This window comes from Bacillus rossius, chromosome 3, assembly GCF_032445375.1.
Source record: "Bacillus rossius redtenbacheri isolate Brsri chromosome 3, Brsri_v3, whole genome shotgun sequence".
Classification (NCBI taxonomy): Eukaryota; Metazoa; Arthropoda; class Insecta; order Phasmatodea; family Bacillidae; genus Bacillus; species Bacillus rossius.
In genome coordinates this window covers 36,906,571-36,978,659 of record NC_086332.1, presented here as the reverse complement: position 1 = coordinate 36,978,659, position 72,089 = coordinate 36,906,571, and the positions used below count along the sequence as shown (strand labels likewise).

Below are 72,089 nucleotides of genomic sequence, written 5' to 3'. Positions count from 1 at the left end.
ATACTTCACAAGGTTTTCCAAGAAAAATATAATTTTAGGCAGTGATGTATCTAAACAACAGTTTTTGCCAACCTCTGTCTCTGACCAAATAACATTTTCTAATGAGGAAATCAATTTCTCCATAGATTAAAAAAAAATATTAAATCAACCAACTCACAAATAATTATAAATATATTACAAGAGGCAAGTCCTGTACATCACCGATACAATTTTCAGGATATTTTCTTAAGTGAGATTTTCTTAAGCAGGATTTAGTGTACTTCAGGCAAATGCATTATTCATAATTTACCCAAAATGTTTTTCGATTTAGTCATAAAATAATTTCTGATTGATTTTATACACTACATAATCTGGAATGAAGTGAGAAATTTACATTCAAACATTGTACAAAACACTATGAAGTGAAGTAGATTTTTTATCCATGTTGGGTTGAAATGTTGAAACATTAGTGAACAGGGTTCATACGCCTCCTTAATATCCTCAAAAAGTCTTTAATTTGTCTTTAATTAAACAAAGACTCTTAACCCTTAGCCGGAGACGTGAAAATATTTGACATATCTGGTGACGTGGTGCCCCTCAGACCCCAAAATGTTTTGTAGAAGTTAACTGATTAGAAATTATTTTTGTTCCATGTAAAATTATTTAATGCATTTTTTATACTTATTAATTAAATTAAAAAATAAATTAGTAAATAATTATTTACCAATTATAAAATACAATTTTTTTCCATTGGTGCTTGCTCAAATAAATCTAAAAATGCCTATTTGTAATAATTGCTTTTTTAAAAAAAATAAGCAGATGGTAGCCTAAAAGTTTTATTTGCTATTCAATATAGATATAGTGACAAAACAAAATCTAGAAAACTTCTATGAATAATAAGACTTTTTCATAAAATCTACAACAGATAAATTTTCCCAAAAAAAGAAATTACTTTTTTCCCCTCCAAATATTTTCCTTGCATAACCAATGCTTAAACCACAACAATATATATAATCGAGCTAACTAGAAAGCACATGCATACTTATATATTTTGAAAATGCCATTTTTACATAAAATATATTAGCCGAACATTGTTTGAAAAAATTAAATTTGTACGAAAAGTCACATTTGTTTGCTCTGCAATCATCACACATTGCTTTTCCACACACACTTTGATAACATAAGTCACTAAAAATATCTTTCAACCACTTAGAAATAGTTTCGTCATAATCTGGATCGCCCACACGTACACATGTTCGTTTAGAAGCCTTTTTATCACTTCTGAGATAGAAACATAACTGGTGACGTGGTGCCACTACGACCCCAAGTTATCTTTTCGACCTGATATCTAGCTCCAGACAGCGTAAACAAATCTGACACTACAGGAGGAGACTATGTGATATCCAAGCGAAAGGTAGATGGTACCACAAGCAAGTGCCTTGAACTGCACATAGATGGCAGCAAGTTAAAGTTTTGCAGGGGTCACGGAGACCCCACGTCTCCGGATAAGGGTTAAAAAGCCTTAAGTTTCACTAATAATCCTTTAAAGTTCCTTGATAAAGTTTGTTAGTGTGTAAATAATGGCTAAACATAGGTATATTAATTTTTTTTTATTTCCTACTTAGCAGGACAATAAAATTGGTGAATTTCGGGTCACATGATGCGTAAAAATGTTTTGAATTTGTTTTTCATAATTAGCATCTCACATTTAAACTAAAAAGGTGTGTTTTACTGTCTTACCCTGAACTTACAAAGTAAATGTATTAAGTGATCCAATTAAATGTTAGGGCTATAAATTTCAGATACACTCTATGCTTGGGTTTCATAGGTGTTCCAGAGATAATTCTGGAATTCTGGACAGTATGGGCTTGTTTGTAACAATTGAACAAATCAACAAATTTTTTTTTTGCACATTATCTGTCTTATTAACATTATTTTCTTGAGGTATTTTGTGATATTACAAATACGTAGTTGTTTTCTTTTGATAGTGGTTAAGGGAGTCCTTAACAACTCCTTAATTTTTTATTTCACAAGATGGTACTAACCACAGTGAAGACTGGGACTGAAAATAAAGTGGTTAACATCAGTTTTCCTCCTAATACTGAAGCATTTGGTGGATTATATTTCAGAAACAAGGGCACAGGAATATTTGACAAAGGATTACGTAGAATTCTTGCTAGCCATTTCTTTGAAGCACGTTACAGTGATAGCCACTGGTATACTAGTTCAAACAAAGACATGCAAGGCGTGTGGGTTGGAAGCTGAGTCGTACAGGTGCCAGGGTACTGCGGAGATACGCCATCATCTCGAGCTTGGGGAAACTAGAATATCGGACGAGTCTTACGGGGCCCGCCTTGCGGTCGCTTTCCTCGCCACTCGAGCTCAAGCACCTCCAAGCACGATGGCGTGTTTGAGAAACACACTGCGTCTCTTTCCCATTTAGGGGAGGGGGGACAGTCTGGGTGATGGCATCTGTTTGAAGCACTTTTCTTCTAACTTCTGTAGCATATAAAATGGGGACCATAACCTAAAGTAAAGCATGATGTGGCTACAGTACAACAACATGAGATGATGATTTAAGCTTGGATACAAGAGTAAAAGAACAGGCTATAGCTAGTGATTTCATTATAATAATAGTGACAGCACCACTCCGCTACAACTCTCCAGATTTAAATTTTGGTCTAGTACAATTTCAGTACCTCATTATGTCGTTACTAGAAACCCTCCTAATACCTAATTAATACAAAGTGCTTTCCCCGTGCCTAAAAATACAAGTTGCAATGCTAAGGAGTTTGTTTGTCTAATACAAATTATGTAATAGAAACATCACACAGTTATAAAAAGAAACATTGTGTAGTTTTAACTAAAATAATACGGATTGATGGCATCTTCTTTGTTCAGTGTAGGAAAGGAAAAACAGCTTAATAACACATCACCGTAAAAGCATGTTAAGAGCAGAACTTTTTTTATTTAAACCACAGGTGTATTAAATCTGAAAACTGTATTTTAGCTTCAATAAAAAAAAAAAGTACATTCAAACTATAAAATTATTAAAAATTTGCATAGAGCACATCCTACCTTATTGAGTATGTTGTGCATATAAATGGCCTAACAGAGAACAACTTATAATAATTTTTATCTGAACTATCTTTAAAACAAAAATTAGTTTTGTTATTCAACTAAATTTACAATAGTTAAGTTAATATGTAGAAATACTGCTTTACCAAGAGATAAAATTATGGTCCCATTTAGATTTGTATTAATGCAAAATATATTAAACGTATTGTATTTATTCATACTAAGCTGAATTCCTGATTAAGTTCTACCTACTATATCTGATCTCCCCACTATACACTATTCTTCTGAGAAGAATACATGTAGTGAAGTGAGAGTACATTATCAGTGTCATTATTAGTAAAGACAAGGTTTTATGGTTTTATTTTTGAGCCAATTTCATTTTTAAAACAAAATTTCTGTGTTATTGTTATTATGGACCTTGTTTATTCATAAAGATAACACAATTTTAAACAAATATGACACTTTTGTACTTGATCAATAATTCTTCACCAAAATAGTGTCATTTTGACTGATACATGATGCACGTTTACAACATAATAATTTGTAATAAGCATGTCTAAGTACAGGGAACAATACAAATAATCAGTAAGTACATATATGTTGGTTTGTAAAATGTTCCACAGTCGTAATGTAAAGATTAGTTACTAATAGGGATGGGTCGGTTCTGTAATTTTTCGGTTCCGGTTCCATTTCGGTTCTTGGAATTCGGTTCGGTTCTTCTCCGGTTCCGGTTCCGGTTCCTGTCTTATTGGTTGTGAGGATAATCAATATTTAGGGGAGGGGGGGAAGAAGAAACAAGAAAATTTTAATTAGAGTTGTTCCGATACCGATACTAAGTATCTAAAAAATTTAAGTATCGGTATCGGCCGATACTTAACCTTTTTTCAATGTATCGGTATCGGGCATGGTATCGGGCCGATACATAAGTATCGGTTACAAAAAATAAAAACGGCCTTTTAAGCACTTTCAATGCACTGTCAAATACCTAAATACAATAGAACCTAATTTTTACGTACCCATAATTTACGAATTCCCGTGATTAACTTGTTTGTTTACTTGCACCATCATTTTCCACATTGTATTAATGCGTTACTTTCCCGCTTTATGAGAAAGCATTTCCCGCAGTTTACGTAGCAACAGCACTGCATTTAACACCAAACCATCAGCAAACGTGAAACTAAGCCATAATTTGAAAGTGAATAGTGTGAATGTCGTTTATTTAATGCAGGTAACTGCATATTTTTGACGCGGCAGCTTAGTTTGCTAATGTAAACAACCTACATTTTTTTTGTACCATGTGCCACGGTAAACCATACGGCCATGAACGAAACCTGTGGTGACATCGCAAAAATTACTTTTATTTTATCTCTCATCCCTTTAAATTTTAATTTTTTTGGCAGTAAATGAGTTGTAAATGCGGCCTTTACAAAAATAACGGTGGATTACGGGGCTCTTGTTAAAATAAGTTTTAAAGCAACATAACCATGTAAATATGGCGTACATTAGAAATATATTTTTAACGCAGTTGGCAGCAATGCATTTTAAACCATTGCAACAGAAACGTTGTTGCTTTTTTCTATTCTAACACGTAAACTAGTGATGGGCAGAACGATTCTTTTGACCGAATCAATTCATTTGAATCAGTTCAGTATAAAGATTAGTTCTAAAGATTCGTTCTTATGATTCTTTTCAATTATTACTGCGTGTCTTTTTTAATAGTGTAGTAATCATAAAAGGATTTTTTAAATTTGGATTCTTTTTTTTTATTTATTTACATTACTGCACAATAGTATTGGCATGTAAAAATACTAAAAATATAAAATGCTGGTATCAGGGTATCGTAACAACTCTGATTTTAATGTCTCATTAGTCATTGGGAGTATTTTATACAAAATGGTCTATTCCGATATCAATTACATAGGAAATTATCATGCTCAATTGAATGAAATGAATCACTTAAGATTTTTGTTTAAGAAAACAAGCATTTTGACCCTATCAGGATCCAAGCGATTGCGTTTTTTATCACAAATGTATGCTGCAGTGCTAAAAAGCCTTTCACTAAATACTGTGGAAGGTGGCACACACAGGTACTTTCTAGCAAGTATTCTCATAGTTGGAAATGTTTTGCAATTTTTCCAGTATTCGAATATGTTGGTGTTGGCTGGTGAAGTATTTTCAGAAAAAAATAGACTGAATTCATTTTCAATGGTGCCGTCAGTCCTTTTTTCCTCGGAGGATTTGCTAAACAGATCACTATATCGAGACCACATGTCCATGCTGCTTGTACTAGTAGTTGGCTGGAAGGCAGATTCATTTGTGGCTGTCTCACAACTGTCCTGAAAAAATATAGTAAAAAAAACAGAAGAAAATTAGGACAGTTGTGTATAATGTTCACTGCCCAACAAAAAAATTTAAATTTTAGCATTACTTACATCTGTTTTCAGAAGCTGCTTTGCTTCAAGCAGCAATAAAGTTTTTGCAATCTCCATTTTTTGTACATTTCGAAAAGGGTTGGTTTTAAATCTGGGATCTAGTAGAGTTGCAGATGCCAGTAGTTTATCGTCCTCCATTTCCATGTACCTTATTTTCAGTGAGGCCAACAGGTCATTTTTCACCCCTTGAAGACCCGATCCAACTGGTGCATCTTTCTGAAGCTCATTATCTAGGACATGAACTAATGGAATAACCTGCAAAAATATATTTGAAAAAAAAAAAATTAGGCCTACATCATCCTATGGCATTCAATTTTGTCTGACAAACCATTTTAATTTCAACATACCTCTGAAGCTGTTACACTTGGTGAGCTGACTTGGAGTGTCGCAGAATCAAAAACATCCAAGATAGGAATTAAGTTTTCAATCAGTGTCCACTGCTGGCCTGTCAGTTCTGGTAAATTCAGCTCTCCACTTGACAACAAAATAGCCCTTTTCTGCTCCTGTAGCCTTTTTAGCATGTGCAACGTGCTATTCCAGCGTGTAGGCTCATCCTGGATAAGCCTATGCTGAGGTACACTAGCTGTTGTTTGGCACTGTTTTAATATCTTCGTAGCACGTGCTGAGTGCTTGAAGTGACCTACAAGCCTCCTACATTGAGGCAACAAGTTGGTAACAATTTTATGGCTTAATAAGCCATCCTTCAACACTAACTGCAGTGTGTGTGCTATACATGCTACATGAACAAATGCAGACTGCTCCAGACCTGCTGTTATGTTACGGCCATTGTCTCTCAGAATTGCCACCACTTTTTCTGAAAGTTGCCAATCTGCCAACACCTCTGTTATGAATGAACAAATATTATCAGCAGTGTGGCTTACTTCTGGAAATGGCACAACTTCCACACACAGGTGATGCCAAATAAAATTTTGATCTAAATAATGAACTGTCAAGCTCAAATAATCATCATTGGATACCGATGTCCATAGATCTGTGGTTAAGGCAACATATTCCTCTATGCTCAATTTGTCCTTAACTTCATTCAGAACATCATTGTACATCTGAGGAATGACTTCATTTGCCAAACTTTTACGAGAAGGCATTGAAAAACGAGGTTCTAAATGGTTCACCAGTTCCTTGAAACCTCTGTTTTCTATGACAGAAATTGGCTGCCCATCTACACAAATCATTTTGGCAATCAACTTTACAATGTCTGTTTGCCGCTTGTCTCCACGAGGAAATTTGGTTTGCTTGTCAAAACTATCTGTTATTGTTTGTTGCCTAGAGCTCATATACACTTTAGGCCTACACTTGGTAGGTCCTCGTGATACAACACCTGAAGTTGATGCGGATGAAGGCAATGATGAATAAGTAGATGCAGAAAATTGTTCCTTTGCTGAATTTGAATTCTCACCTGCCTCAGAAGAGGTTATGTCGCCATGTGACTTAAACAATTTACTAAGACTCTGTTGTGAAGGTGGCGCATTTCTTTTATTTTTGTCTTGTTTTTCATTACTATATTTGTCACTGTGTTGACCGCGAAGATGTTTAATTAAATTTGACGTAGATTTCCATACACCTCTAGAAATTCTAGCTCCACAATGTTCGCATATAGCAAACTTCTCGTCTGGATCAAGAACAAAATGTTCCCACACAGACGACATTACCGCAACGAAATAAACTCCGCATGCACAAAGCTGAAAATATTCCTTTATTAATTCACGTGCCAATAACACAAAGTATTTATCCTCCAAACCACGACCGTAGCCAAAACAAAACATCTAAGTTCTGGCTGTGTACCAACCTCCCGGTATAATCGAATTACTGTAAAATAAAATTACTGTAAAATAAAAATTACTGTAAAATAAGTATCGTGTTAAAGTAACACCTAAAAGGGTGTTAATTGTTTACTTTAATTTTTAATTACATTTAAAACATTATGTTTTAATTCTGGAATGCTAAAATAACGTTTACCGTTAATTATTATTAAAACGTATAAGTTATGTAATCCATATGGCAAATTGGTCACAATGTTTACAAAAACATGGCAGCGTAGCCGTAGCCGCGCAATATTAACTAAACGTAAATAACAGTATGACCAAGACGGAAATTTTTTCAATTATCTGTATTGTCCTACATTTACATACAGAATAAAGTGATCCCGGCACTAAATATAATATAGAACATAGTTATGGATGTGAATGCATCCATTTTCTTAGGCGCATTGTCACGCCTGAGGTATGTACGTACGGTAACGTCTCCCTATTTTAGATATGCGGAATGTTTTATTTACCTATTTATTATAAATATTCATACAGTTTATAATAGAAAACATCATTAAATAAAACACTGTGAGCTAAAACACGCCTTAACAATTATGCCGAACGGTTGTGCTTTAAATTTGAAGTGTTGTGAAAATGAACCTTCACCCCTTATCTTTGAAGAACCGATCTTTTCAGTACCCGAAAACGGTTCCGGTTCGGGGGCGCAGAACCGGTGAACCGAGTACCCGAAGAACCGACCCGACCCATCCCTAGTTACTAATAAGTAATAACAGTTGTATTAATTTAAAAAAACAAAAAAAAAAACAATCTATTTATTACATACATTTTGATTATGCTTAATAATTTACATTCATTGGATTAGATATAGTAAAAGATTACATTTTTGTAATCTGAGTTGATAATCATTAGAGTCCCGGAAATTTCGCAGATTCCTCTGGCCTCAGGATAGAATTCAAAGTTATAGGTGTGCTCGACCCATGTTTACTTTCCCATTGGTTGATTTCTTAGCGAGAAAATTTTTATCCTTGTTATTTGGCACTACCTGATTCGCTTACTTCTCTCCTAGCTGGACATCGTTGGCTCACGGTCGTAGAGAGGCGTGTCCAGATAACTGCGGTCCAATCATGAACACAGTGCGACAGTGTGGAGGTTTGCATTCTAGCTTGCGACTAAATGAATCCGTGAAATTTCAGTGGCTCTAATAATCATCAATTCTTTTAGCATTTTGGTGCTTTATGGTGTATTAACTTGCATTTCGGTGTTATAGGGTGTATTATGATTTTCGGTGTTATTTTGGCTTATTTCCATTCACCATTTAATCTTGTCCCTAACCATTAGGGGTTGGGAATAAAAACCAGTTATATGTTACAGCCTCACACTTTCAAAGAATCTAGAGTCCCGCTGCCCAGGACTGGAACCCGGACCGGCCATGACGCATGACTAACCTTGAGGCTCTCCGCGAGTGTCTGCGGGTTGAAGCTGCCCACGCCGGTCTTGAACACGGAGGTGACTCTTGCCTGCGGGGTGACCGCCACCACGGCGCTCGCTGCACAGCACGTCTCCTCCTCGCCCGTTGGGTCCAGGATGCAGTGCTCGCCAACCTGGGACACGCACAACGCCTCTGTTTCCCTCTGCGCGAGCACACACTCCACAGGCCCCCAGTGTCAATGAAACAGTTCAGTAATGCTTTCAGTGATATTTGGTCCGCCAGTCAGCACTCGCACGCCACATGGGCAGCAGCTTGCATTCACCTTGCTGCATTGCACGTGATTGCAACTACTCAGACACGAATCAGTATAGTTTGGATTATTTCTTTTATGGAAGTTTTCTTTAACTTACCATATTTAATCGCATAATGTCCGCACATTTCTTTTTAAATACTTGAAATGGAATTTTTTAAAATCCGCATAAAGTCCGCACCAGACAAAGCAACCTTGGCCACCCCTGAAAGGCACAGTAACGGGATGGAAAATTACAGACGCTGTCAACAATGCTTTGACCTTGAGTTGTTCATTTCTCCGGAGCGGTCGCTGAGAAGGTTTCGTAGCGTGGTGAAACCGTCCGGACTCAGAAACTCGCATTACACTGCGCAGCTGCCTGCGCCGTCACGCAAGTTGCAAGGGGATGGGCTATATATAGCACAAGCCAGTAAACATCAACTCACACTACGTCACAAAGTAGGGGAGGTAGCGGAGAAGTGGTGGGGGTACATGCGCATGGTTTTTTTATACACACAATGGGCAAGGGACAGAGAGGGAGGCTCGCCGGCGCCGGCTAATGCAGACATTAGACATCTGCCCCGTGCCGTCAGTGGCCATCTCAATAAACGATTAAAAAAATATCTTTTCACGCAAAGCATTTATTTTGTGTAGGCTGGCTGCGGCTTCTGAACGTAGGAGCGCACACGCGAATGAGAGAAAAAAAAAATATGAGTGGCGTCTTCCACTAATCACCGCCACCCAATTATCTTGTCACCTGTCACATTTCTCACGTCCGCTGCGAAGGGTCGCCAGTCACCAGCGCTCTGCTAGTAAACTAATTATGAGAGAACAATTTTTTTTACTCTACACAAAACGTAAAATTTTGAGGGAAAAATTTTTTTTTCGAACTTCACCACATAATGTCCGCACCCCATTTTTTTGTTGTCAAAAATGTGGCCTAACTACTGCGGACATTATGCGAGTAAATACGGTATACTTTTTTTATTAACTGCCATTTAATCCTGATTTCTTATAACCACCCTACAACTCAAAAAGTCACATTCAAACCTGCGCTCTGGTTTTCATCCATCTCTATCACTACCTATGTCTAAGTGATCTAGATATTTTGGAAACTCCTCCTCCTAAAAAGAATAGATACTGACAAATAGCACGGGCCATGGAGGTTGCGCAGTGAGATCACTCATCTCCCACCAAGGTGATCCGGGTTTGATTCCCAGTGGGCGTCAACCTGATTTTACGCAAGTAGGAAATGAGATAGATCCCTTATTCTGGCAGGCCAGAAGAATCATGAGATGGGATGAGGTAAGAACAGAGCATCAACTAATTAGTGCAAAATATGCCTCTCTTTTTACTTCACTTATTTTTGCAGATAAAGAAGTGTATTTTTTTTGTACACTATGATCACACTGCAGCAATTCAAGCATTAACATCTGCGAGATTCGTCAGCTCCTAAAAGTACCATCCCCATTATATGTTTGTGGATACTGCCCCTGGCACAATAGCCATTTTTTAATAAAATTAGAAAAAGTTAAGCAAACAGCTAAAATCATGCACTCTTAAACTAACATACTTAACCATGCTAATAAACCAACCTTGCACAGTGTCATGAGGACAGGCGCTTGAGAGAGATCCAGTCTCCAACAGTCGAAGGGATCGTCCGACAGGTTTAGCTCTAACTGCCCCCCGTCCACGCTGACCGCCTTGACCTGCGGGATCTGCGTGTTGTGCAGCGCAGCCTTCACGGCAAGGGAGATGGCATCGAACAGGTTCCCCCCGCACTCCAGTATCTGGAACCACATGTCGCATCTGTCACCGAGCAACCGCACGCTGTTCCCCTGAAGCTGAAACTACATTATTAACGTGTAAACGTCTTAGCTCTCGGTATACGGCATTTCATAGGATTATTTTTTTGGAAATGGAACGGGAGTCGATGAACAGACATGTGACACAAAGATGACGGATCCATGTGTAGCAACATAAACACATAAATATTCAATTTCGTAAATATTATGGTACATACCAAATGTATTGGTGTTCCAAATGAGACTTTATGATAGTGAAACTACCCTGGAATATATTTGGTAAACTACAATAGTCATGGTAAAAAGTAATCTCAAGTTTTAAAATACCTAAGAAAACTGGCAATACATTGATTATAATACAAATTCTCAATAATACACATATGTCAATGGTCTCGGTGTCACAATGGTAGAAGGCACTCTAGTTAACCTCAAGGTACGTGGTTCAAATCCCATTACTGACAAAACTTATTTATAAGGGTTGTTGAAATTTCCATTTCCGGTTTTACAATACTCTGGCTCACCAGAATATCCACATAAAGCTTCCAACACTGCTGCCCAGGCATTATGTTCAAAGCCTTCAGGTTGAAGGACTGCGGTGACTGATAAGCCCGTGCCAAGCTGTTACTTATTTCGACAGCCAACTCTTCTCCGCCACGACCTTCAAATGCTGGTGTTGCATTCGCCGAACTGCAGGCACAACAATTTTTGTCTTGTCAAACATGAAAACTACACAATTACTACCCACTACTACTATAATTGTAAAACAACAATAATCATTAAAAGGTCTAAGTACCATGACTGTCAAATAAGAAGTGAAAATTTACACATACCTATAACAGTTACTAGAACATCTACTAAGAAACAACATATCAATGTCTGAAACTATAAAAGTATAGTAAGGAAGCTTCTCTGAAAATAATGCAGTTAAGTATTTGGTAATGGTTCCATATCACATATCCAAGTACATCCTTGATCCTGCTGGTACATGATACTTTCTGCTAAAATTTAGTACATCAAAAGATCCTGGCCAAACAAAAACTCAAATATAACAATACAAGCAAATTATATCATATCTTAAGGAAATTTTTTTTTGTATTAAACTTACTATTATAATTCAATGTTGTATCAAAAACTTTTGGGTAAATATGTAGTTTAGCGGTATTTGCGAAAAAAAATGTTAAAAATTCGAAAATACTTTTATTATATGCTTTTAACTTGCACTTTTCATTAAACCCGGCGGAGATAAGAAATTCAAAATACTTTAGGAGATATCAAATTTTTTAATTTTCATATTTGGGCAATATTTGTTAAAAAAAAAAATTTTCATTCCGAAAATACTTTTATTCTATGTTCTTTAACCTCCTCTTTTCATGAAACACGGCAAAGATAAGAAATTCCAAATACTTTAAGAGATATAGAATTTTTTAATTTACATCATAATACCTGTGCATTCATGCAGCATTTGCAATTGTTTCTTGTTTACGAGTATTTTTTTTTTTTCGTGACGTAGGTGAACAACTACATCATTTTCTACTAATGACAAAGGAATTGTTACTGAGCTGAACTTAGCTCTATCCTGCGGCTCTATCCGGCCGCCCGGGACTGAAAGCTTGGAACAACAACAGCCTAAGTCATTCCACGGAAATACGGCAATTACCATCCAAGTTTTAATTGTTTTCCAAGAGAATAAGCAGTCATAACGTTGAAGCAGTTACAAGATAACATAAATGCATCTGTTTACTATTAATAAAAATTAAATTTACTGTGTAAAACAACGTACAGGTTATCCAAAAGACTCTAAGCGCAACCAAAATGTTGTTTTATGTTGCGTATTTCAAAAATTAAGATGACCCCAAATCCTCCAAGAGATATACAGACCAAAATAATATATAGGGGTGTTCCTACAGGTGTCCTTAATAAATAAAAAATAACATTGGAAGGATTTACAACGTATCCGTTGCACAAGACCCTCTTAGGGTGTCCAAAGTGTTGTTTTTAAGGTGTTTAACAGAAAACTTTATTTTTTTTAGAAACTTTGGCCTACACGTAACGCCACGGCAGGTACATAGGACCTTTCCCTAATGATCCTTCTAACAAAAAAATATTAATTTCCAGAGGTAACCCCCGTACGAGATACTCCAGTTTTCTGTTAAACACCTTAAAAACAACACTTTGGACACCCTAAGAGGGTCTTGTGCAACGGATACGTTGTAAATCCTTCCAAATTTATTTTTTATTTATTAAGGACACCTGTAGGAACACCCCTATATACCATTTGTATCACTTCCAGCCGCAAAAGTTGATGTAAAAAAATAATGTTTGTGATAAGTTCGTAAAAAACCACACTTTGGAGGCCCTAGGAGGACCTGGAGAATCTCGTACGGGGCTTACCTCTGGAAATTAATATTTTTTTGTTAGAAGGATCATTAAGGAAAGGTCCTATGTACCTGCCGTGGCGTTACGTGTAGGCCAAAGTTTCTAAAAAAAATAAAGTTTTCTGTTAAACATCTTAAAAACAACACTTTGGACACCCTAAGAGGGTCTTGTGCAACGGATACGTTGTAAATCCTTCCAAATTTATTTTTTATTTATTAAGGACACCTGTAGGAACACCCCTATATACCATTTGTATCACTTCCAGCCGGAAAAGGTGATGTAAAAAAATAATGTTTGTGATAAGTTCGTAAAAAACCACACTTTGGAAGCCCTAGGAGGCCCTGGAGAATCTCGTACGGGGCTTACCTCTGGAAATTAATATTTTTTTGTTAGAAGGATCATTAAGGAAAGGTCCTATGTACCTGCCGTGGCGTTACGTGTAGGCCAAAGTTTCTAAAAAAAATAAAGTTTTCTGTTAAACACCTTAAAAACAACACTTTGGACACCCTAAGAGGGTCTTGTGCAACGGATACGTTGTAAATCCTTCCAAATTTATTTTTTATTTATTAAGGACACCTGTAGGAACACCCCTTAATACCATTTGTATCACTTCCAGCCGCAAAAGTTGATGTAAAAAAATAATGTTTGTGATAAGTTCGTAAAAAAGCACACTTTGGAAGCCCTAGGAGGCCCTGGAGAATCTCGTACGGGGCTTACCTCTGGAAATTAATATTTTTTTGTTAGAAGGATCATTAAGGAAAGGTCCTATGTACCTGCCGTGGCGTTACGTGTAGGCCAAAGTTTCTAAAAAAAATAAAGTTTTCTATTAAACACCTTAAAAACAACACTTTGGACACCCTAAGAGGGTCTTGTGCAACGGATACGTTGTAAATCCTTCCAAATTTATTTTTTATTTATTAAGGACACCTGTAGGAACACCCCTATATACCATTTGTATCACTTCCAGCCGCAAAAGTTGATGTAAAAAAATAATGTTTGTGATAAGTTCGTAAAAAACCACACTTTGGAGGCCCTAGGAGGACCTCTAGAAATTAATATATTTTTGTTAGAAGGATCATTAAGGAAAGGTCCTATGTACCTGCCGTGGCGTTACGTGTAGGCCAAAGTTTCTAAAAAAAAATAACGTTTTCTGTTAAATACCTTAAAAACAACACTTTGGACACCCTAAGAGGGTCTTGTGCAACGGATACGTTGTAAATCCTTCCAAATTTATTTTTTATTTATTAAGGACACCTGTAGGAACACCCCTATATATTATTTTGGTCTGTATATCTCTTGGAGGATTTTGGGTCATCTTCATTTTTGAAATACGCAACATAAAACAACAGTTTGGTCGCGCTTAGAGTCCTTGGGATAACCTGTACGTTGTTTTACACAGTAAATTTAATTTTTATTAATAGTAAACAGATGTATTTATGTTATCTTGTAACTGCTTCAACGTTATGACTGCTCATTCTCTTGGGAAACAATTAAAACTTGGATGGTAATTGCCGTATTTGCGTGGAATGACTTATGCTGTTGTTGTTCCAAGCTCTCAGTCCCGGGCGGCCGGATAGAGCCGCAGGATAGAGCTAAGTTCAGCTCAGTGAATTGTTCCCGCCTCTAACTTAGGTGAGTTTTTAACGTTTCAAATTTTAATGTTTTATTTGTTATTTGGATATTGTTGTGCAAGTAATAAGTAAAAAAAATATATATATTACGTGAGTTGTTACTGTTCATCCTTTGTCCCGGTTTGTTAGGTCAGGTCAGTTACATTATAAAAACTTTAAAACTAAAGGAACCATTAAAATTAATTCACATTATTTTTAATGTCAGCTTAGTTTGAAAGTATTTAAAATGTAACTGACCTGACCTAATTGACCATTTTAATTAATGAGACATTCACGAACACATGGCAATAAAAAAAATTGTGGCGGTCGAATGATTGCACAGGTCTTGTATAGCAAAATAAGAACGGCAATATCTCCTAAAGTATTTGGAATTTCTTATCTCCGCCGGGTTTAATGAAAAGAGGAAGTTAAAGAGCATAGAATAAAAGTATCTTCAGATTTTTAACATTTTTTTTCCGCAAATACAGTTAAACTACATATTTACAAACTTTTGTTGTCCCGCATCTTTCGACATACTAAATTAAAACAGCAAGCATTTTGTACCACAGAATCAATGAAAACATGATCATGCCTTCTATGGCATGTGATACAGGACTTTAACCAAGTATTTTAAATGTTGCTAATCTAACATAACTTAACCAACCATTCACACAATTTCACAGTATTTTTAATGTGGCTAACCTAACCTAGACAACCATTCAAAACAATATACTGAATTTCAAATGCAGCTAACATACCCTAACCTAACCAACTGGACAAACTACCAGTAAACTACTTGAAGCATCGTTATGCTGTTTTACATATCCATTAGATATGAGATGAACTCGAAAATAGCATTTTCAACGTTTTATTTTTATTTTTTCAGAAGAGCACCTACTCCATTCCTTATGAAAAAAACGCAGCAAAGAACCAGATACCATTACATCTCACCAGTCAATAAAGAACTCCAGTTTTCCTTCATCAGGCCGCTCTGGGAACGGCACGTCAATTTCCGTCTTCACCCCGACCAGCACGTGAGTGTTGGCCAAACGAAGGCACGCGGAACCACTGGCATGTGGAACCACATCCGTCTCCAGTTCAATAGGCCGGTACTGCATGCGGCTCCGACCATCACATCTTAAATCGTTCTGGAAAACAAAGAAGAATGTTCTGCGACAAGCATCATACAAGTTCATAATACAGTGCACGTTGTCCCTCACGTTAAAATTATTTAAGTCATATTTACACTTATTCCTTAACGAAATAAATCAAACATACTTCCACGCCGTGGAGGACGAACGTTTTTTCTGCTTCACTCAAATAAAGTTTGGCCATTATACAATATGCCTGTTATCAGCACATTTCATATCTTTTAATCTTTTTTGGCATCGAAATGAAAATTATAATCAGTCATTTATAGTATAATAAACTAGCTATCCTTGCCTAATATATTCTATGAACGACGACTATTTCTTGTTTACGAAAATTCAAATACTGTATACAGAAAACATAAACATAACACCCATGGAGTTAAGAATTATCAGGTAATAGCCATAGAGGTAATTGTCTATGAAATGGAAGTGTGGAAGCAAACATGAAGCACCAAGCAGACGATGTTGAAAGACAAATATAGAGTTAGTGGTGTTAAAAACGCGAAAGCTTATATTGTTTTGAATGGCACCGTTTCATTTTTCGCTGAATACACGTGATGGTGAAAGCTATTGCAGCTTTTGGTTCTAAGTTTTGGTTGCAGTAATAGATTCGGCAGTTGTGGTGGATTAACTTTCCATAGGTAAGAAACTGTTATTTTCTTTTTGTAAATGTATAATGTGCGTTCATACAGCGAGAGCTAATTTTGGCTTTTCATTTCCCTAACCTAATTTTAAGTGCTGGTGGACGATGTAAATAGTATTGTAAATAGTAAATGTATATGTAAGATATTATATTCATGAACATGTAAATTGAATGTGCTTTGAACGGCCATTACTTCAAATATGGCGAGTAAATGGAGCACACACGTACGATGCAAGGCAGATGCACCCAAATGTAATATTTTACATAAATTTTATTCTGTTGACTACAAGCTTGTCATTGTTTTGTCTACCAATTGATAATGTTGAAGGATACTTCAACCTGCTAATCAATATAGGATGGGGGGGTTCTTCTAGTAGAACCTGTTGCAGCTAGTTTATAGGTGTACACAAAAGATTATACAAATAGACGGGATTATAAGGAACATGAGACTAGTGTATTAAGTATCCTTATACACACAAATGTATATATTGACGCCGACCGCTAATTCTCCTCTGTCGCATAGACCGCTATGCCTCATCAACGTCTCGCAAAAGCGTGTGCACCGAACGCACCCGTGCGCGCAGCAAAGTGCAGTTCGTGCGACGAGGCGAACGCCATACAACGAGTGCTACACCGGCGCAAGGATCCGGCCGGGTGTGGCATATCCTTCCGCCGCACTACAACAAATTGTTATAATTATGTTTTTCCACAGGATTTTATTAAACATTATTTTTTATTAATTAATAATTAAGTCTTTGCAAAATCATGTTTCAATGTGCGATTTGTCCCGAACCTGGCCGGTTCAGTTTCCCGCGAAATTCACACGTTTCCGCGGGAGGGCTGGCGGGGGAGGGGGGTCGCGCGCGGCGACACCGCTAGTGTCCTTCGAGAGCCCAACCAGGCCGGCAGCCTGCGCGCAACGCGGAACCTTCAACCTTTGCATTCACCGACATGTAGTTTTCCATAGTGTAATTTCTTTTCAACCTTTTGTACAGTTCCGCGGTCGGCCTAAATTTACCATGAGGTACTTAACTTAATTCAATCAGTGCTCCGAGATGAGTGTTTACGTCATACGTAAGTACTGTGGGGAGAGTATGTGTTTTTACGTCGGCGCTTCACGCCCAACCTAGCCTACAGGCTACTTAGTTTTGGCCCGCACGGGGCAGCCAGCAGGCGACACGTGCCATCCAACTTAATAACGATTCAGTCCCTGGGACACACCTAGACACCACGTAGAGTCGCCGGAGACACGGGCCTACGTGTTGCTAGCCCAGTTTATCAAGTGTAATGTGTTAGCGGAATAGTTGTTCGCCTAAGTGTAATTCGTCATGTCAGGGCTTATGTATCACCGTCGTACTGCAGTGCGCCACCAAACTTAATAACGATTCAGTCCCTGGGACACACCTAGTCACCACGTAGAGTCGCCGGAGACACGGGCCTACGTGTTGCTAGCCCAGTTTATCCAGAGCTAGGTATTAGTGTAGTGTATTGTGCTTCAAAATATCGTGTGCCATGTCAGAGTGTCTTTTGTAACTTTCGCGTCACGTATACGAGTCTGCCCCTCACGCGCATAAGAATCGTGAGCCGCCACTGAGGAAGTGAGCTGCGCGTGTGACTAGTCGCGTCGGGCAAACCGTTACGGCCAGAACGGGCAGCACCATGTATTGGGCTGTGCTGTATTAAATTCACCAACTATCTGAAGAGGTTTTGTGTTATTATTCAGGCGTCCCGAGTGGCCTCAACAGCTCGGGGGGCCCTACTGCGTTGACCCCTACCTCTAGCCACAAGGCCGAACCTTCCCTGAGATCACGAACTGAACAAAATCACGTCTAAATACTCAGAGGTAGCGGGGACGGCGTCAAATTGGCGCCCGACTAGTGTGGCTTTAATTTTCTAAAAATTAATTTCCAAATTTTGTTTCAAATTTTTCAAATTTTTTCTCAAATTTTTCAAATTTTATACTTCAAATTAGTGTACCAGTAAGGGCTCGCGTAGGAAGTCGGGAATCGCGCGGAAACGGACGCGACGCGCAGACAGCCAAAGGAGCGGGCACCTGGCGATAGGCGCGCGTCAAGTTACACGCCAGACGCGCATCAAGTTACGCGTCAGGCGAGATAACGGCTGTGGGAGCGGAAGTCCGCGCGCCTCGCACACGGATCAGGTGGCGCAGCTGCGCAGCTGCTACGCGCCGAACAGGAGCACGAACATGAGCCGTGACGGAGCGGTAAAGATAGACATGGAAGGGGTATGCCACGCATGCCTTCTGCCAGGGTTGCCAATAAATCATGCCGCGGCAGGGGTTTTCGCCACCTGTACCTGCGACACAGATAGGAAGCACAAAACAGACTTTGACGACAGAAAATCAGGGCCGACGTCTACAATTCAGTGCGGCGCGAGGGGATGTCATCGGCGGCCCGATGAGATGGCGTTCTGCCACCAGTGCGGCACCGTGAGGCACCGCTCGTGCACCGAGGCCCGGGAGTTCCTTAACTTCCGGAATGGGCTATTCATGTGCCGCGCGTGCGAGCTCGCGCTGGACAGACCGTCAGCGACGCCGGCGGCCCCTGTCGCACCGCGCCCCGGCGGCACCCTCAAGCTGCCGGAGTTCGGAGGGCAGGAGCACGAGGACCCCGCAAAGTTCCTGCGGACATGCCGAGACAGGCTGGCACGATACGCGGTGCCTACAGATGAGTGGACGGAGAAGGCGTGCGATCAGCTGAGGGGGTGTGCCCTTGACTGGTGGACCACAGCCAGAGAATACGGCATGGAGTGGGGTGACTTCGCCAACGGACTGGAGGAGCGTTTCAACGACGCCCGTGCCCGGGCCCGGTGTGAACAGTCACTGTTCTGCCGGCCTCAGGAGGCGGGGGAGAGCGCGGAGGCCTTCATCAGGTCTAAGGCGCGGCTCCACCGACGGCTGGCGGAAGGGGAGGACGACAGCAGCATGCTAGGGGTAGTCGTCCAGCTGATGCTGCCCGAACTGCGGCCATTCCTTAGGGCCGCCACCGACAAGGGACTGGAGACGTTCGTGCGGTTGGCGAACGAGGTGGAGCGCGACGTGCAAGCTGTCCGTCGCAGCCGCGAGCCGCCCACCCGACGGCCAGGTGCGTCGCCACCGATTTGGCGGCCCCCGAGGTCTCCAGGGCTCTGGTACCGTACGTGGAGCCAGTGCCGAGGCAACAGGGGGAGCAGCCGTCCCGACGTACCGCACCCAGGGAGAACACCGGGGCACCAAACCAGGGGGCTCCGCGCTGCAAGTACTGCCGTGAGGAGCGGTACCACTGGCACGACGTCTGTCCCACGCGGGCAGCTGTCTGGCAAGCCCGTGGGGCGGGCGGCCTTACGTCGGGAAACGCCCGCTAGGGGGTAGTGCCATGGCTGGCCACTGTCCCTGGAACCCTAGCCCGGCCTCCACTGTCACCCCGGCGCGCCCCGTCAGGACGTACGGGCGCGGCGCACTCGACTCGTCAGCGGCCTGCACCGGGTCGTCGGCGAGCCGCACCGGACACCAGGTGGCCCCGGCGACACCAGCAGCACCTGCGGTGTCCGCGGACACACCGGCACGCCCCGTCAGGACGGACGGGCTCGGCGCACCCGACTCGTCAGCGGCCTGCACCGGGTCGTCGGCGAGCCGCACCGGACACCAGGTGGCCCCGGCGACACCGGCAGCACCTGCGGTGTCCGCTGACACACCGGCACGCCCCGTCAGGACGGACGGGCGCGGTGCACCCGACTCGTCAGCGGCCTGCACCGGGTCGTCGGCGAGCCGCACCGGACACCAGGTGGCCCCGGCGACACCGGCAGCACCTGCGGTGTCCGCTGACACACCGGCACGCCCCGTCAGGACGGACGGGCGCGGCGCACCCGACTCGTCAGCGGCCTGCACCGGGTCGTCGGCGAGCCGCACCGGACACCAGGTGGCCCCGGCGACACCGGCAGCACCTGCGGTGTCCGCTGACACACCGGCACGCCCCGTCAGGACGGACAGGCGCGGCGCACCCGACTCGTCAGCGGCCTGCACCGGGTCGTCGGCGAGCCGCACCGGACACCAGGTGGCCCCGGCGACACCGGCAGCACCTGCGGTGTCCGCTGACACACCGGCACGCCCCGTCAGGACGGACGGGCGCGGCGCACCCGACTCGTCAGCGGCCTGCACCGGGTCGTCGGCGATCCGCACCGGACACCAGGTGGCCCCGGCGACACCGGCAGCACCTGCGGTGTCCGCTGACACACCGGCACGCCCCGTCAGGACGGACGGGCGCGGCGCACCCGACTCGTCAGCGGCCTGCACCGGGTCGTCGGCGAGCAGTACCGGACACCAGGTGACCCCGGCGACACCGGCAGCACCTGCGGACCGCCTGACGGCAGCGGCAGCGCCCCGGGAGCAGTGTGGTGAGTCGTTCCAATTAGGGCAGTTGGGACCTGGGGCGGTGCATTTACTCCGGATTCCCGTCAGGATGGATGGACAGCCGGTGCATGCTCTTGTCGACACGGCCGCCAGCCACACGTATGTGTCGGCTCAATGCTCGAGCGTACGGGACATTGTCTCAGATGTGGAGGAGGTACAGTTAGCGACGCAGGGGGCGACAGCGCGTATTGTTGGCCGCTCGAACATCACCCTCTCCATCAGGGACCATGTTAGTCACACAACAGCACTAGTAGTAGAGGGACTACGGGAGACGCTGATCCTAGGTCTGCCTTGGCTGGCGCAGGAGGACGCCACTGTGGAAGTCAGGGAGGGGAGGTTGCACGTTGGCCACCACGAGCGGCGCACAGTTTACAGCCTGGGCTATCGGCCACCCGCCGAGCAGGGGACACCCATCACGCTCGCGGACTTGAGGAACGGTGTGCCCGCTGCCCATGTAGAGCTCATAAACAATGTCTTGTCTCAACAGCCACAGGTGTTTGCGGCCACAGATATGCTCCGCCGTACCACAACCACGGAACACACCATCCCCACCCGACCTCACCAACCCCAGTTCGTAAAACCATACGGGTTCGGACCCACTGAAAGGCACGTCATCCAGACCCAGATCACGGAAATGTTACGCGATGGAGTCATCGAACCCAGTGAGTCGCCATACAACTGCCAGATTGTCATGGCGATTAAGAAAGATGGCTCCATGCGTTTTTGTGTGAATTTCAAACCAGTCAATTCAGTAACCATACCCGCCCCACCACCGCTCATCAACATAACAGACACTTTGGCGGGGCTGGGCGACGCCCGCATCTTCACGTCCCTGGACCTCAAGTCCGGGTACTGGCAGGTGCCGGTACGTCCAGAGGACCGCCCGAAGACCGCATTCACTGCCCCTGACGGCCGGCGTTTCCAGTTCTGTGCCATGCCGTTCGGGCTGATGGATGCCCCCGCGACCTTCCAGGCCATGATGGTGCGTGTGTTAGACGGGTACGCGGGCGAGTTCGCCGCCGCGTACCTGGATGACGTCATCATCTGGTCACGGTCGTGGGAGGACCACGCCCGGCACCTCGGCCTGGTCCTTGAGCGGCTGGCCAGACACGGCCTCACGTGTGCCCCCCAGAAATGCCACGTGGGCGCGGCTGAACTGGAGTACCTAGGGCACATGGTGGACGCGGAGGGTTGCCGCCCTCTGCCAAAGCACCTGAACCTTATTGAGTCCAAACCCGCCCCTCGAACCCGCAAGCAGCTGCAGAAGTTGATGGGCCTTCTCAACTGGCTGCGCTCGTTCATTCCGCATTTTGCCAGCGTCACCGCCCCGATGACGGACTTGCTGTCACCCAAGCTCCGGTTTCAGTGGACCAGCGAAGCGGACGCCGCCCTGGATGCGGTGAAACGGCAGTTCCGCGAGTGCCACCAGCTCGCCCGTCTGCAGCCTGACCTTCCCCTGTTCCTTCAGACAGACGCCAGTCAGGAGGGGATGGGGGCCGTCCTATACCAGGTGGGGGACAAAGACGTGCGCCGGGTGGTGGAGTACGCCAGCGCCAAGTTCGGCCAGCCCGAACGGCGGTACCATGTGAACGAGCAGGAGTGCATGGCCGTCGTTTGGGCTATGCGCCGCTACCGCCACCACCTGGAGGGCCGCCGGTTCATGCTGCGGACGGACAGCCAGTGTCTCCGCTGGCTGGACTCCGCCCAGGGCCGCAAGTCGAAGTTCACGAGGTGGGCGTTGATGCTCCAGAACTTCGACTTCGCGGTCGAGCACGTCCCTGGACGTGACAACCAGTTCGCCGACGAGTTGTCGCGCCATCCCGACCCACACAACACGTTTCAGGATGACCAGGACTGGGAGGGGCTGTTGCCGCCAGGGGGAGTCGCGCCGCCGGTCACTCCAGGGGAGGCGCCCGCAACTTTATTCCACATCCCAAGGGCCCCCGATTATCCCGCCGTCTTGCCTGTGGAGACCCTGAGCGGATTAGTGGAATTCGTGAAACAGGCCCAGCGGACAGACGACCCTACACAGGCCGAGGTGCGGTCATGTGGGGAGCAGGTTCACCCCTACCACAGGTGCGTGGACGGGGTGTTGGAGACCCGGGTACCAGGGGACATGGACGCCTGGCGCCTTCATGTGCCGCTCGGTGCCCGCGAGCAGGTCATGGGCTTCCACCACACGCACGAGCTGGCGGGACACCCAGGTGCGCACCAAACCCAGTTAGACATCCGTAAGACCTTCCATTGGCCGGGGTTGACGCGGGACGTACGGGACCTGGTGCGGCGCTGCCAGCAGTGCCAGCAGAGGAAGACGAGGCGGTCTGACGGGGTGGAGCAGCAGCGCCCCCGACGGCCCCGCGACCCGTTTCACACCCTGGCCCTGGACATAATGGGGCCCTACCCGCGGACCACCCGGGGAAGGAGGTTCTTGGTCGTCATCACAGACATTTTCACCCGGTGGGTCGAGGCCTTCCCGGTGTCCAACGTGCGCGCCGGAACCATAGCCGCCCTGCTGGACCACGAGATATTCCCGCGGTATGGTTTCGCGCGCGTGCTGTTGACGGACAACGGCTGTCAGTTCAGCGGGAGGCGCTGGAGAGCTGACTGTCGCCGTTGGGGTCTCGACCACCACACCACCCCCATTTACCATCCCCAGGCCAACCCCACTGAGAGGCGGAACCAGGAGGTCAAGGCGCAGCTGCGGCTGAGGTTGGGGGACGACCACTCCAAATGGGACGTCCACCTGCCGAAGCTGTTGTATTGCCTCCGGCGCCGCACCAACGCTGTCACCGGTCATTCCCCTGCCGAGCTTCTGTACGGGAAGAACTTGGCTTTGCCCGGGGAAAGCAGGGTGGCCGATGTTGCCATGGGCACGGTGGCGCGCCCCAATCATGAGGAGGGGAGGGAGCACGCCAGACAACGGCAGGCCCAATTCCTGGCGGCCCACACGCCCATGACTAGTCACCCCCCACCCCCCATCCAGCCAGGTCAGCTGGTATATGTCAGGCAGCACCACTTGTCGTCCGGGGCGCGTAACTTTTGTGCGGGGTTGGCGCCTCGATGGTCGGAGCCGCGGGAGGTCCTGTGGAGGACGGGCCCCTCATCCTATGCGGTCCGGACGCCAAGGGGGCGGCCCGCTAAAGTGCACCGGGACGACCTGCGCGTAGTCGCGCACGGGGTCAGAGTTGGCCCAACGACCCCCTCTTCACCATCCCCCACACTCCAGGAAGCCACAGATACGCCGCGGGAAGGAGCAGCACCTGAACCCACCACCCGGGGGGACATGCACACGGGCGACACAGACGTGGGTAGCCCTGATCAGGCACATGAGTGCAACCAACCCGACCTCCGGGACACCCCGAGCAGGTCCCCGGTGCCGCTGGCCACAGTTCCGCACGTCCCCGAGGAGGTGGGGAATCCGTTGGTCTGGTTTCCTGACGAGGAGGGGGAGGAGGTCTGTGAGGAGGAGGACGTCGAGCCACTGTGGCCGCTGGACCTCAGCCTGGCGGACGCCACGTTCCGGGTATCCGTGGACGAGCCCGAGGAGGGGGAGGAGGAGCCGGACAGTAGGGATAGGCGCCCCACCCGCAGACGTCGGGCCCCGGTCAGGACGTACTGCGCGGACGACAGCGAGCCGGTAGAGTTCGCTCCTGTCCCCGCCGTGGAGGCGAGCTGCCCGACCACCCAACCGGACACGAGGGGACCTACCACACTCTGCACAGTGGAGACCCCTACCAGCACAGTCCCCACCACACGACCACAGAGGGCCCGCCGACCCCCGGCCTACCTGGCGGATTACGAGTGGTCCAGGTCCCCGTCGAGCTACTCCACCCGGGCGCGGCCCGTAAGGGGCGATCCAGGTGTGCCAACACTCGTGGCCGGACCCCTATCATTCCCCCCGCCCACGTCATCCATTCCACCACCCTGCCACACCCCGACCACACTAACCCCCCCACCCACTTGTCACCATATTGAGCTAGAAGAGGCGCACGTCGCTGCCCAGTCCCAGGGGGGGAAAGGACACGGGTCAGGGCGTAACCCCTTATCATTCATTGAGTGGGAGAGGTATTCAGGGCAGAATGTTTACATCACAACACACCACCACTCCGCCGCGTAGTGTAGGGCTCGCAGTGCGGCGAACGTCAGTGAAGTGCTCAGCGTGTGAAGCGAGGCGTTGATGCACATAGCGGTCTCAGAGAAGGGGGGGCATTTGACGCCGACCGCCAATGCTCCTCTGTCGCATAGACCGCTATGCCTCATCAACGTCTCGCAAAAGCGTGTGCACCGAACGCGCCCGTGCGCGCAGCAAAGTGCAGTTCGTGCGACGAGGCGAACGCCATACAACGAGTGCTACACCGGCGCAAGGATCCGGCCGGGTGTGGCATATCCTTCCGCCGCACTACAACAAATTGTTATAATTATGTTTTTCCACAGGATTTTATTAAACATTATTTTTTATTAATTAATAATTAAGTCTTTGCAAAATCATGTTTCAATGTGCGATTTGTCCCGAACCTGGCCGGTTCAGTTTCCCGCGAAATTCACACGTTTCCGCGGGAGGGCTGGCGGGGGAGGGGGGTCGCGCGCGGCGACACCGCTAGTGTCCTTCGAGAGCTCAACCAGGCCGGCAGCCTGCGCGCAACGCGGAACCTTCAACCTTTGCATTCACCGACATGTAGTTTTCCATAGTGTAATTTCTTTTCAACCTTTTGTACAGTTCCGCGGTCGGCCTAAATTTACCATGAGGTACTTAACTTAATTCAATCAGTGCTCCGAGATGAGTGTTTACGTCATACGTAAGTACTGTGGGGAGAGTATGTGTTTTTACGTCGGCGCTTCACGCCCAACCTAGCCTACAGGCTACTTAGTTTTGGCCCGCACGGGGCAGCCAGCAGGCGACACGTGCCATCCAACTTAATAACGATTCAGTCCCTGGGACACACCTAGACACCACGTAGAGTCGCCGGAGACACGGGCCTACGTGTTGCTAGCCCAGTTTATCAAGTGTAATGTGTTAGCGGAATAGTTGTTCGCCTAAGTGTAATTCGTCATGTCAGGGCTTATGTATCACCCTCGTACTGCAGTGCGCCACCAAACTTAATAACGATTCAGTCCCTGGGACACACCTAGTCACCACGTAGAGTCGCCGGAGACACGGGCCTACGTGTTGCTAGCCCAGTTTATCCAGAGCTAGGTATTAGTGTAGTGTATTGTGCTTCAAAATATCGTGTGCCATGTCAGAGTGTCTTTTGTAACTTTCGCGTCACGTATACGAGTCTGCCCCTCACGCGCATAAGAATCGTGAGCCGCCACTGAGGAAGTGAGCTGCGCGTGTGACTAGTCGCGTCGGGCAAACCGTTACGGCCAGAACGGGCAGCACCATGTATTGGGCTGTGCTGTATTAAATTCACCAACTATCTGAAGAGGTTTTGTGTTATTATTCAGGCGTCCCGAGTGGCCTCAACAGCTCGGGGGGCCCTACTGCGTTGACCCCTACCTCTAGCCACAAGGCCGAACCTTCCCTGAGATCACGAACTGAACAAAATCACGTCTAAATACTCAGAGGTAGCGGGGACGGCGTCAATATATTCTTTGGAATAATAAGTACAGGTTAAAATGCACAAGTACGAAAAAAAACAAGTTACTGATTATGAAGGTACATCGTGCACCACAAGTGGTAGCACTGAGCGAGTTAAACACGAGCATAAATGAACCAAGTTAAAGTGAGCACCTACGCTCGGACCCATTCCTCCTCTAGAAGGTTGGAATCGGCATGGCATGGCCCAACATAAATTGAGACCGTCGGGGAAGGAAACGAATCCAGAAATTAAGCACGCTGCACGAAAACAAGAAAACCCGGGCTTTAAGACGTGCACACAGACGTCTCGTACACGTGCGACAGAACCAGCAGAGCCTGCGATCGAAACCCCATACCGGGTATTCAAATAGGGGAAGAGGTGACCAGCCAGGAGGCTTATGAAAACCACACTTTACAAAGGGCACGGAAAAAAAGGGCAGAAAGAATGGCAATGCAAAACCATCTTGCAGCACCCAGGTCGGCAAGCGACGTGTGTTTCCATGAAAGGATCGAAAGACAATTTCAGAAGGTGACAGCCAAAAGAACATTACAGTTAGATTATGGCAACACACGATTTACTTTACGCTAGTTCCACGGTCACCTCGCGGACAATCAAAGCATCCAAATACATTACCGACCAGACGAGAGAGTGGACGACCACCATCGAACGCACAACCGACCCAAACGAAAGCTAGAGGTGAAAAAGGCCCAGAGGTGATGAGCCTCGGTCGCACATCGACTTGCCACTGGCGGCGCCACCATCGCAGCGCGGGGAGAAGGGGAAAAGAAACGCTGCGTCACAGACCCAGGAGTGGAAAGGAGGGGGGGAGGGGAGTGGTGCAGGGGGGGGGGGAGGTGCGAGGCGTGACGTTTAGGCCTAATAAACGAAGAGGTTCTCTGGGCCTCTTCAATGTATTAAAAGTTCCATAATAATGTATCCAAGTAAATATCTTAGACCTGATGGCATGATCCTGTAATATCTAACTGCAATATCTCAGAAACCAGTAGATAATTAGAAACGCAGTTTTCAGGGTAAGTAGAGGAACGTCATTAGTGTTTAAAAAATGTATTATCAGAATTTTATTATTTTATTTACGGAAAAAGTGTTACCCAAGAATTTTACCCTTTGTTTATTGTCACTTGTCAAGTGTTTATATATAATCAAATAGGTAACTTATATTGTAAAATATTACTTTGCTGACGAGTCCTATACTATGACGACAATCGCCGGTGCTCCCTCTGGTCCGCAAAGGTCGTTATGTCACAACACTTACTCTTAAGTGCCTCGAACACGCCACAGCATGATGTCCGTCGAGTGTGTAAAAGTGCGCCGCGACGAACACCAAAGCGACGACAGTGCCCGGCCGGGTGTGGCAATGCGCCAAATTAAATATGTAATTATTCTGTTAAAACTAAAACAATCAAATTAATAACAATTAAAAGAGAATTAATGCAAGGGAAATTATGTCCAATTGTTTTATAATCATATATTGTGAAATATGTCATTAAGTCCAAAACTGGTCGGAGCTGTTTTCCCGCGCTTCATGTGCCGTGGCGCGAGGCCGCAGGGCGGTCTCGCGCGCAGTTACCGTCGGGAGCTCGCAGGGGTCGGTCGCTCCGCGAACGCAGAGCCCTCAACTTTCGCGCTACATCCTAGTCTCAGCAATAGTGTAAGTTCTTCAAATCCTTTTACCAGCTCTGCGCCGACCCCGAACATATTACGTAATTTCATGTCCAGAGTTTAAGGACAGTGTAATTGAGTTACGCAGTTTTCGGCTCAAAGCCAAGTAATCGTTATCGTCGAAGACTCTTAACAATGGGTGTCGAGTTCTTACTCGTTAATTTACGTCTCTTAACTTTCATCGTATGTAAATGTGTAACTTGTAACGTGCAATCTAACCGAGTAATAACTGATTAATAAGTGACTGTAACGTGTATGTTTCCATCTTACCGGGTCTACGTACTTTTCGGGACTTTAATATTTTGCCACAGGTTATATTGCAAATAACTTTAGAACATTCGTTTGTATGTGCCGTTTTCCATGTTAACGTAATTGCCTTGCATAAGTTGTTGCAGCACAGTAGCTCCGCGACTATCCACCGCATCTTTCACGTTGATAATCGGCCACTGTATAAGTCCGTACATACCACTTTGCAACCTATCCTGGTCGCGCGCACCGTTTACGCATAGAGACTCGCGTGCCGCAGCGGTCAGACAACAGACGCAGCCAGTACTAGGACCAGTGAGTGCAACGGTTCTGAATAAAGTGCAGTGTTGTGTCAATCAGTTTACCATTTATTTATAAGGCGTCCTGGGTGGCCTGAACAGCCTGGGTAGGTTTCGAACCACGACGCGCTCCTGCCTGCAGCCACGAGGCCGAACCCCCGTTAAAATCCCTGAGATCACTTTCCAAATTAATAATTACTTAAAAAACTTAGACAGGCAGCGGGAGTGGCGTCAACTACTTGTACCATATTTGTGTAAAAGTGTAGTCTCCTGGAAAACAAAGAATTGAATTAAATTCAGTGGCTTCATAAATTAAACATTTGGACTAAGTAAGTTGATTAGCGAAAAAAAATGTGTGCATGAACAATGTTAATTATGCATAAAACAGGGGTGCCCACTAGGGGTGGTAACGACGCAGACTGCGTCATTAAAATTTCAGGGGGAGGGGGGTGGTTAAAAGATGAGAACAATATATATATTATTTACATACTTATAGCTTCTAATGTGAAAATACATTTCTGGTGCTTTGATAATTGAAAGGGATCATGTAAATCAAATTGGCAACCCCGCACTTTCCTCAACAAAAGCAGTTTGGCATCTGTCGGTTCAGGATGGTCCCTATCCCCGCTTCGACAATAAGCGCACACACTCAAAAGTAAAAAAATAAAAACCTTCGCACCTGCGCAGACCATGCAACTGAAAGGAGAATCTGATGCATTCTATCAGGCTTGGAAATTCTATATCTCTGTTCAGCTCATGCCCGCCTGATAGTTGAGACCATATTTCCGATTATTCCCCACACTTTATTTACAAGTCAAAAGATATAGACAGAAAAAGGAAAAGTGTTATCACTTTACATACATTTCTTCTCATTTCATTGTTTTGCTTGTTATAGCTGGCAGCGACGCCCAGAATTGGCTGGACCACACTGAAGCTATTGTCTGCTATTAATGAATGTATCAGTGCGAAGTCGAGTTGTGCTTGTGCGTTATTCTTATTGTTATCATCTTCGAATTAATTAGTTTTTGAAGTTTAATCGTGATATAATGCTGATATTTTAGCCATGCCTAAAAAGCAAAACAAACCTACATGCCAGAAAATCGCGCTGCAGCATGTTAGAACACGTTTTTATACCGAAACTATGTAAATGTGTGTTCACGTCATTTATCTACGAAAAGAACACACATTTAAAACGACTGCCCTTGCTTCAGGCGCTCGCCTACCTACAAAGTGAACAGTGTTGACGCCGTCCCCGCTGCCTGTTTTAAAATTAACGAATTTAAGTTAAGAAAACTAGGATTTTGACTCGAGGGTGGTGTTCTTTGCCTCGTGGCTGCAGGCAGGGACACATCGACAAGGACTCCCCGGGCTGTTTTGGCCACCCAGGACACCATATGATTAAAATAACACGTAAATATAACTTGATTTATTAACACGTCACATGGTACATTACATCACTTGATACATCACGCCGTCATGTAACTGGCCGTATCATCGTCTACCTTCTCATCTCCGCACACACAGCCCTCGAATGGCGGTACTGATTCACGGTTTGCGGAATTCCCTAGAAATACCCCACCGAGGGTTGCAGGCTACCCTGAGAGTAGTAGAGGCGATAAAGGCGCGTGACGCGTCTGGAGTTTGCGGCTAAATGATACTCAGGAAGGTGAAACAAAGGAACACTCCAATTGATTAATTAATGACTTAGTTGAACCACTGGAGTTATCCGCACGTGATTGGCTGCGGGCTAAACACTAATACTAATATCGATACCTGTGAAAAGAGTCTGACCTGGAATTGTCCCGTTGGGCGGAAGAATCAAACGGGAACACTACTCAGACTAAATTAATATAATTACCGAGAGTCCATCCTCGTGGTAGCGTGAGGCCACGTAATGCTGGGCGCGGGCGCGGCAGTACGGGGGCACAGAAACTCACTCGCGACCACGGCAAGTCCCAGTAACTGATTCGTTAGTAAGTCACTGTTCGTGTTTGGCGCAGTGCCGCCCTGAGTGGGCAAAGTTCAAATCTCCTGACGGAGGAATTATGGCGTGAAGCGCGGGCACATCGGCATGCTGCCCAAAACGATAAGATTTACATATTATGCGAAACGACTCATGACTGAGTCACACATTATTAATAAAAAACCGCATGACACGTCGTACGGTCAATTTAGGGCCGGCCGTGGAGCGGATGAAAACGGATTGCAAGATTTACCTATGGAAGCTACATGTTGGTTTTGGCGCGAAAGTTTAAGGCTCCACGTGCGCGGAGCTGCCGGCCCTGGTGAATTTTGGAAGGCTACTGACTAATCTCCCTGGCAACCCGGCCAGGGAGGGCTCGATTTCCCGCGGAAATATACGGAGCGCGGGAAGATGTTGACGGCCAGTTTTATGACACAAAACATATCAATCAACATGTAATAATTGTTCATGAATATTAAATACATAGAAAGTTTTAGTTATTCCTCTTAATGATGATTGCATGTGTACTGTGTTGTGATTGCGCATTGCCACACCCGGCCGGGCACTCGCGCAACACAGCCGGCCGTGACTATAGCGTCACGTCGTTCGGTGCACTGCCCTACCCTACTTTACTTGGCACGCATAGGCGTGTTCATTACACTTGAGCTAATTTGGGTGTTGAGGACACATAACGGCCTGTGCTCTCAGAGGCGGCGTCAGTGTTACATAGTGTTTAAAATACATGTTTACACAGAATACTACAGAAAATTTTAAAAATCGGATTCGGTATGAAAATAACTCAAACTTTAGGCAAGAACTAAAATATATTTTCAAAATGAACTGTACATAAAAAACAATATTTTATTACCCCTGAACATGGCCAAAAATGGGTTTTTCAGGCTTCTGTATCTTACTAACTATTCACGGGATGTATGTGGCACTAATATAAGGGCATGCGCTGGACCTTTCTACAAACTATGAAGAAATAAAATTATTAGGTCACCGCATTGTATGCGATGGACGTAGTGTCAGAACAAGAAAGGGGGTGGGGGTGGGATGGAGAGAGAGAGAGAGAGAGAGAGAGAGAGAGAGAGAGAGAGAGAGAGAGAGAGAATTGCACGCTGTATCAATTATCTTTCTTTCCACCATAAGAGCAGAAGTATTGGAGGTTTGGAAACACCCTATTACGGTTGTGACAATTAGAAGGGGGAAAATGAATGACACTCCCGCCGAGGGAACGCGGCTGCTGCCTAGTTCCAGCATCGACCGCTGTCGCCCGCGAAGGCTGCTTAGATAGCGAGTAAAAGTTCGGGATGCGCTCCCAGGTAGGCAGGTGCCTTAAGCACTTTCAAGACAACACCCATATTAAAAACACCTTTATTGGGCCACGAGGTGGGCCCCTTCAGGGCATTTTCTAGTGTGTGTGTGTAAATTCATTATGCAATTATTATATTTATTTAGGCCATTAAAATAGGCATTTCAAAATATTCCCAATTTTGCAAATTATATATATATATTTATTTATTTATTTATTTATTTATTTATTTAGGAATTATGTCGCACAAAATGGAGAGGAATATTCAAATATTCTGCAGGGCCAGTCAACAACTTATCCTGATACTTCTGGTTCACCCTCCATCGTTTTTGGTAACACCTACTCTGCTGAGAATCCTCCTGCGACTGATGGTATTCTGTCGATGTCATCCACCACTGACATGTCAAGTGTTCCTGGGCCTTCGCATGGATTTAATGCAGGTGAGAAATTTCAAATCAAATACCTTTCAGCTAGCCCTCTAGTATTCAGCCTGAGTTAACCACAGAAATAATAATGCTGGACACTGAAGTGGCATCTGCTGAATTGATTTCCGACGAGAATAACAGTGATCCTTGTAGACTAAGTGAAATCAAACTGACAGCCAGAGACATAGAGTTCGGCTTGAAATTGGAAAATAATGAGTTTGATCCTGAATACGATTTTCCATCTGTCAACAACAAAAAATTCTCAATAAAGTGGTGGAAGTACAAACTTCCTGATGGCACGGTAAAAGATATAAATTGGTTGGTTGACAGTAAACGGAATGATTCTGCATATTGTTTGCATTGCCTTCTGTTTGCACTACTCAACCATCATTCTACTTGGTCATCTGGTAATGGCTATCAAGGATGGCGCACAGGTAATGCACAAAGAGATATTGAGGTTCACGAAACTTCTAAAAACCACTTAGGTTGCCAAATTGCGAGTGTCCAATGAATTGCAGGAAAACATGTTACCAGTACATTTTGAGAAAAAGAAAATGAGATCATTCGGCACCAAAGAGAAGTTCTCTCCATCGTCATTGATTGTTGCAGGTACTTGGTTGAGGAAATGCTAGCATTCAGAAAAAACACTGTAGTTGAAGGAAAGCTGCCGAAGTTGTTTAAACTTCTAGCTAAACACAACCCTGATGCCAGAATGTATCTCGAAAAAAGTTAAAGTGCAAGGATGAACAAACAAAAACTGGGATCAAATTTTCTAAGCTACAGAAATATATCAGACTTGATTTCCATTATTACAGGCATGGTAACCCAAAGGATAGTTGACAGTATAAAGTAAAGTAACAAGTTTTCTGTCATTTTGGATTCAACACAAGATGTCGCTACAAAAGAAGCAACTACAGTTCTTCTGAGATATGTAGAAAATTCAGGAGTATCTGCAAAACCTTGCGAGCGACTAATAAAGGTATTCACATCTGCTGATGACACTGGAGCATATCTGAAGTCAAAGTTGGTAGACACTTTGAAGGAAGTAGGACTCAACCCCTTAAATATGATTGGTCAAAGTATGGATGGTGCTGGCAATATGAGGGGCAATTTCTCAGGACTTAAAAATTTAATTCAAAATGAGTATGACACTGCCTTCTATGTTTGGTGTACTTCGCACAGATTCTCCCTCTTCTCGGTAAATAAATTGATTTTTGCCCCCAGATTCGAGAATTGTTTTCAGTGCTGGAAGAATTATATCGCTTGTTTAACTCTGGGCATAAAAGGCATGATGTTTTTGTTGAGAAAATGTATTTGAGAACAAAATTGAGCGACAAGAGGAAGCGACTGAAGAGGGTGCAAACAACAAGATGGTCAAACAAAGCCAAAGCAATAAAAGTTATAATATTGTGCTTTGAGGAGATTACGTCAGCTTTAGAGGATTTGCAGGACAGCAAAAAAATTTGACAGAGAAACCGTGACTCTTGCAAAAGGGCTATTGAGCAAGTTAAACTCTTTTAATGTAATTAATCACTGCTCTTCATGAATCCTGTGACAGTTAGACAAGAAAATGCTTTTAATTTCCTGAAACAGGCGATTTCTTCCCTGTCTGTACTCCGCATGGCAGACTTTACCAAACCTTTCATTTTACAGACTGATGCGTCCAGTGTGGCTATTGGCGCAGTACTGTCACAGGAAGTCGAAGGCTGCAGACAGCCCATTGCGTTTGCGTCGCGGACACTTACCCACGCCGAGAGGAAAGCCTCCTCGATCTACGAATTAGAATGCCTCGCGGTGGTATTTGGCATTGACAAATTCCGGCAATTTATAGAACACAGGGAATTGCTGTTAGAGACAGATAATTAGGCATTAGCCTGGCTTTTAGCACACCCGAAGCAATTAGGGAAACTCGGGCGGTGGATTGCAAAAATTTCCTCTTTGGAGTTCAAAATCCAACACATTCGTGGTACACAGAACATAGTAGCATACGCACTGTCCCGCATGTTCTAAAACCCAACTCAGACTCCGCCCGAAGGAACACCACTCTCATGTCAAGCCCGATTGACAGATTTTCCGTTTGGCATTTCAGGATTTACAGAGCCAGCAGGAAGCTGATCCCCACATTTCCAGCATTATTAACCTTTTTAGTTCAGGAATGGCACCAAAATACTTTAGGATATCTAAGGGGGTGTTGCAAAAACGCACCCCCCAATCAAAAACATACAAAATTGTGCTCCCACAAAATCTGCGTAATATGTTATTCCACTATTATCACACCTCGCCGGTGGGCGCACACCTTGGCATATATAAGACCATTCAGGCTATCCGACGTCACTTCGTGTGGGACGGCATGCACAAGGACATCACCGAGCAGGTAAAACTATGCAAAATCTGTGCGCTGAGTAGGCCAGCTAGAACACTCGTTTCGGTTATTTAACTTCAGATGTGGCCGAGCGCCCCATGCAAAAAATGTTTATAGACTTTGTCGGGCCTTTCCCGCGCTCAAGGACAGGAAACACTATGTTGCTGGTGTGTATCGACGCTTTCACAAAATTTGTCTGGCTCATCCCGATGCGAAAAACCACCGCAGAAAACACTGTATCCGCCCTACGTAATCAGGTCTTCAAGACGTCTGGAGTCCCGTCTATAGTAGTTTCAGACAATGCAACCCAGTTCACGGCTAGGATTTTCAAGAACATATGCTTCTCACATGGCATCCTGCACGTCACAACCTCGCTTTATTATCCACAGCCCTCGCATGCTGAGAGATTCAACCGCAATCTCCGGTCGGCTCTAATAGCTTACCGTGTGCAGGAGCAGGATAAATGGGATTCTAATTTGGTGTGGCTGCAAATGGCCTTTAATTATGCACATCATGAAGGACACAAAAGTACTCCTTTCGAACTCATGTTGACTTACCGACCTAATACCCCTCTTTCAAATCTTTGGTCTTTGAATGACCTATTGCCCGATGATCCGAAAGACATCAGGGAGATTTGGAGAAGAGCTCGTAAAAATCTTAATCTGGCTCATGAGAGCAGAAAAAGGAAATACAACGAAAACCGATCTCCTAACCCTTACAGGGTAGGCAATTTTGTGCTTTGTAAGGCACACCCACTCAGCAAGGCAGTGGATAAGTATTCCGCCAAGCTGGCGTATCGCTGGAGAGGTCCCTTTCAAATACACCGATTTTTAACGCCTGTTATGGTTAGCTTAGCTGACCCAAGTTCGGGAGAATTCGTGACAAGAGCGCACATCTCCCATCTAAAGATAACACAGGCTGACTTAAAGTAGATGTGTTTACTTTCTTTCCCCTAACATAGGGGACTCTCTAATATTAGGCATGTCAAAAACCGCAAGGTATTACAAATCCATGGTACTAGAAATAAGAATTCTAGCATTAAATTGTATTAGTTTTAAGTGGCCACTTAGTTAATAAGCACTTATTTAATAAGTTTGTTTAAGGTTTATCTATATGTTTGTGCCTGAGAGGCGCACGCATCTCAAAGGTGTTAGAATATAAGTTGTAGGATACAGGCGAACCTAGTACTAGTTTTACTAGTAGCATAGCCAGATTTTGTGTATGGGGGGGGGGGGGGGGGTTAAGAAGCATGGTCCCCTCCCTATTAAAGTGGAGATGAGGGGGTCCTCCCCCGAAAATTTTTTGATTTTAAGGTGTAAAATAGTGTTATTTGAGTAGTTTTCGGTACTTAACTTTAAATATTGTAATGGTAAAAATATAATTAATTTTTTAATAAAAAAATTGTTTGAGTGATGAAGTAAGAAATTAATTTAAGATATTTTAATCAATCCAAGAGCCTTATCCAAGTCCACTCAAAATCATAAATCATGCTCGAAGCTCGATAGTACAAAAAAAAAGGAATAAAAATGGTTGGGTTTCAGCAGAACTGGCCTATTCCTGGAAACAATAAGCTTTAGCTTGAAGAGTTACCCAGTCACCACCTGCTTATAATTACCGTGCTGGTTAAATACAATAGGTGTATGATATTTGAAAACTTGGGACCCGCCACGGCATCACAACCTTATAGCTTCTGCTCGCGAAATGGGTAGGGGAAGGGAAGGAGAATCGGTATGGCTCGCTTACCCTTCCCCTCCAGTTCAGTGGCCGGTGATAGCAGTAAGACACCCAGGCTTTTAGCTAACCTGCTTTCAGATAAGAAAAAAATGGTGGATAAGGGGGGTTAGAACCCCTACCCCCCTTCCCCGGCTAAGCCCCTGAGTTTTACTAAGGAGTGTAAGTGATGTTTTTATTTTCCTTCTATGCTCCGCATTCAAGCGGGGGAGTATGTGCCGGAAATTAGGTATTTCGGCACGGTTTTTTGTTATCTTTTATTAAAGTTTTTAAAATATTTTTGGAAATTTTATTATTCAAATTGATTGGTTACAAAAGGGTTAGTTACACTTTGTTAGGCTGGTGAACTCTACTGAGTTAAACTTTGCGGCGGTGGTTCGAAGCACCTTTTGTCTCAGGGGCCAATCTTATCTTTTGCAAGACGTTAGCAGCCTGGATGATATTTCTCCTGCTTACAGTCACACCTGGAGTCCGTTATTTTATTTCGCTACATGACTAAATCTGCAGAGAGCAGCTTCTGGCCAGCAAGCCGTAGTTCGTAGAGGGCCGCTTAGATCGGCGGGTCTCAGGCACAACTGAGTATCCAGTGAACGCTCGTTCCCAGTCATCTCTGCACTTTTATGTCCACCCTACCCTCTCTATCCACCCCCCCCCCCCCCCTGGTTCGCAGAATTTACCCAGGATCATTGCCCTGACATGAACTTGCCAAGGCAGTGGCCTACTCCAAGGACATTCGCCCTTGCCCTACAGAGACCTCCACGACACCTAGTGACAGAAAAAGTAACTTCAGCCCGGGTCGCCAGCGAGCAGAGCCCACGCCCGTGACACCTGGTGGCGATTCAGCTCACCTCCCCCGTTAGTTCCCCTATACGCCGCTAGAGAGCAGCTCCACGGCGCCATAAGCCCCCATGTTTTCAAGTCGCGTCCTATTAAAGTCGATTCTTTGTAGCTTCCTGTTACGGCCGGTAGAGAGTGCGCATGTTGTGTTGTTGTCATGCCCGCCTCGGACTCCTTCGGATATTTTCGGCCTAGAACCGAGCATTCCACCTCCTTTTCCCTAGGGCCTTAGCACCCGTTTTAATTAGGAGCGTGTTCCGCCGTCAAGGGACATTGGCTACTAACCGTGCTGCAGGTCGGGCAGACCTTCTCTCCGTCTCGGTTACGACGGAATCGTAGTCAATTAATGATGTAGTCAGCTCTTTTAGGGTATGTGATCCCATTTGAACTATAGCCAGTCCGTCTTAGTCATTAGGCAGCAAGTTAGATATTAGTTAAACTATAACTTCTTCGAATTTTCCTAATTTTTGTTTTCTTCCGCGGCCTCCACATGGTTTTCGGTCCGCGTCTCCTGGTCTTCTGCGCGAGGATCTCGTGAGTCCTGGAGCCACACCCTGTTTGGTGAGTACTCCAGTCCCCTTCACCTCCCCAAATTCCCGTTGGTTGGTCTCTTGCGCCAGCTATGTTTGACTGTCTGGAAGCAGGTCTAATTCGTCTGAATTGACTTGTGTTTCAGACAGGGTCCAAGTGTTAGGGGACGAATTAGCTCCCAGCATGTTATTCGGGACCTCGAGCTCCGAGTCCACTTAAGAAGAGAATTTTTCTCGGCCCAACGTCATACTTTGAAGACCCGGGTGATATTAGATATATATCTCTCCCTTACAATGAACTAAATTTATTAAATGCAAACCAGCGAACAGTGACTTAATAACGAGAATCCACGAGAATATGTAAAATAATTAGAAACGATAATCAATGTAATCAGTGAAAGAATCTAATATGCTGGAATATTTCCATTTTTTGTTCTGTGATGATGTGTATTTAATTTGATATAAATTGTTTTAATAATATCGGGCCGGCCCACCGTTAAGCAAGCTTCAAATCTTGCCTATATCTTTCTTTGTGAAACTTAATCTAAAACTATTGACCAACACGTTGAACTTAATTAGGCTGAATAAACCGGGAAACCTATAGACCAACCTACCTATGTGGTGATTTATTTGTTTCATATTCACCTATTTCCTTTTAAAAGATCCACTAGCTCCCAAGTTGCCTGTGTACAGGAAGTTACAAATTGTCTTGTTCACCACCTCGTGCCACCTCTGGTAAATAACTTTATTTTTCTTATTATTTTTCCCCAGCAGTTTCCAGTTTTTTTTAAATTAATTTAAAATAATTTAATGTTGAGGCACGAGGGGCGTATCAACATGACATTCATCCACTGGTACCAGTATCTGGAAGAATAAGGTTTAGGAAGAGGGCAATGGACGAGATTGGAGTTGACGAGCCCATAATAGACTTAAATCGTAGACTTAAAATTGAAATGTATTTTAAACTTATAGATTCTCTGCATCGTCAGCTCGAGGATAGATTTTCCGATCATTCCTTAAAATTGGTTATGCAAATGAGCCACTTTTCTCACACAGGAGTTCTTAATGCAGAGAAAGATAATGTTAAATCTGAAGACATCAAAGAGTTGTGTGATTTCTACAAGTGGGATTGTGACTCGATGGCTGAAGAACTGAACAGCTTTAGTGATCTATACCTTCCCACTATCCGATGTGGTAAAAGAAAGACCAAGAATATCAAGAAAGGAAGATGAAGAGACTGAAGTGGCTAATTAAAACCTGGTAGATACAGAAGAAATCGATGGTGATGAAGAGGAAAAGGGAGATGAGGGAGATGAAAAGAAAAATGTTTTGTGGGTAACCTAAGGGTTTCAGAAACCTTATCGATGCCTCAATAACTTTTCAGGGTTTAAAGCTATTAACATTGTTTATGCAACTTTACTCTCATTGGCAGTAACAAGTTTTTCCACAGAAAGAGCAATGAGTAAGTTACATATAGTGAAAAACAGGCTGAGATCGTGCATGGGTGACAGATGGCTGTCAAATCTAATGGTTCTGTGTTCGGAAAAAGATGTGCTTGCATCCATTTCAAATGATGAAATCGTGGAGAACTTCTCTCGATCTACATTTTCAAGGAAGAAGCTTTTGTCAAGGATATAGATCAGTGTTCATTTTTAATCATGCAATTTGTTTTGCTAGTGAAAGTTATTGCAAGGAGACACAAATTCAATTTGAGCAAGATTTTCAAACAGGCAGTTATCTGTATTACTTTTGTTTGTTATGCTAATATGTATATATTATATATAAATCAATGTTAACTGTTTTTAATATATGTCTAATTCTGAATTTTTAAAATTTTTCATTGTACTACTGAATTATTGTCAGTGATGCTGCGATACTATTTCATCTCATTTTTAAGCTATTAAGGTAACAAGCAAGGAATGAAAAGAACATTGTCATGTGTCATAGTATGCTTAGATTATAATATTAAATATTACCTGATATGACCTTAGAAAATCAGTTTTAATTAATGCAAAATTTGACAAAATATAATACTAAAAAAAGTATAATATTATAAAATCATTGTGTAAATTATTGAGAAAATGGCACAACAAAATTCGCAAATGGGGGGGGGGGGGGGGGGGCGCATCATTAGGTTAGGGGTGTGACGTGTGAGTCATAGTGTTTGGGGGGGGGGGGGGGGGTTCCTCTGCATAAAATCATGTTGGCCTACCCTATGCACTTTCAACTGTTGAATTAAATTAAATTTTAAGAATATTAAAACAGCATGTTTTTTATTCAAAATGCACGAATCTTGAGAAGTATCTACATGTAAACAGCAACACACACTGTAACTTAATCTACACTTTCGCAACCGTTGTACAATTTTCTGATTAACTGTTTTAAAAAAGTGTTTTATTCGACTACAGTTTGTAGCCTAGCATTTCGTGGAATCCAAAAACTCGTTTATTATTAGTGAAGAAAATAATTGACATGTTGGAGTTTCTAAATAAGTTATTTCAAAGTCGGCAGCAAACTGTATCAGGATTGATCATGGCTGTTGAAATTGTTTCAGAAAGTATTCAAAACCTTCGCAACGAAGCAAGTTTTCAGGAAATAATGCAAGGAACGAATGAAAAAATAGAACAATGTAATTTGAATCCCATTTCATTGCCAAGAATGAAGAGAATACCAAGAAAGTACATAGGTTCGGGAGAAGATTGGGTTCCTGAAGATATCAATGTTTATTACAGGAAAGAATATTTTGCCATAGTTGATGCAGCTCTGAAAGGTCTAGAATCGAAATTTGCTCAGGTCGATCTCTTGCGCCTTCGGAAATTAGAAGATACATTTTATCAAGTATGGACGAACAAAACCTTACCAGTCTACTTCGAAATTATTCAGAAATAGATGTCGCGTCGTTTTCAGTTGAGGTGAAAATGTTTCTACATAAGTATGGTGTTTCGTGTGTCAGTGATGTTCGTAATATATTACGAAAAATGTCGCCAGAAGTTAGGGCTATGTTTAAGAATGTTGAAAACTTAGTGCGCCTCTTGATTGTGGTACCTACTTCTTCATGCTAAGCTGAACGGAGTTTTAGCTCCCTACGATCACTAAAAACATATTTAAGAAACAGCATGACTCAAAAATGTTTAAATAATGTTATCATCTGCCACACACACCAAGATTTGCTAGACCTTCTCAACCTGGAAGAGTTAGCAGCAAGATTTATTGCAGCCAGTGACTGTCGCAGGACAATTTTTGGTCCAATCAGCATTTCAAAATAGGTAAGTGAAGTGATATAGGTATATGAACACAATTCAGTAGTGCCTGTCAGTACATGTGATACGTTTTTGAGTTGATTATTCCTTTAAGTTTGTTATGTAAGTACAGAATTCAATTTATAAACAGCTACGACATGACTTTACCACAGATTGTCGCATGAACAAAAAAATATGGTTCAAATTGAAACTTGACAGAGGTAGCATTAAAAATTTTTTTTGATGTCCACACCAAAATTTATTTGCCAGAGACGCCCATGGGCTTGCATACGAATCTCCTGTTGCCAGGAAGCGCAGGGTTATAGCTAACCTACTGACACCGGTCCGGCTGCCCCCCCCCCTCCACCCCCCCGTTAAAACTATCAAGTTTTTGCGGAATGGGTCTCCGGGTTTGGGTTCGGCCAAGTGGCGGGAGGCAGGGACGTGTCCATAGAGGTGATCCTTGGGCTGTTTAGGCCACCCAAGATGCCTTACACTACAAATGATACACTCTGCTACGTGAAGTGTGGTTTTTATTACACATCAACTTTTACACGGTGCTATCCATCCCCTGGCCGCGACTGTTCGGGGTTAGAGAGCTTTGCGCGTGTACAGCTGTTCGGTGATGACCCCGCTTATAATGGAGAGAGGGGGAGTTTGATAACAGTACATGGCGGACGTTGCTGCTGTGATGGCGCTAGGCTCGCGACGGCTGCTAAGACCTGCGCGGGGATGCACAGCCAGTGGTGTTGTAACTCACGCCCTAGATGAGGCTGAGGAATTGGCGCGAAGGTGGCCTCTCAACGTTGCGCGAAGGCGACGAGCCTCTCCTAGCTCCCGGTGGATACTGCCTCGCTCGTGTAGCACGGCGCTACGGCAGGCCTGCCAATTGCGCGCCAGAAGCGCAGCGTGCGGGAAAGAGATGCGGCCAAGCTTAGGACATATTCGCAAGTTGAACAATTCTATTAATAAATAAAAACATTTGATGAAATATACATTACATAGTTTATGTTTGTGAGGGAAAACATGTGCTCTTGAATGCTATAGTCCGGCGGAAGCACATTGCCACACCCGGCGGAGTGCTTCCGCTGAGGTGGCCGGTAGTGGTGCTAGCTGCGGGTCGTTCAGTGCACTCACACTCGTTGCACCATGTTGCCCGCGTGGGCGTGTTCGTGGCACACGGCTTTGAGAGGCATCGTAGAGGCATCGCGGCCTGTGCGACTAAGAGGCGCACTATCGGCTGTCGTCAAATGCCCCCCTCTATCTGAGGCCACTATGTGCACCGACGCCTCACAATGATCGCACGGGAGTGATGCACTCGAAGCACTGCACTGGGGTGGTGTACGATGCCTGGGGTGAGATTCTAGGCCCTGACTGCCGCGAGCATCCCTCTTCAAACAAGAAAATGTATGTGTGCCTCCCTCACTATGCTCGTTCCGCCTCAGTAGGGGCAGTGATGTTTTGATGTGGATTAGCTCCATTGAGTTGCACTGTGGTGGCACTGTAGGGTCCATGGCTTGGCCCTGATGATTGGTCCAATCGTACTCAGCCAGGTGAACCGGAGCCCTGCGGGTCCTCTGTGGCTGCAGTGGAGGGGAGGGGGCTGCCGCTTCCTTGGGTGTGATGTCCGGCGGGAGGCACCCCTCCAGGGGCAAGAAGTCCGAAGTATTGTCCTCAGTCTCGTCCAGGGGAGTGATATCCTCAATAATGTATCTCCCGGGCTCGGCCAGGGTGTAGGCCTGGCTAACCTGGTCTCTCTCAGGCTCGTCCGGGGGGGGGGGGGGTTGATATCCTCAATTATGTATTTCCCAGGTTCGGCCAGGGTGTAGGCATGGCTAACTTGGTCTCTCTCAGGCTCGTCCAGGGGGGTGACATCCTCAATTATGTATTTCCCAGGTTCGGCCAGGGTGTAGGCATGGCTAACTTGGTCTCTCTCAGGCTCGTCCAGGGACGGGGGGGGGGGGGTGACATTCTCAATTATGTATTTCCCGGGCTCGTCCAGGGGCGTGATATCCATGGACTCATGTTCGTCTAGACAGCAAGTCTGGACCGGAGCCCGCCACGTGCATGATGGGTACCTTCCCCCAATGTCAGTTTCTTCCTCCCCCCTTCTGACTCATCACCTGACTCGTCTCCAGACATCTGGGGGTTGGCATCTGCCAAGCTCATGTTCAGCATCCATGATAGCTCATCCCATTCCTCTATTTCCTCCTCGTCGTTCTGTTGCCATATCGGGGAGTCCTGATCGGCGCCGCTTACGGTGTCGATCGGAGGGCTCAGTGTACCGGCAGTTGGGATTTCCAGTTCGGGTGGGGCAATATGTATGGGCTCAAGTCCCGTGTTAACATCAGATGGTGGGGCGTTGCCTTTGGGCAGAACCTGCTGGTTCGTTACCTGCTGGCCCTCTGATTGAGGCACCCTCGAGTTGGGCCCTGGTGACACGCCTTCCATTACCCCGGGTGCTACCAACTACAGGTCATCCCTATGGAACTTGGCAGGCCGTCCCCGGGGGGTACGGACCGCGTATGACGTGGGTCCGGATTTACAGAGCACTTCCCTTGGCTCCGACCACTTGGGGGCCAGCCCCGCACAGAAATTGCGAGCTACCGATGACAGATGGTGCTGCCTCACTTACACCCACTGTCCAGGTTGTAGGGGCGTTAGGGGGTGACTGGTCTGTGGTGTGTTCTCCGATAGGAATTGGTTTTGCTGTTGCCTGGCTTGTTCCCTCCCTTCCTCGATCTCCGGATGGATTAGAGTGTCCGTGATGGCCGCTGCCACCCGACACTCCCCTGGTAGGGCGAGATTCTGTCCATACAGCAGCTTGGCCGGGCTGTGGCCTGTGACGGCATTCGTACAGCGCCTAAGACAATACAGTAACTTGGGTATATGTACATCCCACTTAGAATGGTCGTCCCCCAGGCGCAATCTTAACTGTGCTTTTACTTCTTGGTTCCAACGCTCGGTCGGATTGGCCTGGGGGTGATAGACGGGAGTGGTGTGGTGGTCTAGGCCCCACCGATGACAGTCAGCTCGCCAGCGCTACCCACTGAATTGGCACCCATTGTCTGTCAGTAGTACCCTCGCGAAGCCATAGCATGGGAAAATTACCTGGTCCAGTAGAGCTGCTATGGTCCCAGCTCGCACATTGGACACTGGGAAGGCCTCAACCCACCTTGTGAAGATGTCCGTAATGAACACTAAAAATATTTTGCCCCGAGTGGTCCGGGGATATGGCCTCATGATGTCAAGTGCCAGCGTGTGGAACGGGTCACACGGTCGACGGAGGCGCTGTTGCTCCACTCCGTCCATCCGCCGTGCCTTCCGCTGTTGGCAGCGCTGACACTGTCGCACATAACCCCTAACGTTGCGGGTGATGCCTGGCCAATGAAATGTTTTGCGGATGTCCGTCTGCGTCTGGTCTGCCCCCGGGTGGCCAGCCAAGTCATGGTCATGGTGAAAATGTAGCACGCCAGCTCGTGCACCCCCGGGTACATAGATACGCCATGCGATGCCTCCATGTCGCCCGGCACCCGTGTCTGTAGCACTCCATTTACTACCCGGTGGTAGGGGTGGACTGTTCCCTCACCCGCCTGCACTTCGGTCTGAGTGGCCTCGTCCGCCTGCTGGGCGTGCTGCACGGCCGCCATTAGGGCAGTGAGGGTCTCGAACACCTGGATTGGGGCAATGTCCTGGGGCGTGGTCACGGCGCACAACACTGCTGGTGCCTCCTCCCTGGCGGCGACAGGTAGGGTACCTGGTGGGGGTAGCAGCCCCTCCCAGCTGTGGTCGTCCTGGAAAGTGGACCTAGGGTCGGGGTGACATGACAGCTCGTCAGCGAGCTGGTTGTCCTGCCCCTTCACATGCTCGACCGCGAAGTCGAAGCTCTGGAGCATGAGTGCTCACCGCGTGAACTTTGACTTGCGGCCTTGGGCGGAATCCAGCCAGCTTAGACACTGACTGTCTGTCCTCAACGTGAAACGCCGACCCTTCAGGTGATGTCGGTACTGCCGCATCGCCCAAACGACAGCCATGCACTCCTGTTCGTTTACATGGTACCCCCGCTCGGGCTGGCCGAACTTGGCGCTCGCGTACTCCACTACCCGGCGTTCCTCGTTTTCCCCTACCTGGTATAGGATGGCCCCCATCCCCTCTTGGCTTGCATCTGTCTGCAAGTATAGCGGGAAGTCGGGCCGCAAGCGGGCGAGTCGGTGGCACTCCCGGAACTCGTGCTTGACGGTGGCCAGTGCATGATCTGCCTCCTCTGTCCACCGAAACCGGGTCTTCGGTGACAAAAGGTCGGTCATAGGGGCTACTATGCTGGCAAAGTGGGGTACAAAGGATCTTAGCCAGTTCAAGAGACCTAGGAGTTTTTGTAGCTGCTTACGGGTGCTGGGTGCAGGTTTGGATTCAATGAGGTTCAGGTGTTTGGGCAGCGGTCGACAGCCTTCGGCATCCACGAGGTGCCCCAGGTACTCAATCTCTCGCGCACCCACGTGGCATTTGTGGGGGGCGCACGTGAGTCCATGTCTGGCCAGCCGCTCAAGGACCAGACCTAGGTGGTGTGCATGGTCCTCCCACGACAAAGACCAGATGATCACCTCATCTAGGTACGCTGCAGCAAACTCGCCGGCGTAGCCATCCAAGACGCGGACCATCATGGCCTGGAAGTTCGCAGGGGCGTCCATCAGCCCAAACGGCATGGCGCAGAACTGGAAACGCCTCCCATCAGGCGTGGTGAAAGCTGTTTTGTGCCGGTCCTTCGGGCGTACCGGCACCTGCCAATATCCTGACTTTAGGTCGAGCGAGGTAAAGATGCATGCATCGCCCAGCCCCGCCAAGGCGTCCGTGATGTTGATGAGGGGAGGGGGGCAGGTATGGTGACTGCGTTAATTGGCTTGAAGTTAACGCAAAAGCGCATTGAGCCGTCCTTCTTACTGGCCATCACAATCAAACAATTGTAACGGGACTCACTTGGTTCAATGACGCCATCGCGTAACATCTCAGTGATCTGCGTCTGGATGACCTCGTTCTCCTTGGGCCCGAACCCGAACAGTTTGACGAACCGGGTTTCATGGGGCCTGGTCGGAATGGCATGCTCAGCGACCGTGGTGCGTCGTAACCTATCAGTAGCGGCAAACACTTGTGGTTGTTGGGCCAATACCTGTTTAATTAGGGCTAACTGCTCGGGTGGGATGCCATTTTGCAATTCATCTAGGGTGATGGGGTTCTCTCGCCGAGGTGGTAGCCGCCGACCCAGGCCATACATGGTACGCCTCTCCTGCTTGCCGACGTGCACCCTCCCCGCCCGCACTTCTACTGTAGCATCCTCCTGGACTAACCATGGCAAACCTAAAACCAACTGGTCCCTGAGCCCATCCATCACGAGGGCGGTTGTTTGACTGGTGCGGCCGACTGTAAGCGCCTTCGCCCCCTCGGTGGCTAGTTGTACGTTCGCACGCTCTGGGATCAGGTCCCCCTCGGGTATGAGTTGAGCTGACACGTAGGAATGACTGGCAGCCGTTTCCACTAATGCATACACAGGTTGCCCATTCATGGGTACCGGTGTCCTTAGTAGGTACCCAGCCTTAGGTCCCAACTTTCCCAGGTGTGACGACTCACCCAACTGCTCCAGGGGTGCTTCCGACATCGTCAGGGGCACCCGGTGGCTGCTGTAGCTCGCCGGCGACCTGGTGCGGGCCGCTGACGGGTGGCACTGGTCATCCCTGTCCGTCCTGACGGGGTACGCCGGTGCATCAGGAGGCACCGCCGGTGTTGTTGGGCTCGCCAGGGGCACTTGGTGGCTGGTGTAGCTCGCTGGCGACCTGGTGCGGGCCGCTGATGGGTGGCTATGGTCACCCCCCTCTGTCCTGATGGCGTACGCAGGTGCATAAGGAGGCACCGCAGGTGCTGCCGTGGTCGCTGGTGGCACCTGGTGGCTGGTGTATCTCGCCGGCGACCTGGTGCGGGCCGCTGATGGGTGGTGCTGGTCATCCCCGTCCATCCTGATGGGTTACGCAGGTTCATCCCGAGGCAACGCAGGTGTTGTCGGGGGCGCCGGGGACACCCGGTGTCTGGTGTAGCTCGCAGGCGACCAGGTGCGGGCCGCTGACAGGTGGCACTGGTCACCGTCCTCTGTCCTGACGGCGTACGCAGGTGCATCAGGAGGCACTGCAGGTGCTGCCGTGGTAGCCGGTGGCACCCGGTGGCAGGTGTAGCTCGCCGGCGACCTGGTGCGGGCCGCTGACGGGTGGCGCTGGTCACCCCCGTCTGTCCTGATGGGGTACGCAGGTCCATCAGGAGGCACCACAGGTGCTGTCGGGGTCGCTGGGTACACCCGGTGGCTGGTGTAGCTCGCCGACGACCTGGTGCGGGCCGCTGACTGGTGGCGCTGGTCCCCCCGTCCGTTCTGACGGGGTACGCCGGTGCATCAGGAGGCACCGCAGGTGCTGTCGGGGTCGCTGGGGGCACGCGGTGGTTGGTGTAGCTCGCCGGCGACCTGGTGCGGGCCGCTGACGGGTGGCGCTGGTCACCCCTGTCCGTCCTGATGGGGGAACGCCGGTGCATCAGGAGGCACCGCATGTGCTGTCGGGGTCGCCAGGGGCAACCCGGTGACTGGTTTAGCTCGTCGGTGACCTGGTGCAGGCCGCTGACGGGTGGCGCTGGTCGCCCCCATCCGTCCTGACGGGGTACGCCGGTGTATCAGGAGGCACCGCAGGTGCTGCCGTGGTCGCCGGGGGTATCCGGTGGCTGATGTAGCTCGCCGGTGACCTGGTGCAGGCCGCTGACGGGTGGCACGGGTCACCCTTGTCCGTCCTGATGGGGTATGCCGGTGCATCAGGAGGCACCGCAGGTGCTGCTGTGGTCGGCGGGGGCATCCGGTGGCTGATGTAGCTCGCCGGCGACCTGGAACGGGCAGGGCCAAAACTAGAGTCTCTGGCACCCAGGGCATGAATGGATAAATGTGCCCCCCCCCTCTTTTTTCGCACATACCACACCAATAAAGCGGGGGGTCTGTGGGTCCTCCCACGGAAAAATGGTGCTATTTAAGCATTTTCCATACCTACATGTAACAGTTTCTGTGCTACTGTAACTTCCATGCATGAACCCACTATGTCCATAAAGTAGTCCGTATAATAACTAGACTTGTTCATTAAATATGTTGAGGCGTTATATTGTAAATCAGATTAGACATTCCCACCGCCGTTAAACCTATCAAGTTTTTTCGGAATGGGTCTCGGGGTTTGGGTTCGGCCAAGTGGCGGGAGGCAGGGATGTGTCCGTAGAGGTGATCCTTGGGCTGTTTAGGCCACCCAAGATGCCTTACACTACAAATGATACACTCTGCTACGTGAAGTGTGGTTTTTATTACACATCAACTTTTACACGGTGCTATCCATCCCCTGGCCGCGACTGTTCGGGGTTAGAGAGCTTTGCGCGTGTACGGCTGTTCGGTGATGACCACGCTTATAATGGAGAGAGGGGGAGTTTGATAACAGTACGTGTCGGACGTTGCTGCTGTGATGGTGCTAGGCTCGCGACGGCTGCTAAGACCTGCGCGAGGATGCACAGTCAGTGGTGTTGAACTCACGCCCTAGATGAGGCTGAGGAATTGGCGCGAAGGTGGCCTCTCAACGTTGCGCGAAGACGACGAGCCTCTCCTAGCTCCCGGTGGATACTGCCTCGCTCGTGTAGCACGGCGCTACGGCAGGCCTGCCAATTGCGCGCCAGAAGCGCTGCGCATGGGAAAGAGATGCGGCCAAGCTTAGGACATATTCGCAAGTTGAACAATTCTATTAATAAATAAAAACATTTGATGAAATATACATTACATAGTTTATGTTTGTGAGGGAAAACATGTGCCCTTGAATGCTTTAGTCCGGCGGAAGCACATTGCCACACCCGGCGGAGTGCTTCCGCTGAGGTGGCCGGTTTTGGTGCTAGCTGCGGGTCGTTCGGTGCACTCACACTCGTTGCACCATGTTGCACGTGCGGGCGTGTTCGTGGCACACGGCTTTGAGAGGCATCGTAGAGGCATCGTGGCCTGTGCGACTAAGAGGCGCACTATCGGCTGGCGTCACTACCTTGCGCTGGGATCGCTTTTCGGAATGCTGTGTTTCGTAATCCGCTCTCCAATTTTGGTTAACAGGTATTCAAACTCTGTAGGCGACATGCGGGTGAAGTTTTTATACTGCCCACTTACCGACTAAAAATTCAAGTCGCGTAATCAACTTGAACCACCATGATTTTCTCTGTTGACAAACACATGTTTCATCCACCACCTTCGTGAACATTTCGACTTATTTTTTAATAAGTAATGTATTAAAATATAGCTGGCAGCAGCCAACTGCAGCTGGTGCGGCATTGTCACTACACTGGCTTACAGATGATACAAGGTTAATAGGTTGAAAACTGAATAGATACGCGTCCAAGATACAGATACGTGATACAGAGTGGACTGACTTGTCTTCAGACGGCCGTATCATGATGGCGTATCATTTCGTGATACAGATACGGTGATCTGATACAAGTGTGGACGCGACTTAATATGTACGTTTTGTTTGTTTCTAAATGGTGGAATAAATCAACAAAACTTTATATTTAAATTATTTTTATTTATTTTCACAATAAACTCTTCAAAATTCTCTAGCAGATTATCGAACACAATAATTTAGAAATAGAAAAAAATTGTCTGTGCTGAAAAATTGCTTCTTCAGTGTTTACTGGTTGTTTGAACATAACAAAAACAAATTGCTGTCTTAGCAAAACACTGTCTGGACTGTTACAGTGCCAAGTTGGAGACCTCTTAAAATAAAAATAGGTATAGTTTGACATGACACTGATGTGCGGTGTACTATACAATGATGTTTAGTTCAAACTGAACTATGCTTGTGTTGGATATTACTAGAATGGCTGCCTTTATTAGCATTCAGAGCTGGCACTCTCAGTGTTTTATTGTATTTCGCACTAAGCATAGGCATATTCTTTGTGCTGTTGTATGGTGCGATACTATAATTAACATTAGATTTATTTGCTAAAAAAACATTTCATTTAAAAGCTTGTTTGGCAACATTAGATGAAAATGTTGATGAAAGTGTAGAGTAAAGCACACACTGAATAGGTACTAGTATAAATGTAAAGGTTTAAGTGATTCTACAATTCTTAATTATTTCATTGCTTTCCAACACAGTCTCCCTTTAAATCATCTAGTCTCTCAACTAAGCAATTAGGGAACTTACTGGCAATATTTTAACTGTGGAATGTAAATTTTTTAACAGCTGGGTTTATCATTGTTGCAATGTATTTTTAATGAAAACTCAGATAAAATGTTTTGTTCTAGTGGTTTTTATATTATGTCAAATAGAATGTCCCGAAGGCTGTCAATCAAGTAAAACCATTCAGTAACTTATCAGATTCAATTTTATAAACAGGCCTCATATTTTTTTAAGTTAGTATTGTTTCTGGTTTGTTTGAATAGCGTTTGTGTTACGTCAAACAGAAGATATCAGAAGTCTGTAGGTCAAGTGAAACCACTCAGCAACACATCTGTGTTATCTATATAAACAGGTCTCTTATCCTCTGACATTACTATTATATTTGTCTTATTCGAGTCCTGCTAGCAGAGTAAGTATTTAGTTCAAACTGACAAGTTATAGTGTTTTACATGTAGTATTAACAGATTATTGAAAATCTTAAGTATTTCATTTTTATTTGACATTTTTTATATTAAGATAAATAAGAATTGCTTACTTTTTTGTACCGATATCCTTTACAAGGATTGTTACAAAACATTTAACATACTGACATTTGGTTCAGCTTTATAAAAAACACATATTTTAATAACACAAAAGAATAACTTGTAGCTACGCGTGGACTCCATGTGTTAAATTTACAACCATTTGTAAGTTGAGCGATAGTGTGGGCGGAATGGAGAATCGAAGAGTTGCGAGACGTTAAAATAAAAGACGAACGAATTGATGAGAAGATTTTAAAACATTGTGACTCTCGATTCGCTTAAGGCGCGGTAGCATTAAGTCGAGGTATTACTGTATTGATCTTTTTAATGAAAATTGGTCTAATTCATTTTCGACTTTTCAAAACAATAATTATATATAATATTTTATATATGATTGTACACCTTTGTATTTAACCAACAATGGCATGTGTGAAATATTTTTTAACATTTTAAAGATGTCTCAAGTGCTGATACACATTTAAGAAGTGCTATGCAATCTAGAAAACCAACTATAATTGTACTGTTTACTTTTAAAGCTAAGATAGAATTCGGAAGCAACACAGAGTGCGGGTTTTTATCGATAGTTGGTTATCACCTTGCAGTGAATTTCCAAAAATTAGAGTAAAACATAAACCGCAAAGAAAACCCAGTGAAGTGTGGATAAAAAATCAACCTATTTGGGAAGGTTTTGTTTTCAATGTCCAGGACATCAGACCTATATAAGAGAGATGACAGCACATAATTTTCCAAGAACTGTAGCAAAACAGTATGAATTATGGTGAGTTAACATGCATGTCGCTTGACTATGGAAACTTCATTGTTTTCTGCAGTATCCATAAAATTGCATGCATACATACATAGTTACAGTACTTACATGACAATTTTGACAAGATGAAGTAACGATATTGAGTCTTACTTGAATTGCGATGCTACCACATGATTTGTGATGTTACAAGTGGCATTGTAGTGGTCGATTAGAGAAGACATTGTTGCAGTTTAATAACAAAACTGGTATCTCCAGAGCATTGTGGGTGGCAGCTGCATCAAGACATGACGAGTCTCAGTCCTCGTAAATTTGAGCAAGTTCTGAAGGTGTTGACAGACTTTTGAAATGTTGACGAGACAATAAAATGAGCAATTGTAGAAAATCAGACTGCAATGGTAACTAAATATTGTTTGTCAATGTAGATAACAATTTAAACGGTTGCTCCAACTGAACTGTGTATGCTCATAATTTCAACTCATGTAACATACTGTGTACAGCAACACTTAAACCTGCCAGTTCTCACGGAGTTCTACACGTGGATTAAATATCTTATATTTTTTTCGATACATTCTGTTCTTACACAAGGTTAGCCACTTATTTTACCAAGCAATCATGAACACTACAATTTTCAGGAGAAACCGCCAGGGCCGCCAAGAGGGGGGGGGGGGGGCAAAAGGGGCAAATGCCCAGGGGCCCGGTAGCCTTAGGGGCCCGGGCGCCAGCTGGAAAGTGGAAAATAAATGGCTGGAAAAACAGTTTTCCCGGCTATTAAAACATATTGTACTATATATATATATATATATATATATATATATATATATATATATATATGTGTGTGTGTGTGTGTGTGTGTTTTTTGTGTGTTCCTAAAACTACAGTCGATAACCAATAACCTAACCGAGCAGTACTTGTAACATTCTGTTCACAACAAAATACTTGCGTAGTAGCAGAAATGGGAACTCCAGGTACGAGCACAATAGGTTTGCTTGGTCCCGTACACCCCTCCACTTGGGGTCAATGCCATTTAGACTCCCCCTTCTGAAGTAAAGAATGCGGTGATCGGCCCTGGCTGGAGGGAGTGTCATGGAGATATCTGATGAAATGATACATCTAAAATCAATTCATGTTTCAAATATTGGTCCAAACCAGTTGAAACCAATCCAGCTTTTAAACACACTACGGAGATTAAAATTGGATAGTTTATTTCCAAACGTGTGTATCGCTGTTCGAGTGTTCTGCACAATTCCCGTGACAGTTGCCGAAGCCGAAAGGTCCTTCAGCAAAATGAAGGGAAAAAAAATGTACATCGCTGAACCATGTCTCAGGAAAGGATTAGTGGGCTCACCTTGCTTGCCTTAGAGCCTGATCTCGCTCGGTCATTGAAATACGACGATGCATTTAACGATTTTGCTTTGAAAAAGGCACAGAAAACAGAATGTTGTGATTACTTATGAACTATTTAATTGTTTGTAAATCAATATTATTGAGTAGCTTAATCCTTTTAAATGCATTATATGTTTAAAATTTTAATTAATATACTACAGAGTATCACGGCCGTAGCAATAGCTTTCACATGGGGGGTGTCCGCGGGTAAAAGCTAAAAATTTAAACGCTCAAATCATAGTCATTTAACAGTTACTTAAACATGAAATGGGTACACACTAGTTCAGCTACATACAACTAAGCTACATACAAACAATAGTTACTTTAAGTACATTAAAATAAAATTTGTAAGTAATGTCCGTAAATAATTTATTTTACTATAATAAAAGTAAGAAAGTAGAAGATAGATAACATAAGCATAATATTGTATATCAATAGTTTTTTTTTTAAAAAACTACATAGGTATTTTTTTGTGATGCTTCTGCTTTTATTTATTTTCGTATTACACAATCAACATAAAACATTTTGACATAAAAAATACTAAAATCAATCAAAACATTTGGCATAAAAAAGCCTTCAAAATAAAATAATAAATTAGAGGTAAAAAGTTAAAAAATTGAAAACTTCAAAGTATTAAATTTAGCATTTTACGTCTTGTGGCCAACATATTTATGATTTCATCTGAATCCAGTTCAGAAACTATGTCACGATGAACGCTCATCAACGCAAGCCCAGTTAGTCGTTCATCTCCCATGCTGTTTCTCAAGTAGTTTTTTAACCTCTTTAGGGTTGAAAAACATATTTCTGGGGTTGCTGTGGACACTGGGAGTGTGGCCAAAATAGTGAGCAGCTTTTTTATAGTAGGAAAAAATTGATTCTCGCACTGATCTAGACTTTCCAGTGTGGTGGATGGTTTTTTCGCCATATGTTCCCAATGATTCTGCTATATTTCATACTCACTTGAAAAATTATTTGCCTCAGTTTCTCCCAAAAATAATAGTGGTATTTTTTTAAGCCTTCCGCTTATCCTGGATCCTTATTGATCTTCTCAGGCAGAAGCATTTGAATCCCTTCTATTGTTTTTTCATGTGGTTTAATGCGTGCATCAAGTTTTGTAATCACATGGTCAATGAAAGGTTAAATACATTTCGACAATAATATATTTCAGCAGTTTCTCCTGGAACATTACTGCGCTGAGTTTGCCTTCCAGTCGTTCTTGGAACATTTATGTCATTTAAACTGATATTCTTTGCTTGCTCGAAAAGGATTGCGAACTCGTTTTCATTCCGAATATTTTGTAAAGTATTTTTTATTGTTTTTACATAACTGCAAATATTGGTCAAATCGGCATTGATCTTTTGCATTGCCTTATTTAGATTTACTGTATATGAAAATACTTTTCTCAGTACAACTAATGACACGATGAATTGGTTGTTTTCCATAGCTGTTTGCAGTTGGTATGCTTCAGTGCTGACATTTCTATTAGAAGAATCCTGAAGTGTTTTAAGTGCTGTGCGTACTACTGGAAACATTTCTGCGAATCTCTCAACAGCCACATGTTTTTCTGTCCATCGCGTCTCACAAAGAGAGATAAGCATTGAATGAGATGAGTTATTTTGATCCGCAATTTTCTTCATAAGACTGTCTCTAAGTGGAAATTGACGAAAAAAAGTTTACTATACTTTTTATGGTTCCGAAACAGTTTCTTATCATAGGTACCTCACTTGAATGCGCTAGAACAAAATTCAGAACGTGAGCCACACAGAGTACGATTTGCGCTTTTGGGTATTGTTCTGCGATAATTGTTCTCACGTCTCGTAAGCGACCACTCATCACTGCAGCACCATCAAACCCTTGCCCAGTAAATTTATCCATGTCCAAATTATAGCTTAACAGATGCGTTATATTAGTCTTCGCTAACACTTGAGCTGAAACATCTTCTACGTTGATAAAGTATAGAAAATCTTCTCGGATGACAGATTTTCCAGTCGAGCAGTCAGTCTACTTCTTCAAGGTGGGATTTCACTCTCTCCTTTTTTTTTTTTTTCAAAAAAATCCGAAAGTGATACTTGGTTTGATGACCGTTTCATAATAAATTTTTATTCAAGAATAGATATTTAAAAAACCACAAAAGATGGCTTGAAAAAACATGTTGGCTGGCGAAGGCGCGTGGTTCTATCAAGGTCGCGAGACTCGACTGTTGTGCGCATGCACAGTAAGCGCGTCGCGCGGGAGACGGGTGCGGCGCATGCGCAGTATGAATGGTGCGCAGAAGTCGGGAGGGGGGTTGTGCAAGGCGCAGTGTCCACCTAGCATATATAGGTAGTTCATTGTTTTGACGCGTGCTCATATTTTGTGGCACAGATTATATTATCCGTCATCAATATTCTGCTAATTTTAATTATGTCGTATGCTAAGGGGGGGGGGGGGTGGTCTGGACCCCCTGAACCCCCCCTTATATACGCCCATGCAGAGTATGATTATTTTGAATGTAGTGTTATTTTGAAGTGTTATTAAATTTAGACATTTTTATATAGTATATGACATTTGAATTGTTGTGTTTTAGTAGGATTTAAAATATTTATCATTGATATTTAAACTGCATGTCATTTATGATTTTGCATCGAACTAAAGGTATTAAATTACCTTGCATAAATTATTAATATTTATTACAAATTTTTCAATGTAATGAACGTGGTTCAATGTGTTTGATGTTTTCGAAGTAATAAAATTTATTACTACTTTTAATTATTTTAATAATATTTGTATTCAGAATAAATTATTATACTTATGTATTTTAAACACTCATATAATAATGCAATTTCTGATTACCATTTAAGATTTTTTTAGCAATATATTCATCAAAATTAATTATTATTTGTATTTTGATGGGATTAACAATGTAAAAGTTCACTGAGATAATACATGCAAATGATCTTTTATTTTTTTTGCGTAACTAGGAAATCGTTATGTATGTTCAAATGAAGGATGCAATTTTACGATACCATATATATTTATGGTATACGTAGTACGTAGTAGTGGTATGCAAAATAAAAGGAAGGGGGCCTACTACCCCAGCTGCCCAGGGGCCCACAAATTCTCTCAGCGGCCCTGGAAACCGCTGCCTCGTAACAGTGACTCTATTTAGTCTAGATGTTTAATTTTGTCTCATCAAGCCATACTACACCCACGCATCATCCTGCACATTTACTATTTCACAAGTTACTGTCTGAGAAAAATAGAATTGGCCACTTGCCATCTGTTTGTGGTTAAAAAAACTTTTATTTTTATTTTACTAAAGCTGAAAACTGCTTGTAGCTATCTCAATTTGCTTTCTTGCTGCACTTTTCCACAGCCTTTAACTAACTTAGTGTGCATTTTGTTTATATACACTGGAATAAATTTTAACCCAATATTAATATATGTATATATACTATAAGCGATGACCATTCATAAGAAACATATTCTGCATGTACAGAATAAATAATTGTGTTGAGTGGGTTAAGTTTATTATATCACACTCACTCACAAAACCTGTTTTAGCTTCTCAGTTCTGAAAAAAAAAAAATTTTTTTAGGTATTTCATTTAAGAGGCATTTTAAGTATTACAGAACCACTTTCTGCAGTATGTATTTTTCACTGAGGAATAAATTTTACCATCTGGACACTTGTTACCTTTGCTCGTATTTTATAGAGCAGTAATCAGTCTAAATGTGCCTAAACTGTACTGTCTAATTTTTTCATATTTGCACTATCAAAGATAATTATTCCTAGTTTAATTTCACAAAAATATTTTGACTCAAACTTAAGGGACCTTTTAATTCAAGAGATTATTAATTACAACTTTCCTTTTTACATTGCCAAAAATATTCTTTTGAGATGTACGTTATATTTTTAAGATTATTAGAATTAGCTTATAACTCTGTTTAATAAGTGTAATGGCTCTAACAATAGATGCAAAGAGAAAAATTTATATTTTTTAATTTTTTAAATGAAGACTAACTGTAAAGTTATTAAATAAACTGTTTCTTATTAATTTCAGTGGTCAACAACATGCAGAATCCACATTTGTTGCACTACTTCACAGCTATCGTGATATTCACTTTGGTTGAAATTGGTCTCACAAGGGATTTACGAAATGTAACAGAACCCAAGATCCCACCAATCTGCACCTCACTGAGAGCAACGGGTGGAGATGAAACAAAGGTAATCCAAAATGCACTAGACTCTTGCACCAAAGGGAAAGCTGTTGCATTATCGACAGGCACATTTTATTCTGGACGTCTGGAAATACCCTCTGGTGTCGGTCTTGTGGTAGAGAGTGGGGTCGCCTTGAAGGCCATCCCGAACCCTAAATTGTACGACAAGGGCAAACACATCTGCGGCACCTTAAGCAATAACGGAGGTAACTGCTACCCTTTCATCTCGATCGCTGGTGCTAGTGACAGCGGCATCTACGGTAAAGGAGTTATCGATGGTCAAGGAGGCGAGAAACTTATAGGCACCAACACGAGCTGGTGGGATCTGATTCTTGCATCAGGCGGGGGCAAACACCACAATAATCCTCGACTAATACAAATCAACCACTCTGAAAACATAACTGTGTACCAAATCACCCTGAGGAATTCCCCGACGAATCACTTGACCTCCAGCAATACGAACGGCTTCACGGTGTGGGGCGTCATGGTGGAGGCACCTGAAAGCGTGGGCAACACAGACGGGATCGACCCGACTGGATCACAGAACGTAACGATCACGCGTTGCCACGTAAGCGTCGGAGACGACAACGTGGCCATCTCGGCTCTGCGGAACCCGTCGCAGCACATCTCGGTTCTCGACAGCCACTTCCACCTCGGCAACGGCATGGCCATCGGCAGCGGCACACGCCATGGAGTCAGTGACGTGCTGGTCTCCGGGCTCACTCTCAACCACACCAGGAACGGAGTGACCATCAAGAGCAACTCGGTTAATGGTGGTAATGTGTCCCGCATCACCTACGATGACGTGTGTGTGTATCGTGCTACCAAGCCCATCAACTTGGACATGCATTACATGAACCGCACTGGTAACAATGTGATTGAGTTTCGTGACATCTCTTTCAATCACTTCAGGGTGGTCACCAAAGGACGATTGAAACTGAATGGTATTAGCACATCAAACCAGATTTCGGTAAAGATGAATGACGTACACATTACTAAAGGTTCTAAGTGGATTACTAGTTATGTCAACATTAGTGGTTCTTGGTCAGATGATGCAAAAGGTCTTGTTTGTGGATATGCTGGAAATAAATAGATATATTCAGTTGATTTATTCATTAAAGCATTCCAGTTAATAGCATTATGTGAACAAATAATGTATGAATTGTGTTATGTTGTAAATATATATTGAATACAGATGTTTTTACTTTTAAAAATGCTTAAGCTGTATATGTTTTAAATTTATGGCACCTTTTTCATAATATTAATTCATAATAATGTCAAGGTGAAATAACTTTGGGGAAGGGCGTTGCAGAAGTCAAAGGAAGTGGTAGGGTTCAGGTTAAAATCACAGATAAATGTGGTGATTGCCGAATCAGATGTATTGTTTGTGTCTGGCTTTAATTTTAATTTGTTGTCTGTTAACAAAATGGCAACAAAAGGTTTTCGCACAGAAATTAATGTGAATGAAGCTTTAGGCTATGATAGGCATGATATATATTTTTAAAGCTCCTCTTTTGAACAGTTTCTATGTTCGCCATGCGGGGCAAGGTACAAAAAGTATGTTAGTGTTGTGAATACTTCAAATAATTGCATTTAGTTTAAAGATGGCACTCCTTTGAGGAGTGTAACACTTTGGTATCAAAGGCTGGCTCATTAAAATTATTTATATATTAAAAATATACCAGACTTGAAGATCTAAGGCAAAATACATTAAGCGTGTATTGTTTGCATGAAAGGGATAATGTCCAGGGTGGGTTTTCCTAAGACAAGCAAAAGAAAATAAAGAAAACCATTGGAATTGATTCACTCAGATATAATGTGAAATTTGCCAGTCAATGGGGAGAGCTCAATATGTAATGATGCTGAGAGAAGATTATTCCAGACATCTAACAATAGGATTCCTAGTGAAAAAGTGGGATGCATTTGCATATTTAAGTTTATCAAAAGAAAGTTGAAGCATTGCATGTCATTATTACCAAGTGTTTAGACAGTCAGTGGGGTGGTGAGGTGTATGTTGATAGAATCAGGCATGCCAAAGGCAGGAAATATTGTTGCATTTGTTTTAAATCTCAGTCCATCACGTGCAATTAATTACCAAAAACCAACAGATATATGGAAAGGGAGAAACGATGTTGTAACGGCATATAATTTTCTGAAAGTACAGTATGTCCATTAAAAATTCTCAGCCATAAATTTTAATAGTATCATTTGTAAGCATTGTAAAGTGTTGTTCAAGATCGTAAAGAGTAACTCAAACAGTTTTAGTTAAGCACATTCGCGAGTATTGATTTGTTATTTTCTCGCTTGCAGCATCACACACGCCAAATGGTGACTCCTGGGCGTTATTAGTAGATGTTGAACCTGTAAACTTTATTTGGCAACAGGATGGAGCCATTATAATATACGAGAGTGGTTGATTGTCGAAGTCCCTGACCGTTGGGTTGGTCATAATGGTTGAGACTACAGAGCTCTTTCTCACTGGCTTCCATGTTCAACTTACATAATGCTACACAATTTTTTTTTTCTTTGGGGCTTTATAAAAGATTGTGTCTATGTTCCGCCATTACGTAATGATTTGCCAGAGTTGAGACACGGAATTTGAATTTAGGTTGGATGTGTCCGAGTAAAAAGGTTGCAAATATATTGAACATTTGTAAGAAAAACTAGGTTAGTTTACCTTCAATTTGATGAATGAGTTGTTGTAGAAAGTCTCAATTAAACTGTTATAATATACCATTGAAACTGAGACATTCTTTTATGGACACCCTGATTTTGGGTGTAGAGCAAGGATGTACACATGTGGCAAGGCCGCTAAATGTATATTCCTTTGTTATGAACCCCATATCAAAGGTTACTGCTTGTGGCACCTCTATGAGAGAAAATTTCAGATCACTCACAATGTGTTTTTTGAAGGGCGTAAATGTTCATAGAGATCTTTGAAATTTTCTGGTTCGAAATCCATCTCAGCATTGCAGAATGGCATCGACGACATGGTATAAAATTAAGATGTTGAGGACAGAAGGTAGTTAGTGGTTAAGAACAAGGAAATTTTTGATGGAAATAAGTCAGAAGATGAGGAACCATTCCTAGGGTTGGACGGAAATCAAATACCCAGGTTACCAGAGAAGACTAGCAAATTGCCAAAAAGAGAGACAGAATCACAGGTTAGGTGATTTTCGAAGTTGCAGATAAGCACAATGAGGCCATGTCTTGCCCATATGGATGTTTAACTTTATTTAGCAAAGGATGTTGAGGAAGCCATGACAAGTGATGATGTGTTAAACTGAAAACATGCAATGGATGAGAAAATATAATATTTACTGGGCAAAAAAATTTATGAGACAGTGTACGGACCCAAAAGGTAAAATATCAGTCGGCCTAAAATTAATCCCAAGCTCATATGAGAATGCCCCCAAGTTCAAAGCACGTTCGGTATCTCGTGGATTTTTCCCGAATCCCAGGGATAGACTTCAATGAGCCTTATGCTCCAGTGGTTAAGAAGAAAAACATTTGTGTCCTTCTTGTCTTGTCAGTGCAATGGGGGTGATCAAGGGACTATGTAGACCTACTGGCAGCGTACTTATATGTGCGTCTTTGAAATGTCTAATGCAAAGGGAAAATCATTTCCTGTAGAGGTATGTATGGATGACGGAATGCAAATAATTTGTATCGCAAAGCTGTTGGTAGTCTGCTAGATTTGTCACAAACAACAAAACAAGATATAAGTATTTCTCTTTGTAAGTCTAGTATTAAAAATATGCGTTTGTCTCATCCTGACATCGTACCAACCATGGCCTCTAAGCCCATGCTCCGCATCGCCAGTACCGGATCCCATTTACGAGCGCACCCTTAGCCCAGCCAGAATGAGTCAAACGAGCACCCCCGGGCATGACCTCAATAAACTCGAATAAACATCAGGACACGAGACCCCGGGGACTCGATTAATAAAACAATCAATGAATGAGACACTAGAACAATAGTAATTATTCATAAGCATTAAGCAAGTGCATCGTAGGTAATCCGTGGGAGCACCGAACGCACGGAATGGGCAACGAACCTCAACACCAGTAGCCGCGGCCACTGGCCTTAATTACAGTGCCCATGAACCTGATCAATTCAGGTTATGAGAAATCCAACCTAAACAATTTACACGGAGACAATTTGTCACTATATGGACAGTCGCTAACTTTGTGCGACATTTAAAATCATTAAATAATACAAAACAGCTGTTAAGCCTTAAGCACCCAAGTACCAGGTGCTAGATTTTATTTAAGCACCTGGAATGTGTTTTTTTGTTATAATTCAACCAATTAATATAATATAATAATATAATATAAGTTTTTGGCACCATCTCATAAGGGAAGTGAAAATTCCCCCCCCCCCCCCCCCCCCGCGTAGCGGCCATGTACGGCAGTCTCGAACCACTCCGCGCCGGGTCAAGACGTGTTCGTCCGTGAGCAGCCTTCACCTTTGTGCTTACTGATCACTCCTTCTGCAAGTAATGTAATCACATAACCTTCTAATTCGCTGCTGCTCACGTCGACTCTGTGTATTGCACGGAACCGGGCCTATCCTGACCGTCTTTTTAGTGATTCTGCACCGCGTCGTGGATCACGCCACTTACGTTACTGGCCGAGTCCAGCCACAGTGTTTTTTAGTTCATTCGCCGCACATACGCCTGCCGGCTCCAACATCACGTAAATGTTACAGTTAATTTAGGGTCACGCTCGTCGAGCCCTCCCAGACTCATTAACTCTCAGCGCTGGACGTTTCCTGCAAACATTAATCACGTTCCCGCGAGACTGCCGCGGTAAAATCCAATTGTTGTTGTAGTGTTTTGTTTTGTTTTAAAGTGTAAATGTAGTACGGCGTAGATGCAGCACAGCACATTAGCGAGGTTGGTGTAGCGACTTTATACCGTATAGTGTACGTGTAGGGCGTACAAGGTACCCACGCATACCATCGTAAAGTACGTGAATTAAACACCGTTAAATATAAACTGTGTCGCCTACCATCATTCTGCACCCTTCCGTCCTCCACACGGCCGAGCGCCGCAACTCAGGATAGGTTTCCAAGCTGCGTACCTGGCAGGGCACGCGGGGGCTAAGTACCCATGACCCACCATCAACGGCCTAGTATCGCACTAGCCTGGCGCCCCCCGGACATCAGCAGCACTACGACGCCCGTAGCGCCCATCAGGTACCTCCCGGGCCTTAATCAGAGGTCGGGTGATGGCACAGCTACAGCAGGTCCAAGGAAGCAACAAGGTATCAGCATTCTCGTTACAGGTTTCGCATCCTCCGTACCATCATCACTAGCGTAAAAAGGTATCAGTTTTCTCTTTCCATGTTCTTCGTAAAAGGAATCAGTTTTCTCATTCTACATTCTTCGTAGTCTTAAAAAGGTATCAGTTTTCTCATTCTACATTCTTCTTGTCGAGAAAAGGTATCGGTGTTCTCTTTCCATGCCTTTCGCAATTTTGAGTCTTCAATCTTTGCAAGGAGCACGCCCTGCACACTGAGCGTACTTTGATGAGAAGCCTAAGATGTATATCAAGCTCTGTCCCTGCCCGAACACGCCCTAATATTCACCTTCGGCCAACCTCGGGATTTGTTTTATTTTTGCACAGGAAAAATGAATTCAAATATTAAAAGTGTTCGGTTAGGTTAGCTACATTGTAACACTTAAAACACTATGGATGGTTAGTTAGGTTAGTATAGATACATCAAAAAAAACAGAGAAATATAAATATATATAAATAAACCCGAGGTTGGCCGAAGGCGAATATTCGTACGTGTTCGGGCAGGGACAGAACTTGATGTACATTTTAGGCTTCCCCCTCTCCTACATTATTTCCCTTCTTTATCCCTTATTCGTCGTCCTGCTCCCTCCCCTTTCACAAGCTCCGCCCAAGTGACCGTCATCTGCGATCGGGTTTTGCGCACATTGGCCGTGGTGTTGTTCCAGGTGAATTCTAAACTGATACTAAAGTACTTGATACTTGATAGTGTTCTCGTTTGCAGTAATACTTGATACAGGCATGTATCAGTTACAAAGTTGCAGATAAATACTCTGCAACCCACCTCTAACTCTGTCCATGTTTGACAACATTAACTTGAATATCAATATCTTCACATTCTGATAAATAACAGCCCACATCTGAATTACAAAGATGTGTTGTTGCTCCAGAGTCAACAATAAACATAATAGTTTGTTTTTGAAAGGTTACAAAAGCTGAATTAGAATTAACTGTGTTTATACTTCTTTGCACTTCACACACAAAAGATAAATCATCCTGTTGTTCTGCAGTATTACAATGTTTTCTTTGTAAATTAGGACAATCAACCTTTTAATGACCTTTCTGATTGCAAAAATGGCACTTAAAAGGAAAGAAATTTTTTCAGTAAAGCTTTGTTGTGGTAAATTAATTCTGTAATTCCTGGTGAATTTTTGTCGTCTTCTGAAATTTACATTACCTCTACTTGAACTATAAAATGATACATTTTGACTTGAACAATTACCTCTGTCAAAATTCCTCAACTGCCTGTTTTCCTCCTGTATGGGTTTATTTTTTACAAATTGTGCAGTTACACTTGATGGGTTTTGTGAAAACACCACATGAATTGAAGTTGTTACTGACTGAAATGTTTCTGGCATAGCAACTAAAAGTTGCGAAATCATTTCATCATCTTGTAATACAGAGCCTGCATTTTTCAATTCTTGAACTTTCCTGTCAAACTGTTCCAGGAATTCACTGAGTGACCCTTTAGTAAACTTCATATTTCCCAACTGATGTTTCAGTTCTACGCGAGCAGAAATTCCAACTTTTACATATGTTTCCTTTAAAGCTTGCCACATTTCCTTTGCTGTATGTATGTCTTGAATTATAGACAACACATTATCATTCACACACATAGCAATAATGTCCCTCGCCTTTGTGTCTATTTCATTGAACGTTTCATTACTTACACCTACCTTTTTATCTTACAGTGCTTCCAGACACTTATTCCTTTCCTAATGTAATCGTACTCTAAATTCCCAGTGATTATATCCTGTGCCATCAAAAGGTTTTATACAAGTTGTTCCGGAGTTCACATAGGTCGCCATTTTCTTGATTCAAAGTTTAAAAAAAAATAATTCCTTTCACTGGCTTTTCATGTTATAACTCACAATTCCTATTTTTCTTTATGGGTATCCTGGGCCCATAACCTAATAGAAAGAGGCACAGAGTTAAGTATTTTTATTCAAAGTTACGAATACATTAAATTTCATTACACACATATTTTAGTCAACCACCATTGTAGTAACTTTACTTCAATTAAAGAATAATGAAGTCAATACTGTCATAGACAACAAACACACATCATATCAAACTTCAACACAGGTCGCCTCCAGAACAAAGAGGTTGGGAGTAATCAATTGTGCATATATCTACTAAAAGAATTTTTAAGGAATTAAAACCATTAACATGGAGTCATTATTTCAAATTGACGTCCCTCGGCCTATGGTCCCTAATTTCCTGTTTGCGAAAATGTCTTGTTTTGCCCATGTAGCTCTCGTCGGTGAGGAAGTGAGTTCAGGCCAACGTGGCCGGGACCGGAAAATACGGGACCTGGAGGGAATTTTACGTGGGTAGGAGGAACAGTAGGTAGTTCAAAGGATAATGCGATGATGTCCGTTTTCACGAGCCCCGTTTTATTTCCGTATAGCAATCCTGCCGCAGCCTGGCCAGCACATCGCGGAACGAGCGTCCTCCCCGCCGCGACCCGGACTCCCGGAAATAAGTCTCGTCCTTAGGATGCGACCCGAAACGAACAGAGAAGGTAGCCCCGTAGCTAAACGTACCGGTTACGAAAGTTCCGTATATATACACAGTGTGTACGCGGCCCGTCACGTGAGCGGACAGGGTCCAGTAAATACTCGTACTGACTGAGAGGTTCCGCGGTTCGAAGAGGCACTTACACGGCCTGTGAATAAGCAGTTAAAGTCCCGATAGACAAGTAAAGCTAAGAAAGTCCAGCGGAATAACGAATGCTAAAGAAGAGCAGTTCGGCTGCAGACAGTCCCGTGACGTTTCACTGACTACGAACTCAGAGCTAAGAAAACGTTTCTCTCGAGCGGAGCGGAGCAGAGCGCACGTCTACTCGCTCTCGCGTCTGGTTCACCACGGCACTCCTCCGCCCGCTGGCAGGCCGAGGCCCGCGGCCCGCGGAGGAGGGGAGGGGAAATCGGCCGGCGTGGAAGAGGCCCGCCTCGCGATGGCCAGGCTGCAGTTACATGGCTGACATAACACTGGAACGAATTACAGAATTATTATAGCAATATAAAAAATAGTCAGTTAATAAAATGCAAACACAAATGGCTCAGTTAATAAATTACAGAATAAAGACAAAGTATTTTCATGACATTCATATACATGCCGTCGTCCGTGGACTCGGGTTCGAGACCCGGTATGGTTCCTAGCGGGAAAGGCTGTTATCAATGGAATGTTTCCGGGTGGGCAGCAGACTAGCTCTGTTCCTAGTCGAGAGGTGGGTCGTGGGGGCGGTTGCCCCTGCGTGGCCCACAAGGACCGTCGGCGGTGTTGCGTGGGATATGAAGGATTCCATACTTGGTGGTGGTTGGGGGTTTGTATGACTGATTAATTAGGCGCTGAATTAATGCGGCAAATGATGTGCGCAGTTTATTCGTGCGACTGTGGGTTTGGCGTAATACAGTGGATTACACACCACGTAGTACATAAGCTGACATCACGCAATACACAAGTTACACATTACACAGAGTCACTCTAAAAATGTTACGTGAATAAGACGTTGCACAAATTTACTACAAATGTTACGTGAATAAGGCGTTGCACAAAATTACTAAAAATGTTACGTGAATAAGGCATTGAGTGTGATTGGAGGCGGCCAATCCCGTATGTCTTTGCTTCAAGGCGGTGTTCGCGCCCACTGTGGTGGAGCGCGGACCGCAGCTGACTTAGTCCAAGTCCTACGTTGGTGAGGTCAGCGCCGGGGCGCGTGACTTTAACAAAAGTTCGGGGTTTCGGGAGGCGGCCCGTGTTGTATGCCGGCAAACTGCCCCGCGGATCAAGTGTGGTGCAGGGAGTTTTAAATTTACGCGGCCTGATTAAGTGCTAGACCGAAAGGTTGGACCGGGTACGCACGGAGAGCTTAATAGAAAAAGTTTCGGTGGTGTGACTATATTTACCAGGAGTTACTTCAGTGTAGACAAAGGATGCTGCCTCTCCGTGGGACGTGCGTCCGCCCCGGTCCACGAGTCGTGTTGTACTGCCGTGGTGTCATGGCGTCCGGCCGAGGCTCGGTGTCCTCTCACGCCGGGGTTGACCTCATTACGTTATTTTCCAAATTAACAAGTTAACAAGAGATTTTAAAAGCGCTAAATTCTTACATTAATTATTCAAACTAAATTTAAATTACACATCCCTTCTACGATTTAGATTTAGCATGTTTACGGATTATATTTTTGAACTCTAAGTCACACCAGAGACTGTTCGTCTCTTCCTGGACCGCTCTGGTGGGGAGTAAAAACCCAACATAGGGAGGTAACAATTAAGTCACCTGAAACACTTAATTAATACAGGTAGAAGGCCGCCAGGGGGACACTCGCACACGTACTGACACATTTTCACATGTGAGTGCCCGGGCACTCCTACGTCGCACCTTCATTGAGAGAACGTTTAACCTATACGCAATGTTGTTTTTATTCTGCGTGTGTTTTATCAGAGGGATTGACTGTAGTGTCGGTCTGGTTATTATGGGGCCGGATTCTACCTTGTCTGCTGGTGGCTCGCCTGTCTCGGGTGGGCCATGGCTAGGGGCACGTTCCGTTAGCGGGGTTGAATACTGGCGGTTGCAGGTCGGGCTTTAGGGTGGCTTTCGGTCGGACGACGTCATACACTAATCCAGACGTAAGTTATATATTTGCGGAGGCTCGTGGTTATTTAAATGTATTAATAGAACATAATTATTTACAACAAACCTGACGTATCAGGGCGCACGCGGGTGCGTCCCTGCTCGCCGCACTTCACAGTCGGTGCACTGGGGTGGGGGGAAACATATCTCCCTTAGGCACACGTCGGTGGACAGGTACGGCCTCTGCATCTAGGGCTAGGAAACCATTTACATGATTTCACAATATCTTTAATGTAGCTATCCTAACCAAATGAACCGTCCACAATGTTTTTTAAAGTACCTATTTATAATGTAGCTAACCTAACCTTTTACAATGAACAACAAAAAAGAAAAATCCCCCCGAAGATGCACGATCGGGTTTGGCTCTCTCGACTGTGAAAAGAATGCTTTCTCTACTTTTTTGTTCGGGAGACCTAAGATGCACACAAAGTTCTGCCATTCCTGATTACACCCGAATAATTCACCTTCGGCCAACTTCAGGAAGTTTTATTTTTGCGCAGGAAAAATGAATTCAAAAATTAAAAGTGGTCCGTCAGGTAAGCTACATTAAAACACTATGGACGGTTAGTTAGGTTAGTATAGCTACATTAAAATAAACAGAGAAATATAAATATATATAAATAAGCCCGAGTTTGGCCGAAGGTGAAATGTTCGGTTGTAATCGGGCCGGGACAGAACTTGATGGACATCTTAGGCTTCGCTTTTTGTTCACTCTATGATTTATACATTGGTTGGTTGTATATGCTTGTATCTATGGCCATGCTAAAATAAAATAAATAAACAAGCAATATTTTGTGGAAAAAAAAAAAAAAAAAAAATGGCTGTGTATGCTGGGCGTACGTTTTTAAGGTCTGGTGGTTTAGTGGGTGCTATTGCAAATCAGGTAAAAACTGTTACTTTAAAACCCGTTAAGAAAATCGAAGTAATATTCGATCCTTTTGGTGAAAATGTAAAGGATATTCGAAACTTTATGTTCTACATTTCTGCACCAAAAGTTCGGAAAACTAATCCTAGCTGTCCTATCAAAGTCAACGTGGTCAATGACCGAAGTGAACCAAATGTTGTTTTGAAGCTTTCAAATGGAGAAGATTTGGTTTTCAAAAGCGGACATTTGTCAACTTTAGAACTTTTCAAACTTCTTAACAAATTTGTGACTCCGTTAGCGCCGGCGGAAGAAGAAGCAGCCCCGATTGCAACGAAGAGCATGAAAGGGAATAAAAGGAAAAAATTCAGCAAAAAATAGTTTTAATAATTAATGTGTCAGTTTCAGTTTTGTGTGTGTTAAGAAAAAATTTAACTTGTCATGTGATGCTACAGAAGAATTTTATGTTACAGTGCTATGATATGATCTTTAATCTATATTTATGTAATTAAACAAAAAGGGGCTTGAATTAAAATACCTATTGGGTCACTTGTCGGATGTAGCATGTGCTCAGCATACCCATGGTATTCATGACTTTCAGATAACCAGCCTTTTAGCTGAAGAGTTCAAAAATAAATTCAGTTAGCTGAAGGAATATCTTAAATCTGTCGAGCCATTAATTATGATGGATACTAATTACCATAAGGCTATTGTGATTGAAGATAAAGTGGATATAGTTTTACCTTGTGTACATATTATTTATATTGATATAACATTTAAAATGTTCATTTACTGAGGATGTTTAGGTAAATTATGAGTGTCGCAGATTTTCCATAAAAAAAAATTCAAAAATTCTATTGTTTTTTTGAACACTAGACTTTCCACTGCCTACCCTGAAAACTGCATTGCAAAATTACTACTGGTTTCTAAGTCATTACCATTTACAGATTACATCAGGTAGCTTGTACTGTGACTGGGCCACCGCCATTGTATATTAGGGTATCTGAAACTGTTTATCACAAGAGATTGGCCTGATTGTTGTCGCCACCCTACTGTTTACTTGATAATAGCTGCAAGTTGATTGTCTCCTGAGATCAGTATGACTATAGCGTAACCAAGGCTGTCTACGCCACATTGCTAAGGATCTCTGGATTACCACACAATCAAGTTGTAACTTAACAGTAGGGCGGCAGCAACAATCAGGCCAAATCTCATGGAAAACAGTATCTACTGCGCTAAAGCAAAATGGCAGCGGCTGAGTCACTGCACAGGCTACAGTGATTTCTCTGAAACCAGAAGGAATTTTGAAACACTGTTTATAGGTAAATAGATGAACATCTGTATTTTTAAAAAAACACAACATTTGGAATTCAATATATTTTTTTATTGCTAGGGAAAAAAGAGAGACACACTTTATATTTCTTTATTTGTAATATGCATACCAACAGTTAAAAACTTTAGGGGTTAGCATAACAAATACAAAAGTAAAACTCACATAAAAAAAACACAAACTAATCAAACAGACACAACAATTACACAAGACAAGCAAACAACTATACTACTACACTACGGAACAAAACTATTTGACAAAAAAATATATATATAACATTTATGTACGTAAATAAATAATGTAAGTTTAGAGCTATTAACAGAGTAAAGTTGTTGGCAAATATTAACAAAAAAAAATAAAGAATACGTTTGAATTACCATGTAATTTTGGAAAGAACAAGTGTAAAATACAAAATTTTTAAGTGACTTAAATTAATAGCTTACTTAACTAAATTGCATGTTCATGTTATTGAAGTTTATAATTACTCTATAAGCACATTTTATAACTGTAACATTTTTAACAAAGAGAGCTTCAAGTTGAATTCTGTGATCTGAAAGGAGAGTGAAAGTTGGTTTTGTTTTTTGTATTAATTAATTTTATTTCGAATATAGTCAGTTTTATTACAATCTATATTAATATTACAAATAATGGAGCAATATTATAATTTAGTTCTGATTAAAGCAAAACAATGTGAAAGGATTGAGTCGGAATTATTAGCATAAAATGTGATTAATTTAATTAGGACAAGGATTCTACGAGCGGTAGAATGTGAGTAATCTAAATGATTATGAAAGCATAATCGAGGATTCCAAGATGATACAGGTGGTTTTTAGAGATTATCATGTTGTCTACATTATAATCATATTTAACTGGGTGAAAATTTCTAGTGAATCTTTGTTTTATTTGTATTGAGGGTAACAAAAGTTTATTTTACACCTATTATTAACTCGGATAATGTCATTTTGGAGTATGTAATATTCAATCATTAAGTGTAATAATTTTCCTATAGACTTTCAGATCATCAGCAAAAAGAACACCAATTGAGTGAATAAGGAAATTGGTTATGTCATTGATGAAGATAATGATTAGTAGTGGTATCACCCTGCGGAACACCTGAACTGGCAACAAATGGAGAGGAATTGTGATTATTTATAAATAAAAAAAATTTATATTCTCAAAATAACTAGAGGACCAATTAACATTACTAACACTAAATCAAAGTTGGATAACTTTCAAAGTAATAAAGAATGATTCACGGTATCAAATGCCTTTGCTAGATGGAAGTAGCAAGGATCAGTCTGGCCCATGTTTGTGACTTCCTTATAGATAGGATTAAGATGTGTAATTAGATTACAGGAGTTTGAAAATCCAGTTCTGAAACAATGTTGATTACAGTATAATTTATTACTGAGTTCAAAATTTAAAATTTTACATATAATCTTGAACAATTTTTGAAAATCCATTAAGTAAAGAATTCAGTTGATAATTAGAACTAGTTAACTTGGAACCATTTTTGTGAATGGGAATTATTTTGGCGATTTTCCATTTAAAAGGAAGAACTTGATATTTGAGACTAGAGTTGTATGTGTGTTTCAAAAGAGAAGCTAGTAAATGGGAACAGCCTTTCAGTATAAAGTTGGGTGTTACGTCAGGACCAGGTGATCGTAATGATTTTAAGACCTTAATACCCGATGGTACAAGACTTTCAGTAATATTAGGAACAAAGATAGTATCAAGACATCAATCAATAAAAGGAACTAGATGATTGCAGCATACTGTAAAAATATTAGGCAAAAATATTGGATAACACCACAGGATCATTGGTAATAACACCATTAATTTTAATGAAATTATTGTTAATCGTTCGGGTCCATTGAATTGTATCAATTAAAAATTTCACTTGTTTACTTTTATACAGTTTATGGAAATGTTTCTTGGATTTCAAAGCATGGATTAAGTCAATAAAAAACCAAGAAGAATATTTGGAGGTGTTTTTATATAAAGTGGGAAGAAGGAATTAATTTTGTCGTTGATACAATCATATATTTGATCAACTATGCATATCATTACCAGCGTTAATGTAATTTTTACAAACAAACCTATGACAGCAATTGCAGCAGGAAAAATTAAAAATGAAATTTTTTTAGAATGGAGATTTTTTTTACTACTTAATTATGGTAATTTTAAAGAAGATTTAATTTTTTTTAAACTTCAGAACATGTTTGTGATTCATTCTCTAAAAGGGTTTGTGATACAAAGAGTTTACCGCTTTAACACGTGGTTGAGTACATTACAAATCCTAAAGTTTTGTCTTTACTGAAAAATGTGAACTAACCAACAAAATTTATCTTAATGTATTTTAGTTAACATTATGTTATTTCCCTGTGGGGCATTCCAATATTACAAGCAGTTTTTTTTAATGTCTAAGCAATGTTATTTACTGTTAGTCTGTTTAGGTAAAGTACATTCCAATATTAAAACTGTAATTATTATTGTATTACATTATTTTTTTAAACCCCAAAGCAATGTTATTTACTGTCAGTCTGTTTATGGTAAAGTACCATTTCTACTATATTTATAACACATTTATTTGTGAAAATTTAAATATTTAAAAAAAAAATTTATTGTATTTTATGTGAGGTTGATCCAGCATAACAAAACATAATCCTTATTTATCATCACCTAGAA

The 72,089-nt window shown here is 43.6% G+C and overlaps 3 protein-coding genes across 6 annotated transcripts in view; 1 reads left to right on the top strand and 2 right to left on the bottom strand.

Annotated features, from left to right (window-relative positions):
• The window catches only part of LOC134530531 (exosome complex component RRP42), a 20,143-nt gene extending 3,790 nt beyond the window's left edge, over positions 1-16,353 (bottom strand). The window contains exons 1-5 of one of the 4 annotated variants that reach the window (XM_063365429.1): positions 16,061-16,353; positions 15,734-15,930; positions 11,318-11,483; positions 10,587-10,781; positions 8,719-8,874 (exon numbers count right to left, since the gene is read on the bottom strand). In XM_063365429.1, the coding sequence (XP_063221499.1) occupies positions 8,719-8,874; positions 10,587-10,781; positions 11,318-11,483; positions 15,734-15,930; positions 16,061-16,117 (771 nt within the window). In that variant the 5' untranslated portion in view covers positions 16,118-16,353. The other 3 variants (XM_063365430.1, XR_010074833.1, XR_010074832.1) reach the window with 3 other exon arrangements.
• Positions 16,354-47,203: 30,850 nt separating this feature from the next.
• On the bottom strand, positions 47,204-49,676 carry LOC134531269 (uncharacterized). Its single transcript, XM_063366961.1, has 3 exons — positions 49,654-49,676; positions 47,962-48,096; positions 47,204-47,420 (listed from the first exon to the last, which is right to left on the bottom strand). The coding sequence occupies exons 1-3, from the start codon at positions 49,674-49,676 to the stop codon at positions 47,204-47,206; spliced, it is 375 nt and encodes a 124-aa protein (XP_063223031.1).
• A 1,100-nt stretch (positions 49,677-50,776) lies between these two features.
• LOC134530529 (endo-polygalacturonase-like) lies at positions 50,777-58,490 on the top strand. The gene is made up of 2 exons (XM_063365425.1): positions 50,777-50,814; positions 57,118-58,490. Coding segments are annotated over exons 1-2 (1,251 nt in total). The 5' UTR covers positions 50,777-50,813; the 3' UTR covers positions 58,368-58,490.
• Positions 58,491-72,089: the final 13,599 nt, after the last annotated feature.

What these genes read in the sequence shown, in the direction of transcription:
- LOC134531269 (XM_063366961.1), bottom strand. Translation starts at nt 49,676, where the DNA reads ATGATACGGCCGTCTGAAGACAA. An exon ending in ATACGGCCGTCTGAAGACAA is followed by an intron (nt 48,097 to 49,653) that starts GTCAGTCCACTC and finishes TGCCCGTTCCAG; the next exon opens with GTCGCCGGCGAGCTACATCA. An exon ending in CCGTCAGCGGCCTGCACCAG is followed by an intron (nt 47,421 to 47,961) that starts GTCACCGGCGAG and finishes GGCCCGCACCAG; the next exon opens with GTCGCCGGCGAGCTACACCT.